This window comes from Gopherus flavomarginatus, chromosome 14 (genome assembly GCF_025201925.1).
Source record: "Gopherus flavomarginatus isolate rGopFla2 chromosome 14, rGopFla2.mat.asm, whole genome shotgun sequence".
Lineage (NCBI taxonomy): Eukaryota > Metazoa > Chordata > Testudines > Testudinidae > Gopherus > Gopherus flavomarginatus.
In genome coordinates this window covers 14577767-14649855 of record NC_066630.1, presented here as the reverse complement: position 1 = coordinate 14649855, position 72089 = coordinate 14577767, and positions in this window count along the sequence as shown.

The window sequence follows — 72089 nt, the reverse complement described above, 5'->3', positions numbered from 1 at the left end:
AAAGCCCCTAGACATTATCTTAATGTAGAACTTCTTTTGATAATCTTGTTGTAAGGCTAAGATCAATGAAACCCTAAAGGAGGATTTAGTGATGCTGACAGGATTTTCTTCTTTTGATAGACAGTGAGATGAAAAAAAATATTAATTGGAGGGTATTAAAAAGTTTTTTAATTGCACTCTGACACTATATTTAATATCTTTTTTTATAAAGAACTATTAAATGACCCCTTTATTAACATGGGAAACAGTTTTTGCACTGTTAGCTCTACTCCCGATACCTGTGGAAACTAAACCAAGAAATAGCCAAATCTGAATTTCAGAGAAATCAGATTTAGGCAAAACTTACTGCTAATGAACTTTCTGAAACCTAGCTCAGCTGTGTGAACCTGACTAAAAGAAAATATCCGAATTCATTTGAATAACCAAATGTCCCCTTCTTTTAGTATGCAGTATTGTTGTAGCCATGTGGGTCCCAGAATATTACAGACAAAAGGTGGGTGAGGTAATATCTTTTATTGGACCAACTTCTGCTGGTGAGAGACAAGCTTTCAAGCTTATACAGAGTTTTACATAGACCTGAACATGAGCTTTGCGTAAGCTCAAAACTTTGTCTCTCTCACTAGCAGAAGCTGGTCCAATAAAAGATATTACCTCATCCATGTTGTCTTCCTTCTTTTAGTGGCATTTTGCCCTTTACTTGAGAGTTAGGTAGTGCATTTTGCTTAAAGAGCAATAGGGTATGGAGGACACAGATCTATTATTACAATGCATAGAAAAAAAGAGCTCAATCCTTTGTTGAACTATGCTTGGCTCATCTGAGAGGGGGATGGAGAAAGGTGGCAGTTGGTCTTTTTTCACATCCCTTGAACAGGAATCAGTCTGGAGCAAACATGATCCTCGGAGTAACTTAGAGCAGCCTAAACCCCAACCCTTCCATGGGGAAAGGGGGAGTGGATGGCATGCAACAAAATTCTCAGATGCCCCTTTCCAACTGAATATGTACTAACTGTATTTAATAGCAGTATTTTTATATGGAAGCTGTATTTGAACTATTAATTGTTATTTTTACTCCTAATTTCAGTAATAACAGATAATTATAATACAGGTATACATTACAGATAGTTAATTATTACTGATAAAAACAGATTCTCAACCTATATTTACAATTAGATGCAACTTTGTCACTAGATAATGAAGTGAGACACAATGTTTTCCTCTTCTGGAAATATCTGTACAGTATCCAGATGTTGGGGAAAAGGCCACTTAGATGATAGACAGCTACAATTCAATGGTTAAAGTAGAAAGAAGTGATGTGGATGGGAATCAGAAATAAATAGAGCACGTAAGCATTGAATAAAAGACTAAGTAAGGAAAAAATAGTTGAAAGCAGGTTAAGAAGCCCATTAAGTACAAAGTTAAAGTTAAGTAGGTTATGGTTCATTAAAAAAAGATCTAGAAAGAGGACAAGGTGGGAGGTTTGAAATATGTCAAGATGGGAAAGTGATATAAGGTCAATGAACACCATGAAAATGGGAAAAGGAATGTCTAATACATATATACTATACAACACTTGTATGCTGCATATGAAAATTTATTGAGCATCAAACAAAAACATTAGCTGGAAATAGTTTGGGAGCTGGTAGAAATTCCAGTGTTTAAACAGTTAAGTTTCCTATTTTTTTTTCTGTATTAGGAATCTTGAAAGCTCTGCTAAAGGCTACAGCCAATGAGCTACTTGCTCACATGGTGGAAACTGGTGTAGCTCCATTGTCAATCAAGATATGATAATTCCCACCAGATGAAGATTCTCAGAGAACGACTTCAAGGGAAGGTTGCTACTGGAAGATACATTGAAAACTTTAGGTCTTTGGGGACTTTGTCATCATTTAAAATGAGGATTTTCTTCTCACTCTTCAGCATGAGTATTATAAGTCTATTCCAGCTTGTTAGAAAGGTCTAGTAGAAAAATGTTAAAATCCTTGTTAACATTGTGGGGCTTGTTCATCAGAGGGGATAAAGAATCCTCGGGGGTTCCTCTAGTTAGAAAATCAGTATCTTCACAATAAAGGTTATATTTTCTCAGAGGTTAATCAATGTTTGACCTTCTCTGCCCTTTAAGAGTCTACCTTATACATTACATCTCCCAATCGACAGAGTCCCCTTCACTAAAATTCAAGCAGAAAATGGAAATTTACATGGACATTGATAAAAGCTATTAGCTTCCTAAACAGTATGGTGATTCGTGGTCACATTCACAAGGATAAACTGATCATCGTGTCTAGGTTCAGGAAAAAAAAATTCTCAAGGGCATAGTGGCAGGCATCATGGGCTTTCCCCTCTCCTCCCCTCCCCTGCATAACACATCTTCCTCTGGAGCACTGAGAATCCATCATCACATGGGATTAAGTGAGACTATTTAACATGACATTTTCTTGCAATTGCAGGGGGAACAAAGGGGTGGGGATGGTGGACTATCCCTATCATAGCCTTTTGCTTTTTCATTCAGTCTTTAAAATTGGGACAAGAGTAAGGCATTCAAAAATAGAGAAACTGGTGGAGGGGAAAATGTGAGTTGCTGGGTTTATAGGTGGTGTTATGATTTAAGATAAAGATGACCTCATGCTCTCATTCTCTTGCCCTTTCCAAGTGACAGGCCCGGATCTGTATTTCTTCACAATGGAATCTCAAAATTCAGACTACAATCCCTCCCCCCTGTTCTTTTTTTTTTTTTTTATAAACCACATTGCCTCAGGGTTAACTGGGATTAGACTCTGCTATAAACTTATCTCTAGGAGCTAGTGACCAGAATGAAATTGCAATGGCAAAGAAAACATCTTCAAAACAAAATCTGGTTGATTTAGCCATAGGAACATGACAGATAGAAAGAAAGGGATTAAAATAACAAAAGCCTAAATGGATATCATCTTTCCTAAACTTATCGTTTCCCTCATGCATTGGTATCTCCCTCCTGTTCTCCTGAGGAAGATGATGTAGCTTGTATTTCTGCAGACCCTCTGTCTCCCTGACTCATCAGAGACTCTGCTTTTTAACTCTTTTCAAGACCTTCCCCTTCACCATTTGTGAGACCAGCCAGACCACCAATTCCACATCAATGGAGGTAAACTACAAAGAGATCTCTATAGCCATTGGCTTTGGTTGTGGCACATCTACCTGAATCTGATTCAATTCTTAGTTATCCTTTAGCTAACAACACAATAACCACCCAGTCCACAGATAAACATATAAAATTCATGAAATTAATACAGATATCGCCCATGTTTCCACAGGTAGCATAAATCTTGCCATGTTTCAGGGTCCTATTTCAAACCTGAGACTCAGAGAATGCATCATTGAAAATTTCACTGATGTTCACAAAGGCGGACCCAGTTTAAATGATCCTGAGCTGATAAGACATTTCTTAAAATACATAGTGTTGTAAGTTTAAGCATGAAACCAGGCTACATTTTGCAGTCCACCCTCCAAAAACAAGTGTGAATCTTATGGGGTAGGTGAGTGGGTGTGAAGTGTTGAGGTGTACTAATTTCTGGAAGGAAGAAAAATTGAACACATTTTGGCTACAAACATTGATCTAAGAAACATTACATCACAGCAAACTTGGAATCTCCAGCATTTCATAAACATTTGATTTATTTTTTTTGTCTGTGTATCCCATCTTTGTTCACTCACTTGTAAAAGAAACATTCTGATAATGACGACAATGGTCTCATGTTTCAACAGTGACACTCATACATATGGGAACTAATATTATAACCTGAGTGAGGTTTAATTGCAGGAATAAGATGACTGAAGCAGAATCAAGTCATAGTTTAGCAGCTCTTTTAAGGTATATGATATGTTTGTATATTTCTCAGTATGTGTAATGTCTTCCTGAGAGACTGGAATTTGTCTGAAGGAACCATTTCATGTCTCTTTTTGGTAAATAATGTATTTAAATAAGAGTTTTACAAATGTGTATTATGCACAGACTGTCTCTGAAAGAGCTTCTTCCAGTCTGATGGTGAAATACCTATTTATAAATGTTTTAAAAGGCATATTATAGACCAATAAAGTGAAATTGTTCTTCCTGGAGTGCTCCCAGGCTGTTGTGCAAATACATATTTAAGATGCAAACTGTCTATATTAAAAATGCATGCCAAAATGACTTGGGGAAAAGGCAAGTGCCACATATTGTTCTCAGACCTGCAGTTTGCCTAATGCCTCTTACAAGATGCTGAGTGGCCTCAATTCCCACTTAGTTTGAACTGAATGCACTCAGGACATGTATAGCATCTTGTAGGATAGACCTATTGTTAACCAAGCAAAGCAATAAAAATCTGTAAGAACCCAAAAGGATTGGGTCTTATTATGGATTAATTCTTTCAAGGAGAAATGAGAATGCTGTGCTTTCTCTCTCTTTCTCCCTCTCTCTGTCACACACACCCATTTGGTATGCTCACACACACTGTACAAAATAATAAATTGTAATGTATATAGAAAAATTAAATACAACAAAAGCATTTTGCACTGAGACCTTGTGTGCTAGATTTCTGCCCAGAACAAATAAAAAGGATCAATTCAACTATCTCTCTCCCCCTACCCCGCAGGATAGAGTTTAAAGTCCTATCTAACTACACACAGTTTGCCTCTGAAATATTATTTGATTCTACTTTTATGATCCAGAACCTGTGCTTTAAGTGTACAGTTGGTTTTGTTTTTTTATTGATTGCCATTCAGGCAAGAAGAATGTCATAGGGTGGCAGACTTGTTTTGACTCCTGCCTGTTTTATACAGTGACACACAGGCGTCGGGATTGGACGTGTATACATGTTATAATTCAATATGCATGTCCTCCCCTGATCAGTTGTTCTCACTGTAGTGCTTGGACTCAAGAACAGGACACTTTCACATGTAAACTTAGGGGAATATTCTTCCTATCTGCAGGTCAATTGTCTGTGTTCCAAAGATACAAGAAAGAATGGATACATATAGTTTGCCATTTTCAAAAGGAGGCAACTGAACATTTGTTTTAATAAGATATGAGTTGCTAACTCTGATTTTAATAAGGTCTGATTGGTTTAATAAGGTCAAATGAAGGTCTAATTTTCAGCCTGGCTTTAATCTATGCTCTTTTTTGTTGCATTACAATTTTGGGGAGTAAATTCATATTATTTCTACATCTGGCTAATTCAGCATTTCCCAGAGTTTTGAAATCAGATTCTCCTCCCCCCCTCCTCCTTTTAGGAAAATGAAACAAACTGTTTTCCCCCTAAGTCAGCCTTGCCATGTGCTGCTGAAGGCCAGCCTGTCTTACGGTATACATCTTCCCCAGCTAGTCCTCATGCCTTTCAGGGGTATGTTGTCCTACACTGTGGGAAATGCTAAACTAGGAAGTGAGCACAATCAGATAATTAAACACATAAGACATCTGACTGTGGCTAAGAGGATGCCAGACTTTCAAAATAACAACAACTTCTATCCAGGCAATTAATTCCTATATTCTTGAAACTAATCCTGGTCTTACTGAAGGGAAAAAAATCCCCATTTACTTTAATGGGATCAGAATTTGACCAGATATGAATATAACTCATGAGTAAAGGTTGGAGAATCAGGTCCTTAGTCTTTTGAGCCTTTAGGGGGTTCTCCTCAGTTGCACTAAATCTACACAAAGCTAACTGCAATTTAGCCAGCTGTGCTCTTTAGGGATATTTTCAAGCTGCAAATAGACACAGAAATATTTGCCATTGTGTTTGAGCAAAGTGGTTGGTCTTGAAAGCAATTTGACACATTTTATTCAGAGCAATCTGCTGTGACTAACATAAACAGTCGTGAAAACCTGGAGTGAAATACATCTGTGATCACTTGGGCAGGATGAAACATAATGATACATGGCTATTTGGGAAGACAATGGGCATGCTAACCTATTCACTGGAGGTTAGAATTTATTATTATTCAGAGGAATCAGTGAAAACATTGGCTCTATTCCTATTTTAGACAGATGTGCAGGTATTGGAGAACATCCTTCTGTTCACTCCCTATTCCCAAGCAGAATCCTTTTTCAGAGGGGCTCTCTGCTTTTTTACTCCTGTTTTTATATACTTTATATGTAATACTCTCTCTATCCCTATGTCAGCCAAATTCTGAGGGATATTGAGTGACTGCCACTCATTGGCTTCAACAGGATTCACAGATGCTCAGCACCATGATAATTTGACCCCATATATATTTACATCAGTATCATTGCCTGTTTTTTTCTTGCAAAAGGGAAAGCAATTGCCTTGAATAACTTATGAAGATCATTTTCTATTGTGTAGATTCTGCAAAATACCATTGCCTCCCTTATATTGCAAAGAAAATTGTCTATGGGACATTTGCATATTTCAACTAGCTAAGCCTCTTATATCTAGAATAAAAAACAGGCTTGGGGAGGCGAGTCATATTTAAAAAGAGGAAGAAAACAGATTTTAGCTTTTAGATTTCAAGGGAGGAAGAAGAGAGCTAGAGTCAAAATCCTGTCCCTGCTTTCCTACGGCTGGAATAAATCTGCGACTCCAAGAATGTCCATAATTTACCCATTACGTTTGGGCTCTGGGGTTCATAAAGGGCCAGCCAAACCTTCCTGCACCTCTCCTGGACCTGATTCCTCTCTGTTCTCCATCTTGTGTGCTCGTTTACAACAGAGTAAAGTGGGTGCAAAATGCTACTTTTCTGATTTGGTGGCATAGATTGCACCCACTTGGCACTGGTTTAGATGACAGCACAGGGCAGGACAACAATAAATCGAGCCCATCATACATTTCTGCAGTGCAAGGGCCAGGAGAGGAAAGGGGATGTATAGGGTGTTTATTTGTTACACTCCTTGAGCAGTGCGCAGTTCAGCTTTGCTGGAGTACCCCCAGTAGGTACTGGGCAAGTTGAGGCAGGATATGGACAGACTGGGGGGAGGGGAGAGGATAGGCAGGAAGATCCATATGTGCATGGATTTCCTGACCTTCCTCACCTGCAAGGAGCTGAGAATTCCCTAAATGGCTGCAGAGCTAGCTTTCACAATTGGGACTCCACAGTCATCCTCTTCTGGAGGGGAATACTTATCCCTGACTGATGCTACTAGTTCAGTGTTTCTCAAACTGGGGTCACCGCTTGTGTAGAGAAAGCCCCTGGTGGGCCGGGCCGGTTTGTTTACCTGCCCCGTCCACAGATCCAGCCAATTGTGGCTCCCTCTGGCTGCGGTTCACTGCTCCAGGCCAATGGGGGCTGCTGGAAGCAGCAGCCAGTAAGTCCCTTGGCCTGCGCCACTTCCAGCAGCCCCCATTGGCCTGGAGCAGTGAACCACGGCCAATGGGAACCACAGGTGGCTGGACCTGCGGATGGGGCAGGTAAACAAACCGGCCCAGCATGCCATGAGCTTTCCCTACACAAGCGGAGACCCCAGTTTGAGAAACACTGTACTAGTTAGTACCTGACTCAGGTACTGGGGAGAGGACCAAATTTTAGGTCCAGAGCACAGCACTAGTAAACCAGAAAGAGTGATGTCTATGGCAATTAGAGAGGGGGAATGGAATCTCTCCACCCCCACAGTGACAGAACCACTCTACAGTCATGAGTACAGTCTCACGGATGCAGTCCCTTACTGCAATAGCTGCTGGGCTCTCCCTTTCCTGGCCTGGTCTGCCCATACCTGCTTGGTTGCAGAATGTCTCTTTGCAAGTGCCCTACATCCTTTCTCCCCTGCTCAGCAGGATGGGATAGATTCTTCTGCATTATGGACATTCCATTCCCATGAAGTGGGGAGATTAGAATTTGCTTCCTGCTGATAGATCTGATTCCTGACCGGGTGGGGTTGGACAAGGATGGCTGTATTGCAGAGGTGGAAGAGAAAGCACCTAGGTGGGAAGGAAGACCGCTGAGATGGAAGTATGCCTCTATTGTTCTGTAATGGCTTTCCATTCCCATCCTCTGTTCAGTAAAGAACAGTTGGATTCACCAGCCTGAAGCCTATTTTGCAAATAGAGAACCCATATTTATTTATTTATGTACCTGGTGATTTGTCTACCTGGTCTTGCATTGGAAAAAAACCCACAAGTATGTAGATTATATCACAGATGCATGTTTCCCTGCATTACATGCATGGTGTGCCCATGATTCACTGACTTTCCCAAAAATGCTTGTATATTTTTCAGGTCATCACCCCCAAAAATATAAATGTGAATTATTCTAAGCCTGATTTACTGGAGTAGGTTGCGTACCTGTGGTTTTACTCTTAGTAAAGTCTCATAACCAGAGGTAGTCACAAGGAAAATGGCTTGTAGCATGTGCTAGTGACAGCTCCATAATGATGCCTGCTATAAGAATGGTCACTTATCAGAGCTGTCGTCCCCCATATTTGATGTGGAATTTGTCTTTTTTTTTTTTTAAGGGTTGGAGCAACATTTGGCAAGAATGATGAACAGTTTTATCAGTTTCCACAATAACCTCAGATTTATCCAAGAAGTAAATGCTGGCAGATTTTTGATCCATGATAATGTAAATTCTAGTTCTAAAGTAAATAATGAGCAAAATTGAGCAATGGACACTTGGATGCTTGGTTAGGGAGCTTGGACCGCTACACTACCTATTAACTTGGACAGGTGCAAAAGGGTCCTCATGAAAAGGAATTTTGACTTTTTACCAGTTTCACATTAAAGTAGAACAAAAATCTCTTTTCACTGCTGCAGTTTTATAAGTAAGCATAAAACAGTTAGTGGCTTACCCTAAAGCCTTAACCACTGGCATAAAAATTAGAGTGCCATCAGATATAGCAACATGCTTTCTCCCCTTTCCACCTTATGTCTTCACTGGAGTGTGTTCCTGAGAAGTAGCAGCAACTATGCACTGATAAAGTGGCTGTGCCCCAGGCTTGAGTTAGGGACAGAATTACCATAAGACTGTCATGGTCTGCTAGAAGTGACACATAACACTAGTACCAACTTATCATCAGGCAAAATGGCAATGGGTTCCGTGCCTTAGGATTCAAAGCCCAGCTAATATTAGCTGTTAGTGAAAGAACATTGATACTACTCATCCTTCTTCAAAAGGCTAATTATTGCAAGTGTCTGGGAACCTGCCATTTATGTGTCAGAAAAAGATTAATTCAGAGTTTTCAATGAAAATAACTCTTCATGTAACTACTGTTGATGTTTTCCACTAATCACACTTTACTAGACCCCTATAGGAACTACCAGCACAATGGAGAAGCTAGGATGTCCTCGCCACCTTAGAGAAAATTATCAAAAAATAATCTTATTGATATAGCCCTATGGCTAAATACTTTTTGACTAGTTAGTTTTACTTATTATAACTTTAATCACAGCAAATGAATTGCAATAACTTTTGTTTGCTAATTAATGTATCCAAGCCAATCATCTTCAAAAGCTCTCTCTGTGCCAGATGAACATCAACATTAAAAAAAGGAAATATTAACCCCTTAATTCATTCAACTCTAATTGTTCCTGAGAAATCTCCCTTCCAGACACTTACCTGGCCTAACTATACTTAGATTGTGAGGTCCAACACTATCACAGTACAGCATTCCAAAGGACTACAGTCAACACCTTACACTGACACCCATTCAGCAGAAGATTATGCTTTTAGGCAAACTACTTCTCTCAGCACGTGTTTCAGTGGTCAGCAGGGAACATGCATATATTTCAGGGCACAGTTGGCAAATGCCCCCCCTTCCTTATAAGGAAACAACTGTTGTAACTTTCTAATCATGACATCAAACTATAAAGATCAAAGCACAATTTCTAACACTTAGAAAAATTAAGCATGAAGGCACCATCCTATTGATCTTCCCTAGTCTGAGACACAGGGAATGAAGTTCAGCCCTAGAAAGCATAAGATGCAGGACACTACCAAAGATTTAAGATTCTATCGTGTTTGGCTAAACTAACAATGGCTGAACCAAGGTTAAAGTAACCTAAAATGCTCTGATTGAAAAAATACCCTAGGATCCAGCTGTGCCTTCTTCCCAGTGTGCCTATCACTACTGCAGCATGCTTCAAGGGGGACCTCTGATCTCTGGTTGTTATTCATCAGCCACAGCACCCTGTGCTCCAGTGAGAACCAAGGAAATAACACTAGATACTCCAATCCCTCTCCATATTGGAACCTTCAGACCCGTTTTACAAGCTCACTGGTGTCCTTTGCTGTTCTACTCCCTACTGCCCCTCACACATGCCCATGCTACCTGACTTCTCTAACACCAGTTTCCTACACACCTTTCCCTTCTCATCTAAATATGCCTGAATTCTCGCTTCACACCCAACCATGCAGATTGTCCCCCTCCCCTGCCTTCCTTTTCTCCAGTGTCCATCTCCATGACCCATATCACACCACTTCCCTCCTGCAAGCACTACTTCTTCCTCCCCTTTCAGCTTCCCCTCAGTTGCCTCATGCCTCATCAAACTGCCCAATAAACAAACAGAAATGGTAACTATCACCAACCACAATTTAACATATTTAAAACAAATTGAACACCTGCAGCCTTCTGAGGAGTATGTGGTTCCTGTGATGTACCTCCCCCATAACCCTCTCCTCTCCAGTTCTATTTCCACCCATTTTTGACATCTTCCTTGTCTGCGGTTCTGTCTAAATTTAGATTAGAAGCTCTTTGGGGTGGACACTGTCTATGTATTTGGTTAGTTCATCATGCTTAGCTCGATAAACAAAGGGCAGATTTTCAACCCCTTTCTCCTACTAGTAGCAGTTATCTGCATGATCCATGCCAAAGCAGTCTACAGAATGATGCCTGGAGTAAAGAGCTATGCATGACCCAGCATTGCAAAATCTGGCCCTACTGATAAAAATGCAAAAACACTTCTGCCTGGCATTCCTTTGTACTGAATTATAAACTCTGCAAACATTACAAATACATCCTGCTTCCTTTCTGATCAAGTCTATCAACTGGTGTGTGCGCAAACTGGCACAACCAGTTTAGTTTGGTTGAATTGTTAGTATTTGAAGCACATACCATAAAAGGTTTCCTGCAGTATTATATGCTAAAATGTGTCATAGCTTTCTTATGTCTGCAGGAACACATCCTCCCCAGTTGTTTTTCCCTAGGCATCTGCAAAAGCTCAAGTGTCTCTGACCTATGGCACATCAATCATTCATTCCTCCTTTTCTCCTCCATGTCCCTCACCTCATTAGCCTTCTGCATACAGTCCACATTCAGCTTGATTCCAGTTCATGATATAACCTTTATTAGTGTACTGGACAGCAGTAGCTTCATCTGTTGACCTTGTGAACTGAGTACTATGGATTATACACATCTCTCATAAAATAAATGGTCTTATTCAAGTCATGAAAATCCATCTTTCTATATTGTAAAATAAGGCAATAATCTGTGTTAAAAACAATCAGATAAATTGCCTGTGCAGATATCTATGCTAATCATAATGCAACCACAAACCCATTTAAATGAATAGGTACAACAGTAACAGATAAAGGAATGAATGTATTTTGTATTAATTTTCTGGGGTCAGGTAAGAAATTCAGTACAACCAGAATGTAATGGCTGGTGAGGTACATAGCTTCTCTCTTGTACATTTTTTTTCAATATGCCTGCAGAGAGAAGTTCAATTCAGAGACTTTGAGTTGGGGTTGATGACTGCATAAACAGTGATCTACCGAAGGTCACATGAGCAGTTTAATTACAATTTGAACTTCAAATTTTTCTGGCTTCTAGTTATTTGCTCTAACCAGCAGCTGATACAGCTTCCACAGAAAATACATTTATTTAGAATGGTCAGTGGCCAGGAACGAAACCTGCTCAGGAAAGCTATGCTGACCACTCTTTCACTTCTGTTATGCACAAATCCAGACAAATCAACATGCAGAGATTACCCCTATGATGACAGCTGACCCAACATGCATCTGTTATACACACACATATAGGCTATGTCTACACTATGAGCTAAGGGTGTGATTCTCCTGCTTGTATACACATACTTAGGCTAGCTCTCACTGAGCTAGCCTAGGTAGAAATAGCAGCATAGCAGTGGTAGCATAGCTGAGTACATATCCACCAGTTTCAAGTGGGTTTGTACACGGCATTATTCAACTGTGCCTCTGCTGGCACTACCCAGGCCACCGGGGCTTTGCTGCTATTTATACTCATGCCAGGTCATTGAGAGTTAGTGTGAGCAGACGTACTCAAGCAGAGGAATCACACCCTTAGCTCATAGTGTCAACACACCCACTGCTTCTCAGTAGTCATTAATATTCATAAAATACCAAGCTGAATAGCTATGTTATCTACCTATCTCATACAGAACACCGTGGTGCCTAAGTATTACTGAAAGAGCTACCAAGGAGTAGCATGGGAAAGTGGTGTGAGCAGAGACTGGAGAGCTCAGACTTGTTGAGTTATAATCCTGACTCTGATACTGACACTTTTTGTAGCCTAGGGCGTATCACTTAGTTCACATGATGTGGCCTCTATTTTTAGACACTTAGGGCTTGAATTTCAGAGGCACCAAATCCCCACTGATATTAAATGGAGCAGTCGATGTTCATCAGCTCTGAAAGATCCACCCCAAGGTTTCTGATGCTGAACATTCAGAAACCAAGGACCTCAAAATTAAAGGTAACTTTTCAAAAACTGGACCCAAACCTGTCTATGATACACAATTGTTCCATTTAGGCCCTGCTTTACACTGGGTGACAAGTAGCACCACACATTTTCAGAGGCATGCTTACTACTCTCCGAAAGCAAGGGGGAACACACTACTTCATGGAATGTAGCATCTTCTTGCCCCTACACATGTATATATGCACTCCCGTGCATGGATGGGATGGAGGGAGTAAAGCAATAGCTTCACCTGCTTTAGGTTACAGGAGGCATTCTAGAGTGGAAACAAATGCATACACTAACTTATTCAGATACCCATGAATAAATGCGTACACTAACAAATCAGATACCCATGAATAAATAGACCGAGGATTCAAATGATATTCTGGAAAGGTGTTGACACATAGTACGCCTTGACAGTCCATCTGGTAAATGTGGGTGTCATTCAATAGACTAAATTTCCAAATGAGTGGCATGCCAAAATCTCACTAGAATAAGGAGTTGTACCAAATTCATTATCTTCTAATTCCCAAAGGGTTTTTTTTTAATCCACTTTAGCATCCATAAGGAAAAAATGATCTGTGTTTACAGATGAAAATTCTGCATCTTCAGATCAAACATAAGTACTGGAGAGCACAATGCACATAGTAAGGCTACTTACAAAGGAAATTACCATGTGCATGATATGGAAATGATGATATTATCAAAAAGCTCATCAAAACTATATCACATTTAATGATGAACATAAGCAGGGAAATTAAAGCACAACCAGAACCATGCTTCCCTAATTTCCCTGCGTATATTCATATTCTAGACTATTAATACAGGACTAAATGAGAAAAAACAAATGAAGGAATAACTCATGGTGCCATAATCAGTACCCTCAGTGGTCTGTAAAGAGCAGTGCGATGCCATCCCAGATTTCAGCTCTACCATGGACTGCTTAAAGAACTGTTTTCCAAAGTGTGGGGCCTGCTCCTGGGAGGAAGGGGCATAAAGCAGCAGCTGGGGAGTATGTGATGGAAGATACATAAACTGATGAATAGGACTTTAAAAACACATGGAGGGATTGCATAGAGGGCACAATTGGTTTCATTTTCCTGAAGGGGGTAAGTGCGGAGCATTGCTTTCGAAAGTGTAGGAAACTACTAACCAAATTAATGTTACTTCTAGCATAAATTCATTTGAACCAGAGTTGGTTAACCTACTGCATGCATAAAACACATTAATAAGATTTCACTTGGTGAAATCATGGCTCCATAGACATCAGTGACAAAACTTCCATTGATTTCAGTTGGGCCAGAATTTCACCTATTATATTCCTTTAACCAGGGGTTAGTTTTTGATGTCTCTCTGGTTCTCTTTCTTATAGTAATGCAGATTGTGTTTCGGCTGTGATTAGTTTTGTGAGGATCATGGCTAGAGTAGCAGGAGGTCTGCAGGTCAGGATGAATATTCATTGTCAAAACTGCTTTTGCACACAGCTGCTGGCTCTGAGGTCTATGTTATACTACACCAGCATCAACCTTCTAGAAACAGTAACATTCATCAAAGTAACCTCAAATTTATAATAAACAAAATGAAAACAAGAGAAAAGCTCCCCCTTCCCCGTGAGTCAAGAACAATAAAGAACAATGACAGAGATATATGATCTCAATGACCCATCATTTTACTGAGCTTACAGTTGTCTCTCTGACGATGATGCATGTTTCTGAGTTCAGAGAGATAAGAGAGTTCTATATTTTTCTGAAGCATGTTCCAAGGACACACAATGCTCCAGGCATGAACATCCAGCACAAAAGTATGGCTTGAAAAACGTCAGAAGATAAGGGATGAATGAAGGTAGGTGTGACTTTCATTGTGGAAGGTCCTGCAACAGGGAAGGACTAAGAGAAAGAAATTGAATTTTGTTTCTGTTTGTGTGTTTAATCATTTCTCTTCTTATAGGGCAGGATGAGGACCCATTGTCCTTCAATTGACTAAATGCTGAATTCCATTTGGTTTTCCATTTCACAAAAATTGATTTCTGAAGACACTAGGTCTGAGTCACAGCATCGTAACACCAGCTTTACCTAAGTAAAGTTACATTGATGTGATGCAGAGGTAAATGAGGCCCAGTCTATTTCCATGTGTTCCACTTAAGGAATATATTATGGTGCCAATTTAGCAAGATATTTAAATATATGAGTAGTCCCACTGAAGTCAGGAGGTCTGCTCAAGACAATGGAACTACTGGCATGCTTGAAGTTACGCACGTGCCTACATGTCTTTCTGAATATGGGTCTGTATGACTACAAAACTATAAAATGATCACCTACCATCAAAGCAGCAGAAGTAAGGTAATAGATAATTAGGATCTTGCATGAAGACATCGAAGTCTCACAAACTGGTGAAATAGTTGCAGTGATGTTTTCTTTTTTTTTTCTTTTTTGCAAATTGCTAAATATATGTGAAGCTGCAGCATTCATTCCACATTTCTAATATATAATCAATTATAACCACCGGTAGGAGTTTTTTTAGACTAACTGCAAAAATACTGTGTTATATATTCACAGTCAAGTTGTGTGGCTGCTATTTTATCATACAAGTCATAGGGTATTGGATCAGGTGTTCTAATTGACTGAACCAAGCCCAAGTGACTAAGAGGGTTAACAGAAGCCAGGTGGAGTCATTTTCTCAGAGAAAGTGGTGACATTTTATGTGCCCTCTTTGAGCCATTCAGAGAGTGAAAAAAAAAAAAGAGAGAGAGTTGGAGATGCTCTGTGTTGCTCTAGAGTAGGGAATGCCCTTCACAGAATTAATTAGTAAAAAAAAATGTTGCCATGAACTGTTCACTCTCTCTATCTCTGGAAATCTTCCATAAAGTGATTGCCATTAAAGTAATCATTTACTCACAGTTAAGTAGATTAGTAACTATAGCTTCATGCCTCTTTGGACCCCATCACCGTGATATTTGAGCAGGGCCAGCTCTAGCCATTTCACCGCTCCAAGCACGGCGGCACGCCGCAGGGGGCGCTCTGCCGCTCGCCGGTCCCGTGGCTCCAGTGGACCTCCCGCAGGCGTGCCTGAGGATGCTCCACTGAAGCCATGGGACCAGCAGACCCTCTGCAGGCACGCCTGCGGGAGGTCCACCGGAGCCTCCTGCCGACCTCCTGGCAACCAGGAGAGCGCCACCCGTGACATGCCGCCCCAAGCACGCACTTGGCGCGCTGGGGCCTGGAGGCAGCCCTGTATTTGAGTGAGTCACACATATTAATTTATAGATTTTAGGACCAGGGTGGCCTATTACGATTATTTAATCTGATCTCCTGTATAATACAGGCCAGATAACCGCACTCAACTTCTACATAAAGCCCATAACTTCTGATGAACTATAGCATAGCTTTTAGAAAGTTACCCAGTTTTGATTTAGAGACTGTAAGTGATAGAGAATCCACCATGTCCCTATATAATTGTCCCAGTCAGTCATGCCAAACTCAGGAGAAATTGGGCTTGTTTTTGGCTAAATTGGCTTGTGAGTTGCTTGTTGGCTAGTTTTTGGCTTGTAGCTTGTTTGGCTTGTGGCTGGTTTTTTTTAAATCAGCTTCGGCAAGCAGGGGCTGGGAGGGGGCAAGCAAGGGCAAGGGTGGGGAAAAAGAATCAGGGTTTCACAGCAGGCCAACCACAGTCCCAGACTGCACGCCGGGGGGAACTAGTCACAGACTGTTGGGGTTCTTAGGGATTGGCTTGTTTGGGCCTTGTTTTGAAATGGGATTAGCTTGATTTTGGTTTATTGTGAAAGTCAGGCTGCTTATTTACCGCGTGAAAGTTGGCAAGTTTGGTTCCAATTGTCAATTACCTTCACTGTTAGAAATCTGTGTCTTATTTCTAGACTGCAGTTGTCTAGTTTCTGCTTCCAACTATTGGATCTTGTTATGCCTTTTCCTACTAAATTAATGATTAAGTCACCTCTTAATCTTGTGTTTGAGTTTGATAAACTAAATAAATTTCTCACTGTAAGGCCTATTTTCTAAACCTCTACTCATTCTCACAGCTCTTTTATGAACCCTTTCAAATTAAATGCTTTGTATGACCTGAAATGAAACATTTTGATTTGATTTCAAGCTTTCAAAAACTTTTTTTTAAAGAAATAAAGATATTTCAAAACTAAAATTAATTTGGAATGAAAACATCAAAACGGTTCAATTTGTTCAAAGTTTATGGTTGTTTTTGCAAAATAATTTCACAAAAATACATAAAGTGTTTCAGTCAACTCAAATCTGCAGTTTTCAGCATAAAAATGATTTGGCCAAAACATTTCACCCAGCTCTACTCCTAATCAGTTCAACCTCACAACGCCCTTTGACGTAAGAGTATTGCTATGTGCACTTTTAAAAACGGGAAATTTAGGTGCAGGGAGATTAAATTAATTGTTCAAGGTCACATAGGGAGTCTGAGTCAGAGTCAAGGATAGATTATAGACTCTCTCAGATCAGTCCAGTGCTTTAACCACTTGCATCTGATGACTTGCTTGCATCTGACAAAGTGGGTATTCACCCACGAAAGCTCATGCTCCAAAACGTCTGTTAGTCTATAAGGTGCCACAGGATTCTTAGCTGCTATTACAGATCCAGACTAACACGGCTACCCCGCTGATGGTTTAACCACATGACTCTCCTTAACCTGTATTTGAAAAACGATAGTAACTCCCTATATTGGGAAAAGAAAGCTATATGCTGGATCTTAGATATGACATGAGTAAATGTTTGGAAATAATGACCTTTTCATGGCAACCCTGTTTCAAACCAAACCACATTTTGCAAGTTTTTATTTGCTTGCAAAATGTAAGTAACAGTTTCTAAAGTGTTGTGTTTTACTTTCTTAGTCAAGCAGTGGGAAAAAAATCAAAGCCAATGCATATCATTCTCCCCATACCTTTACTCCTCTTTCATGCCCTTGCTCTCATCTATTCCTCTTTTTTATGGTTGTAGGTGACATTCAGCATGACATGGTGCAACATGACTTTGAACATTCACTATAGTGTCAATCTGAGAGCTCAAGTAGCTCTTTGTCACTCTTTAAAAAACTGACACAGAAGACCAGCTTTTTAAAGTGCAGATTTAAAGAGAAAGCCCCTTCAGGGGATTCCTTTTTTGCCAAAAGTATAAATCTGGGTAAACAGCAAGCTGCAGCTGTACTGAAAATACAGGAATTGTATTTTTATAATGATGAATACTATAGTAATGCCGTCACTTGATGGTCAGTGAGATGTTCATGGTCATCCTAGGACAGTAGATATATCGTACTAGAATAATACTGCTCTCATTGTTCCCAGATCATTACACTGTTCCTTCAAATAGCAAGATTTATTATGGCAGGAATTATGTGTATGTTTTTTATGTTTCTAAACTTCTGTAGACTTTTGCCACGTTTTGAATTTTAAGTCCCTGTAAATTTTGTAATCTCTGGAAATGCAATGGCTGCCTCCTGTTATAGCCTGATTATGAGCATTTGTAAAGTAGCTTTTCCTGTGAAAAATGACTCATATATTCCAATTCTGATATTTAAGGCTCCATTTTTAACTTATTTTCAAAGTTATTATTATCTACTGTATGTTGAAGAGTGATTTTAATTCCTCAATTTTATTATAGCCTGGTGTGTTCAGACAGTATATTAATCCTTCTTATATTGGCATGAAATCATAGCAAGAATATCATAGCAATTTTGTATTTATTCTAAATACACTGGATAAGCCTTCAGCATTACTGCAGATGCATTTTTATTATTTTTCTTTCCAGCCAGAATGGAAATAGATTTATTTAATATTAGATGATGGTTTCATATAACAGACAGGATTAGTCTATTAGTTTATATGTAAATTAAGACATCTTGAAATGAGAAAGGAGGGGAAAGAATGAAATCTTGATAAAGATGGGAGACCTATCTATTCCAATAATGAGGCTGAAACAGCTGGGCTGATTTTCTTGTGTAATCAGTGATCAAGTCTGTTAGAGAGATAATCTGTGGAATCCTATAGTACTCCATAATTGCCTACCCTAATTCCACAAAGCTGTATGATTTATCAATCTCTATATCATTTCCTTCTCCCTTCAGTTCCTCACCTCTTTTTCCTCAGAAATTCCTCATAAGGTATTTTATGTTCTGTCCGAAGACAAGATTTCTTCATGGAAAAATCTTGAACTTGTAAAGATTTTCTGTACCACACAAGTATAGTCTGCTGTTAATTTAGCTTCACAACCCTATAGGCTGCTCTAGTATGGAATGATGGCCATATGATTCAACAAAACTTATTTGACTGACTATGCTATATCCATACTTCTTTTTGACAAACACTGGCTATTTTTAGGTGTTTTTTTTTGTTTGTTTGTTTCTTTTTACAGAGATGGTTACAGCTGGAACATGTTTTAGTGCATCATTTTTCTCCACTGAATGGCATATGCCAGCCTGTTCCATAGCATATCAGCCCCTCTAATGGATGAGTTAGTGATACTTTTGCTTTATCTTCAGTAGTAGACGGCTGTGGTTTTGGAACATGTCTGTGTTTTTGGAAGATGCATGTCTGCAGTCAGTTGATCACTGTGATATCTGTATTAATTTGTTTCCTACTTCACTGAGACCATCTATTCATCTCTGACACATTCACAGAGAGATCCAAATTTTCAAAATCGACCTTTATGTTGATTGTGCAAACTCCATTAGGTCTGCAAATACCTTGATTTGCTCCAACACAGGGGTATTTGTACATGTATATTAGGACTTGAATGCTAATTCTAAATTCTGTTTATGTAATTCAGGTGTACAGCTTAGCAAACCTAACTGAAAACATGGCCCACAAAAACTGCCTACAGCACACCATGTCTCTCTCTCTCTCTCACTTCAATATCTCTTCTCCCTTGCAGTCATTTTTTCCCTTTCCAAGACTTCTTTCTCAGATCTATGTCATCTCACCCTTTTTCGCTTCGCTTCCTATGCATAGCTCTCTCCTATATCCAAGTATCCATAATGGAGGCCTCCCTCACTGTATTGCTTCTCAGCCTTTTCTTTAGAATGTTTTTCTAATCCATCACCTCTAACTATCTTTACTGTACTAATGTGTTTTTCTTTTACTTCCTCTAGTTCTTTTAAAATAGCTTAGCCTGCCCATAAAATCCAAATGGCTGCTCTGCAGAAATTCTAACATTAAAATTTCCTCATAATTAATCTTAAGGGGACAATATTTAATATAATTCAGAATTCAAAGAGTTTGGCTTGTGAAGAAATTCTACATTCCTCATGACATGCCCTTTGTTGTGTAACTATTTTAAAGTATAAAGGAGATATTGATGGTATTTTTAATTTATTTCATAAGGTTTATTTCTAAATTACAGATACATTCATCTACCCTTCAGAGGAATAGTTAAAATTAAAAACTTCTCTCATTGGAATAATTAAAATCAGATAGAAGTTCAAATTTTGTTTTTTAAACTGCAACTAATATATTTCTTTTTAATAACTTCTAAGACAGGGTCATAATTCTTAAGAACTAAACATAAAAATAGCTTAATACTAATCCACATGTCTTTCAAAAACCTTGACATTTCCTGTATCAGAGGGGTAGCCATGTTAGTCTGGATCTGTAAAAGCAGCAAAGAATCCTGTGGCACCTTATAGACTAACAGACATTTTGGAGCATGAGCTTTCGTGGGTGAATACCCACTTTGTCAGATGCATGCAGTGGACATTTCCAGGGGCAGGTATATATATGCAGGCAAGCTAGAGATAATGAGATTAGTTCAATCAGGGAGGATGAGGCCCTGTTCTAGCAGTTGAGGTGTGAAAACCAAGGGAGGAGAACCTGGTTTTGTAGTTGGCAAGCCATTCACTGTCTTTGTTTAATCCTGAGCTGATGGTGTCAAATTTGCAGATGAACTGAAGCTCAGCAGTTGCTCTTTGAAGTCTAGTCCTGAAGTTTTTTTGCTGCAGGATGGCCACCTTAAGGTCTGCTATAGTGTGGCCAGGGAGATTGAAGTGTTCTCCTACAGGTTTTTGTATATTACCATTCCTAATATCTGATTTGTGTCCTTTTATCCTTTTCCGTAGAGACTGTCCAGTTTGGCCAATGTACATGGCAGAGGGGCATTGCTGGCATATGATGGAGTATATTACATTGGTGGACGTGCAGGTGAATGAACCGGTGATAGTGTGGCTGATCTGGTTAGGTCCTGTGATGTTGTTGCTGGTGTAGATATGTGGGCAGAGTTGGCATCGAGGTTTGTTGCATGGATTGGTTCCTGAGCTACAGTTACTATGGTGTGGTGTGCAGTTACTGGTGAGAATATGTTTCAGGTTGGCAGGTTGTCTGTGGGCGAGGACTGGCCTTTATCTCTACAGAAAAGGAGATCTTCATTATTTGTTTCTTCATCACACGTCAAAACATTTTTTAATGTAAATGAGAACTTTTATTTAAAGTGTTTTTTTGTTAGAAAGTTTAACTGACTACCTCTTTATTGGTTTTTCATCACCTCTCTCTCTCTCTCTCTCTCACACACACACACACACACACACACACACACACACACACACACACACAGCAGCTGCACTTTTATTTTAAGAAAAAAGGTAATTCCTTCAATGGCATAATATTCTCTCCTTTTCCTTCCCAGTTTTAACCTCTTGAATACATATTGACTCTATTACAGTAAAAGTAAACTCATAGGGCCTCAAACACATGCTGAAGACTCTTGGACAAAAGCGGGAAGTCATAGCAGATAACTTTCTCCTCAGACAAAGAACTCTAGGAAGAGAGAAAGAGAAGGGAGACTCCAAAAAGAGGTTTCTTCTCTTTTGGAAACAAGATTGACTGTGTGAATATCCATTACCTTCTCTGGCCATCATGCATGGGAGGAGCTCGCTGTAAACCTCTACAAAGCCATCTCATTGTCTGTCAAATCCCTCCTTTGCTGTGTTGTCTACAAAAAACGTTGATAATACCCTATCATGCTGATTCTTTTCTATACGGGTTCTTAAACCACTCATCACCATGGTATCCTAGCACATTCCAGCAGTGAGTAAAGCAAAGTGACTAATATCTGTCACATGTTGTTTGTTTTCTCATCCTCTCCTTAGGGGGAGACGTGTTTGAGTGGAGTGTCTTGTTCTGGTAGGTTTTAAGTATATACTGTATGCTTCTCTGTGCACATGTTAGAAAAAAACAGGTCAAAGAAATGTGTCCTGTACTTGGAGTGGAAGATAGAGAGGTTTGCAATGAGCCTTAGCTCTTGGGAGAGTTCCTTCCATAGTCTTAGACTGACACCCAAGAGAGCCTTGTCTCCCACATAGACAAGTGTTAACCTTTTTGTCTGGAGTTCCATTGTGCTGGAGCAGCAAAGTTGTTGACCACCATCTTTATCTGGAGCTTTAGGTGATCTTTTGGGTATCCTGGGCCCAGACCATTTAGTGACGAAAATATGGACCAAGACTTTGAACTTGATTTGATATTTTGTGGGAAACCATTGTAGAAAGTGGAGGGTGAGTAGAGTGTGTTTGTGAGGAGACATGCCACCCCATTGTTTCTTTGTTCCTTTGAACTTTGTGCAACTGTTTATATCCACATGTTCTCTTTTCCCTAGACTTAGACTGTAATCAGTCTGGGGCCAGGACTGTCTTTTTGTTCTGTTGCTGTACAACACCTAGCACAATAGGATCCTGGTCCATCACTGAAATACTTGAAATACAAATAAATAGCTGGATAGTCCCCAGAACAAAGAATGAATGTTGACTGTTACGGGGCAAGCAATCACCTGCTGGTCTGTATTATGCTGACTGGTGTGTTGGGAGCAGGAATGCAAAGCCAAGGCTGTGTGTACTGCCTGCACACTCACCACTCTAGGTTTCAGAACCTAAATGGAATGTAGCAGATGCACCAGATTTGTGCTAGCTCTTGGCCAAAGGGTGAATTACACACACCCTCAGTAAAAGTGTTTTACCTAATTTTAACTACATTCACAGGACAAACTCCTCTTTCACAGATACAATGTTAGTCCTCAAATAGCCTGTAAGCAGCAAAAGGAGTTAAAGTTCTGTACCACATTGACAGTCTGTAGCCACCTACTCACAAAGAGAGTATTGCTTCTGTGACACATGCAGCCCATTCTACACAGTGGCTAATTCCAACTCCACAGACTTCTATTAAGTGTTTTATTTTGTCTGTCCTCGCATCATGGAATCATCTTGCCTACTGCTGATTTTTTCATTACCTTTCATTACCTCTCATTTCAGCTTGCCCTACATTCCAATGTCATTTTGAGAGACTTTCACTGATATCACTTTGAGGAATTACATGATTTGAGTAGCAGCAATGATGCATCCACTTACTAAACACAATTTTAAAAAATTAAGAAAACTGAAAAGAAGCCACAATCAGGATTTCATCACAGAACACAGCACAAAATAAGCATTTTAAATCCTAAAAAGTCCCCCTCTAATTAGACTTTGTAACTTAAGCACTGTAAATTAAAACAGAAGAGAGAGAAGAGGATGGAAAGAGACAATTTGCTAAGTTAACCTTTTCAGTGCTGAGGAATTGTGCATGGTGGTTAAAGTAGTTTTCAAGATAATGGAATCTTTTGCATGTTATAAATGGTGCAGAATCTTTCAGAATCATTTTCAGTTCTTAGTGGATTTTGGGACCTGTCTCCTACTTTGAGTCATGATAGCCCATATTATTTTTATGGCAGTGGGCTGAAGAGTTCAAGGATATTTCTATTTTTTGCATATACTAGACTGCAAAGTCCAACCCTTCCACAGAAAACTTCTACCCTTCCAGAACAATTCATAACTATGACAAGTTAATAATTTTTCTCCATGTGTTTAGCACACATGCATGCAGTTTTGATGACAACAACAGATGTTAAACTCTGCTGATACCACCACCAATTAAGGTAGAAGTCAGCTATAGTTAGACATTTATTTGCAGTCTTTCCATTTGCTGCTGAAATAGTTTCAAGTTTTCTGCACATTGCAAGACAAATGTTATAGTTGGGTTATTTAAAAGGGCTCGATAATTGTATGACTATTCCCGAGATCTAGGCAGGAAAAAAGGAGGCATTTCAGGTTTCTGGGCTGAAGCTGATTTCCTACAGGAGGTCAGAGGAGTTGCTTCCTGCTCATGATGTGCTTTAGGGATCTATTCCTGTATCTTCTACTGAAGCTTCAGCTTATGGCCCAGCTGTTTGATTAGTTATGCCACATTCACTGTTTCTCTACCTTCTTTTCCAATGCATTGCAGATTTCTAATCAAAATGCCTTAGTGAATTTGATGTTGTCCCAGTTTTTTCCTTCCTAAAGGATGCTACTTTCTCAGTTAAAGTGCTGAGACTCATGCCTAGTGCAAATTAAACTGTATTTGGCCCTTCTCTGTGAAACCTTTTGGTGGGATTCACCAGAGGGAATCAAGCTGAGCATGGCAATGCCTGTGTTTTAGATGCCTTGTCAGTCAGTGGAATTCACAACTCCAAGTTAGGCACTCAGGCTCCCTATACAATACCTGGGGAGACTTGGCACCTAAAAAGGGAATTCACAGAAGGCACACTGCTAAGTAAACCAGTAGGAAATGCCATAGAGAGGGGTGTGACATAATCCTCATGCCTCAAAAGGAGATAGCCATCTAATTCCAGACTGTGGGGAGGTACTTCCATGCACTTGAGTTTCATAGTACTGAACCCTCTCCTGAACATAGGTGTCTAAACCTGGTCAGCCCTTTTTCAAGAAAAAAATAGAGGGTATCTCCTCCCCACCCCGGCTTTTAATATCCAACGGCTTGAGCACTCACACAGGATGAGATCCCCATTCTGTCTATGAAGATCAGGGACCTGAACCCAGCTCTCACACTGAGTGCCATAGCCACTGGGCTATTAGGTTTTCTGGTGTGGAGTGCTCTCTCCTCTTGAAGTTAGTCCATTGTCTGTAAATTACTTAGCGATTAGTGTATCAGAGAAACTTCAGAACCCAGTGGTTAAGACAGTGTTTTTCAAACTAGGGTCACCACTTCTATAGGGAAAGCCCGGCAGGCTGAGCTGGTTTGTTTACCTGCTCCGTCTGCTGGTCCAGTTGATTGTGGTTCGCCACTGCAGGCCAATGGGAGCTGCTGGAAGTGGCAGCCAGTAAGTCCCTTGGCCCACGCGGCTTCCAGCAGCTTCCATTGACTAGAGCAGCAAACCGCGGCCAGTGGAAGCCGCGATCGGCCGGACCTGCAGACGGGGCAGGTAAACAAACCGGTCCAGCCCACCAGGGGCTTTTCCTACACAAGCACTGTCCCCAGTTTGAGAAGGCCTGGGTTAAGGCCTTTGCTTTGTATGTGGGAGATCCATGTTCATGTCCCTGTTGCAATAAATATTTAAGCATTTTACACAAAATGCTTCAACAAGGGAGATTGAGAAAGCCCCACTCAATACTTCAGTGGTTAGAGACCCATCTTAGATGTGTCAAACCAGGGCTCAAGACCCTGCTCCACATCAAACAGAATCCCACATGTTGGGTGCGTGCTGTAATTCCTGGATTATTGGGTATAAGGTGAGGAATCACCACCTCTGGTGGCTATAGTATGTGTCTGGCCCAATTCAGTTGATGTACTCTAAGGTGGCCACTAAGCATGTTTATCAATCAGGTCCTGCCATCAAGATAGGTGCAAGATACTATTTTGTGACTCCACTGGGGCTAAGGCATGAGTTAGGTGCTGAGCTGCTCAGTGGTGTTAGGACTGAGACAGTTGTGAGCGGGCCCACCAGGGAAATTTAGGCATTTAGGGGATTTTACTAACAGAATATTAGTGCCTAGGGAATATAAGTGGCTACAGGCTTAAGCAGCAACTGAGCAAAGATTTTGAAATCTAATTTTGGACTTACATGCCTAAAGTGGCACCTGAACCTCACCCTGTGTTGCTATAGGTAGCAGTTACAAACATACAATTCTCTAACTGGCTGTTGAACCTAAGACCAGTTCAGCTGATGCCAGTGTTGCCTGATTCCAAGTAGCATTATGCTAAAGCCCAAAAATACAGAGATCAAATCACATCCTCAAAACACCAAAAGTTTGCACTCTAATTATTTATAGAATATTTGTGCCCTCTGATAATTCAAGGAAGCTCAAATATAGCTGCACATATATTGGCTTCTGGTAGCTACTTGGTGCCATCATGTCAATGAGAGACAGTGTCTTCCCTTAAAGTGGAATAACCCCAAAGGAGCTTAATCTCACTAGTTTTTCAGCACAGTATTGCCAACCTCAACCATTCAAAAAGCATGGGTCAGGTCCCCCCAAAAGGGAAAATTTTTTTGCAAGATTGGCTTAAAAATCATGAGATGAAAGAAAAATCTTTTTTTTATATTTGCCTTTTGATGTTGAACCTTTAGGGTGCACTGGGATCACATATTAAAACTTTCTTCCTCAGCAATCATGAGGCCTAGATGCTGACTTTTTTAAAAACAAAAGCTCAGAGTTTCATGTAAGTCCATGACACTAGTAGCAGGCCCTTTTTTGGGGGGGGGGAAGGGAGGTAGGGTGGGAAACCCACAAGACGACACATGATGATAATCACAAGTGTTGGCAACACTGATATATAGAAGCTATTTAAGCGTTGCCTGGTACAATCCATCTCAGAAATGAAACAAAAGCTCACTGAATTCCATAAAAAAATTTACAGAAGTCCAACACAGCACTGCACAGTTACTGTATGTGAAACCAAATTAGGCAATCAACAAAAACTAGAGAAATAACATCATAATTGAATGTTTATTTTCCTGCAGATAGCCTCTAATTCCACAAGGGGGCTTCTGATTTAAAAACTTCTGGTATGGATAGAGACAAGATGGTCCATTATACTGTTATTATGCACACACACACACACATACCTGTAAATAATGCTAAACCAAGCTGTGTTGTATTTTTTTCACAGCTGGAATACTAGTTTTTATTACAGCTCAACTGGCATTGCAAATTAAAATTCATCTCTGTTTGTTAAACTGCTACTTAAAATGGCTTCCACCAACTGTTACAGTTGGATATTATGTTGTCATTTATACATTTAGTGGGAACAGTTCAATAGCACAAGTATTTACAAACAAGTGCAGAGAAAGTATTTTTAATTGCATTTCAATAGCTAATTTCTGGCTTATGTTCCCAAGTTTTGGTCAATGTTTCCTTAATTCTTCATTAGGGATGAACCAGCTGTCTACTGAATTAATGCAACTAGATTTATGTTTAGGTGCATCTCACAGGGCCTGATCATAGGAGAAGTTTTGCACTTTTAATGGACATCAATTAAAGCACTCTGCCACGCTGGTTAGTCAATACCCAACAAGTTGTTTGGTGAAGTTTCTTTTAGCAACCATCAATGAAAAACAATTCAAATACACAAATGCACCCTTGAATGAGTTAGGAATCAGAAATGAGATTTTTCAGAGCATTTAAGCAACGTAGGAGCTTAACTTCTACATTCAGATGAGATATTCATAACTTTCTAATGGACTGTGGACCTTACAAGGCAGATTTTAAAGGTATTTAGGTGCCTTAAAATGGAGATAAATACCTAGTGGTATTTTCCAAAGTCCTTAGGTGCCTACTCCCATTGATTTCAATGGGAGATAGACACCACCTAGGTGCTTTTGATAATCTGTCAGGCATCTAAATATCTTTAAAAATCTTGCCCTAACTGTCTTAAGTGTCTGAAAATCCCAGCCTGAATTATCAGACTACATCTCACATTAAATTTGTCTGCAGCTTGGGAGATCCCAGTCTAAAATATTCTTGATTTTTAGGGGGTTTTCTACCCAATTTTTACATGGAATTGGGACTACATTATAATCTTAGCACTTTCATGGTGGTTGAGTTACAATACAGACTGCCAAAGACAATTTTTTTGGGAACTGCTGAATGTTCAACACTTTTGAAAAATCTGCCCAATTCTTTAGACACTTAAAAATGGATTTAGTGTAGGATTTTCAAAAGCATCTGTAGGAAGTCAGTGTCCAATTGACTTTACATTTCAATGAGAAACAGGCATCTAAATCAGTTAGTCACTTTTCAAAATATCTACTCTGGGTGACAAACACCCCTTCATGCCTTTGAAAATTTTGGACTTAGATTTTTCTCTCCCCATCCACCCACTTTAAAAAAAAAGTTGCATTTAAAGCATTTGTTGGGTTTTTTTTTCCATTGGAAACCATAATAAGAGGCCAATCATACCAGGTACTGAGTGCAGCCAACAATTATTGAAACCAGAGTTCACAGCCTTCCTCAACTGCTTGCTATCAGATCTCCCTTGCAGGTATAATATATAGTGTAAGTTTAACCTATTTTTCTAGTTAGTATTTCATACACTAACTTCAAATTATACACATCTAAGTACCTTGTAAATGTTCCAGATTAATAAAATGGATGTAAAAGACTCAGACTTTCTTCTTCAGGAACAGAGTATTACATTGGCTATTTTTATTATTTTTATTATTATTTACATATTTACTTCTCTCCCTCTCTCTCAAGTCTTCTGCCAAAAAAATCTAATCTACAAACTTCATTTCCCCCTTACCTCACTGTGAAGTATATTTTACTTATTTTTTTTTCCCTTTAATTACTTTGTAAATATCATGCATTTAGGCAACACCAACAAGGCAGTTTGAAATAACAGTTCAAACTTTTGTCAACATATTTTCATTAAAGTACTTACTAAGCTTATATATTTATTTTTTGTTTTACTGGGAAAAAAATTGTTGATACAAAGTCATATATTTCCTCGCAGCATCATGAGATCTTCTCATTTTCAGAAAGTAATGGTAATGATTTTTTTCACTGTCAATATATTGTAGAACAGTAGGCAAATACCTTTCCATCCATCATATTTCCCAAAATCAAATAAGCATCAGTGTCACTGCATACCAGCTGAGAAATAGCGTATTTCCCCCTTGCCAGTGAATTTTTTCCCACCTGAAATAAAGGATGCTGCAGAATTGGCTGAAACTTTTTAAACTTCACAATATTGGCTTTTATGATAATCCTGTCATTTTTAAAATAAAATAAGACCATAAACATTTCTGTAGTTGGGGCAGAAGAAAACTACTGCTCCAATGGAACATAATCAGCTTAGCTTTAGCCCTACGCGATTTTTTTATATGATTATCCTCTGGGTATATTAGATAAATATCTACAAGTATGTCCTTTGAAATGTCTCTTCTAATCTTACTGTGAACTCCTAACAGGATTTCCTAGCTCTTTTCATTCTTTTTGGAGGTAAAGAGCAGAGGTAGGGGAGGGGCACACAAAAATAATGTTTCAGTAAATCGGTTTCCAATCTAGTTTGCTTTTTTCAGAACATGCACATTGTTCTGACTTGTTACAAATGCCATTATCAAAATTTCCCTTTGGTTAAAAGTGGTACTCAGCTTAAAAATATAGGTATCCATTGAGCGGAACATCCCTCAAGCTCAAACTAGAATTCAAAGGGTTCCCTTACCCTTGATCCTCTCCCACAAAATAGATCACACATATCATATAGGTATAATTACATATGACAACTAAGATTTCCAAAGTTGAATTTTGGGTGCCCAAAATTACATGCTTTAAAGGGGTCTGTGCAGCCACTCTCTAAAAATCAGGCCTCTTTAAGGAATCTCAGATTGGGCACCCATCATTTCAGGCACCTCAAATTACTAGTGAGCTCAGAACATGTTGACTCTGTACTTGGTTTCCAGAGACCTATGTATTTTGCAGTTCTGCAAAACACATAAAGTGTGTTGTGGTATCCATATCCAGCCATTATAAATTCCTGGAAGTAAATCTGTGCTCCAGAATTATAACATATTTTTTATTAAAGGAAATATGTTTCTAATCAGCTGGATTGTGAAAAGATCCTTGAAAACATGAGCAGAGTTTAAAGAATGCAATGTTTTCTTCCCAAGGTAGCAGATGATTTGAAACAATGGCTCAGAGATGTATTAACTAGCCCATTTGTCTTTTAACTCTGAAACATAAAGATGACAATTTCCAAATCAACTATGCTGATTCCCTGCACAAAAAGATTATTTTAGCTGAAAGATCCAGCTTCTGTGTCTAGCCCACCTCCCAAATGGCCTGTATCCAGCTACCCAAAATTCCGTATGATTATAACTTACACATTTTCAAAAAAAGAGAAAGAGACACACTTAATATAAAGTTCTCTTTATAAACAGTTTGGAAGGGGTTATATAAACAACTAAACAATTATAAATATGTTATAGATATGAGCAGTATGTGTTATATATGGTTATATATTTGGATGATTTTAAAAGATATCCTCTTGTTCAAAAGGAATTATTTTGGAGAATGTCTGTAGCCTGTGTTATACAAGAGGTCAGACTATATAATGACCAAAACAATCCCTTCTGGTGTTGGAATCTATATGTGCATGAGAAGAAAGTGCTATATCTTCTTATAAACAACTTACTAACTGGCTGCACTCTATAACGATTAATCTTTGACATTTGATTTGACGTTTCTGCATATGCCCTAGAACTTGACAGTACAGCAGTCAGCCATTTTGTATGCTCAGCCACTGCTGGTTGAACCCTAACATTACATAGTTAGGAATAATTTTAGGCTTTGGTAAGCCAAGGTTAGACAGCTAGTTATTTGCTAATTAGAATGGGAGGATGGATACAAAGTTATGGAAAAGAACGAGTGAATAGTGACCTGGGTTTTAGCTGCTCCTGACATATTTCTTTTATGATTAGAAATATTAGAAATGTTTTGAAATAATGAGTGGTTCGTTAAAATTAGGAGAACTCATAGCCCAGTAGAGGTTATTATGTTGACCCACTAGGACTCACTGTAGGATACGTGTTTTGTTAGCCTTAGCTATAAAAATACGTAAAAGTAAATACCTTGGAGCAGACCGAGGGAACTTTTCTTTTGGAAAGGATTTGACATCTAAACTCCTCATCAGCTGAATGGAAAGAGGGCCCTTGGAAGTCCAGCTGGTGATTACTCAAAACAATCTCAGACTGTGGGAAACTATATCTGGGATCTTCTAACCTATTGCTTATATCTGTGTGTGCTTAAATCTAACGGTAGTTTTAAATAAAAGCATGTTTGCTTGTATTAATCACTTATCAAATATTTAACAGTGTTCCCATGAATTTATTCCTGACACCACCTGAAGAGAAACAGTGAAGTTATCACTCTTTTGGATTCTAAAACCCCGGGTAATACATCATTTGTTAACCCCTTGTGTTAAACTATTTGAACTGGAACATAATCAAGTATGACCTGGTGCATAGGGGAGTACGGAGGCAAGCAGCTCCGGAATGAAAATTCCCTTCCGGCAATGCACCACTTTGGAACAATAGAGTTTAATATTTAACTAACTCAAAACAAAGTGTGTCATGTGAGCTAAATAAACTAAAATGAATCACTTCCGGTTTTGAGAATGATGAACTGTTTCTTTTGGACCAAAAATGTCAAAAAAAAATCTATGACATTTCTATATTTGGGGGTGTGTGTAGGGGGGAGGGAGTGTGGAATAATCCATTCCACAGCAAAAAAAAATGGGCAGCAGTTTTAAAACAAATAAAAGGAAGTTCTTCTTCACGCAGCGCACAGTCAACTTGTGGAACTCCTTACCTGAGGAGGTTGTGAAGGCTAGGACTATGGCAGTGTTTAAAAGAGAACTGGATAAATTTATGATGGTTAAGTCCACAAATGGCTATTAGCCAGGATGGGTAAAGAATGGTGTCCCTAGCCTCTGTTCATCAGAGGATGGAGATGGATGACAGGAGAGAGATCACTTGATCATTGCCTGTTAGGTTCACTCCCTCTGGGGCACCGGGCATTGGCCACTGTTGGTAGACAGATACTGGGCTAGATGGAACTTTGGTCTGACCCGGTACAGCCATTCTTATTAAGGCTGGCAGTGAGTAAATCTGTGCTGCAGACAGGTTCAGAAAGCTACAGAAGATCCCAAAGGAGTAGTTTATAATACTTTGAAAGAGAAATTGAAAGTATACTACCTGAATAAACAGAATAGAAGGATATATTGGTGCAGACCAGTTTCTTTTAATTTTTGGAGCACTTTTAAGAGGTGGCAAATGCATTGTAAGGATAAGTTAAATGTGTTTTGAGGGACTAGATAATTTGTGGAGAAAACAAACATATCTTGGAGATATTTGTTGATGCCTCTTGAGTTTTCCTCCTGGTAGTGTTTGCACAAGGCAGTGCTATGTTCAAGTACACCTTTGTAATTCCAGTGACAAAAAATGCCCAACAAGTTATGGAGAAGAGTAGAGATAGAACATTTGATTGCAATTCAGACAGAGGAGGGAAAGGAGATTAAGGACGGAGACATTAAGTGTAAAATAAATATGAGAAAGAGGACAAGGGGGAGAATAGTGATTTTAAACAGGAGTCAGCAACCTTTGGCACACTGGTCGCCAGGGTGGAAGGCTGGGCCGGATTGTTTACCTGCCGCATCCACGGGTTCGGCTGATCGCAGATCCCACTGGCTGCGGTTCGCCGTCTCAGGCCATTGGGGGCTGTGGGAAGTAACGCAGGCCAAGGGATGTGCTGGCTGAAGCTTCCCGCTGCCCCCATTGGCCTGAAGCAGTGAACCGTGGCCAGTGGGAGCCGCGATCGACCGAACCTGTGGACGTGGCAGGTAAACAAACTGGCCCAGCCTGCCAGGGTGCTTACCCTGGCGAGCTGCATGCCAAAGGTTGCCGACCCATTTTAAAATAATGTGATCTGGGAAGAAGCACCTTTTATTGAGAAGGAGCCTGCAGCAAGCACTGGCATGTTGCCAAGAAACAAAGAGATTGGAAGCCACATTCCAGCATTTAGAAAACGCAGTCTCACTTTTCCAGCAAGGCTACTTATCTGGACCCTCACTGATAGGACGCATGGTAATATTTCTTAAATCAAGGCATCAAGTACTTGCAAACCACATATACCATTTGGTACTCATGCATCAGCCAGAGTTAGAAGACTGGATATAATTTCAGAAGTGTATTTTAAAAAGAAAACATGTGAACCTAATGCAAAGGATGAGGAAAGAAATTAGAACTAGGGTTATTCAAGAAGATGAGGCTAGTCACAAGAAGGTATTTTAAAGTTACACAAAATTTACATATAATCTCTCCTCATACTTACTAGCTCCTCTGAGTGTGAAAACTGCAAACCAAGAGGTACTATCAAATATGATGGCAAGAAAAACAAACATCCTACCCAGCAGAACAATCTTGGAGTAAGAAAACTTCAGGATTTAGCTATGGGCTGATGCATAAATCTAATGATTCACTGGATCTTAGCCCCAAAGCAAAGGATTTTACCACTCGATCTACAGCATTAACTCCTTTTAACCTCTGCTGGTGACCCTTCAAAATGATTAGACATACTTATGTCTAAAAAGAATCTTAATGTTTGTTGCCCTCAAAAAGCTCTTCTTCATATGGATATTTCACAGATCCTGTGGTTAACATAAGTGCATTGTCTAATACCTCCAAAGACAGAGCCATGTGATCTGCATATATCAAATGCTAGATCAAATATCATTCATAGCAAATGATGGAACAATCGCATACACAAGAACATGATGGTCAGCGAATATGAGTCTTAGATATTCTAGGCATCAACTCCAACTAGAAGTCTGGGGAATAAATTAAATGTCTTTTGAAAGCAATTTGTTGACAGAGTTATTTTATAACAGTAATAAGACACTCCAGGGACCTGCTTACTATCACTAAGCCTAGGAAAGTTCAAATCAGTTCATCTTTGAACTTGTACTTCACACAAATTACTCTATATGTGGTAACATTAGACAGCATTGTCAGACCTTGTCATGTCCTATTTTTTAACTGGAGAAGTCATCAACTACATTTGGCCTTGCAAAGCTCTTCAAATGCAAGTTTAAATCAGGAAGGTTGCAATACTATACATTACAGTTTCTGAAATATACGACTCTCCAGCTGACCTTCAGGAAATGCAGCATCAGTTGGAAGTATGCCCTACCTGCAGGTCCATGACTCAGAATTTAATTACATTAGAGAAGGATAAGATCAGAAAAGCTGATGCTGTTGATATTCCACCCACTGCAAGCGGATTGCCAGGTTAGTTATCAACTTCCATTCGGCTGAACTGGTCACTCTGGATGTTTGTGGTGTCAGTGCTAATATGAGGCTTATGATGGGTACTTTTTCTGTGGTGGGCCCTCCAGGGAAAAGAGAGGATGAAACAAAAGAAGATATGCAGCCAAGTATTAGGACATCAATTTTAAATCGCCTGCAGACTCCAGAATCAGTGAAATATCTGAAAGATAAAACTGCTTGATTTACGCTTCAAGACCAGAATTGTCCCTGTGCTTCCTTGCAATACAATTATGTCTAATTGCAGGAGGAAACTGTAAACCATATGCAGAATGTGTCACTGATTGTGTCCACCACCCCTCTGAGTGGTGGGTAAAACTCTCAAGAAATCCAGGCTTACTGGAAACTCTTTGGTTTTTATATTATTTATTTTATATTAGCCTACAATTTATTATGAACTGAAGAAAGGAACAAAAGTTTTCCCTGCTGGATAATACCTGTTTCATAAGCAAGTCCAACATCCTGCCGCCAATAGGGACTAATATTTGATACTGAGTTCAGAAAATGGTGGAAAATGACTCCAAAATGGACCTAGACACTCGTGTAGCAATCTACATAGGCAAAAGAAAATACTTCCTGACTTATATGTTGGTCCAGTTATGCCTTGAAAGAAGAGATTTAATATTCCCATTATTTCAGCCATGCTCTAACAGGATGTTACATCAGCATTTCATTGCTGATGTTTGATATGGATAGAAATAACACACACACACACACACACACACACACACACACACAGAGCAGGAAGTGTAGTTTGCTGCAGTATCCTCACAGACCATCTAGGCCAGTGTCCCATCACCAGTGCTGACCAGATGAATCAGAAGGTGTAAGAACCCCGTAATAGACAAATGCAGTATAATCTCTCTTCCTCCCCCATATAAAATCTCACCCTAAAGCATTTAAGCATATGCTTTAGTATAAGCATTGAGTAGTCCTATAGAAATTATGTGCTCTGTTAGGCTGGGGCCATAAGGCCCAGTGATGCAGCCCTTACAATGACTAGCACTTACTCTCATGAAGACTCTTATATGCACCTAGATCAACTATATGATTCCTTTTCTATATGAGACATATTTCATCATTTTTTTTAATTATAATCTCATTGTGATAGGAATATAGATACCAGTTTGATACAATACATAGCATGTAACATAGTTTTGCACTGGACAAAAGCATTTTATGCCAAAAGCATGTTATAATCCACACATCACCTTCTATAGATCATCTTAATTAGCAAGTAATGAGCATGGCAAATACCACATCTGCTTTTTCACTTTTTAACACATGAGGAATCATTTATTTTCACTGCCCTTTGATTTGAATATGCAATTAACTAAACCCTAGTATGCCTCCACTGTTTCAATGCGCTCCTTCCAATTATGATTATCACACTTACAAGGAACCAAGGGCTCTAGGCTGTTAGAAGATTATAGCATTTCTCCTGTCATTGCAGTGAAAGTGCACAAGAAAATTGTAAATATGCTTGGAAACGAGATTCAGTGTTACATGTTCATAGTCCATAAAGATGTCCAGTTGTATTTAGATTATTTACATAATGGAGACATTTTGAAAAACCTGAAAATTTTCAATTTACATTTTGAAAAACCTTTACAATTTTCACTGTAGCATAATTAAATGCAGTTTTAAAAGCACTCAACATTTTTTTCATTCATTAATACTTTACATTATGAAGGTGCCATTTGAGGCTTTATAGTTAAGTTGAGTTGAGGTTCTGCATTTAAATCATTAGAAAAATTCAAAGACAGTGCAAGGGAGGCCTGTAAAATGCATTATTGTTTAAAATTTTATTCCCCCTATGTATTTCTCTTACATTTTAAGAATCTACACATCAGCTATGTTGCATCCTGCTGTGATTATTGTATCTGAGATTAACAACATGATGAAAAGACTGGGATTTTCAAAAGGAGTCATTGATTTTTTGGTGGGAATTGGGCAACTACTTATTTCCCTTAAACCTTACTGAAGAATTCCAGGTTTAATCTTTTTCCATAATAAGACTATTTCAGTAAAATATGAGTGAAAACAGAAAGAATTGACAGCATGCCCTGCTATAAAAAAACCCAGAAAATTCAGTAATATTGGCAAAAAATATCATTAAGATGTGAAGTGTTTTATGTGTCATTTAGGGGCCATATTGTACCTTTGGATGTATGTATGTAATAGCTCTGGTAGAAGCTGCATGAGCTCATTAGAAGGAAGATTTTATCATGAGTACAATGTAAGATATATTAAATTATCAATTTAAATTTGTAGGTTCCTGTATTGCTTCTGGGCCCAATCTTTCTGTCTTTGAAATGAATGGCAAAACTCCTACTTCAATGGGCCCTCTGTGGATTAACAATAAACTTCAGGCATCAGAGCTTTTGACCTTCATTTGTATCTAAAAAGTAGGTAGGTATTATATGCTATGTAATTGGAAATTTCCTTTGAGACCTTCCCAACAATGGATGCTTTATGGGCCTTATCCAAAATCCACTGAAATAAATAGAAAGCTTCTCACTGATTTTGAACAGCTTTGGACTGGGCCATATATTAATTTTCAGCACAGTTTCAATGCATTACATACACTGGCCACATTCAAAGTGCCTCTGACTCATACATGGGAAAATGGGCAACTATGTGAGGCAGAACTTTAGTTTTCTCTGTAATTCAAATCAGTGACGGTATCACCGCAGCTGGAGCTATTGAGGGGGCATTGGGATGTGGGGACATTGAGCGGCAGGGCCTAGACCAAAGATCACAGCCCACTTTTTTAGTACATATCTTGAGGTCCATACTGCATTGCATCAGCTAGGTTTCATCATACTTCTGGTATGAAGAATCTACCCTGGTGACTAGCCTGGTTTAGTAATGAAGACATGAGTCTTTGTTGTTATACTTTGGTCTGCCAAGTTTACCATGGGCAACCTTATTTGAGGGATGAATATTTGTTTACAAGACATTTCCAAAAGGCTCCACAGTAAAATTATACCACCATTATACTAATCATTTTCAAGCAAAGACTATAGAGGGACTCAGGTATACATATGATAAATAAAGAGGACCATTTAAAAATACCATTTCTCCTATACAGAACTCCTTGCATAACTTTGGGCAGAAAGTATCCAGCTCAGAGATCTAGCTAGGACTTTGAGAAAAGCTGAACCTAATTCTTATTTAAATGTTTCTGGTAACACATGTTTTCTTTAACAACATTTGAGGGAAAAAGTTGAAATAGTGTAACTTCACTAACTAAGAGGAAACTATTAAAACTTGAGAGAAAGGTAAACTGGAGAGTTCAATACATTCATGGCTTAATTTTCGCCTGCAACCCCTACTGGTTTCCAGAGTGGTTATGGATGTTCAGTAACTACTTAAAAAACAACAACAATCCTCTAACATAATGATTTCCTGTTTCAGTGGTGTGTGGAGAACATCTTTAATTATAATACCCATATAGACAATATATAATTATTATTATTACTATTATTATGAATCCAAGTCAATAGCAGCTTTGTTTTTGCCTTTGGCTGTGATTCATTTGTGAAAGCCGACAGATTCTATATCCATCTTGAGATTTCTCATGGGAAGAGGTCTCCCATAAAAATAATGGACAGTGAAAAGGTTTTTAAAATTGTACCAGCAGTGTTTTCTTAGTCTAGGATTAAGCTAGTATTAATGCTTGTCACCACTATATGAAGAGACATCCATCAGGCATGCATGAATAGTCACAACACCAGGAAAGCTGCCAATGGTGTTAATCAAAACAATTTCAAAATAATGTCTCTGCAGCACAAAGACACATTTATTTTATTTAATCTGGTTAGGCTAATATAAAATGTAGTATTATTGATTTTTATACCATTGTCCCATCCTGTGTGTCTTTGTAGTATGTAAAAGAAAGAGAGAAGGTGGAGTTTAATACTTTTTAATATTTTTACTTCTGGAGATACCAGTTCAAATGTGGCCTAGACCATAGATTAAATAAATATGGTGGTCTCAGGCTAACACGTGTATACATTTCACAACCACAAAACAAGCTGACACCATACAAAGTTTACACTCAGCCCAGAACAGCTCCACTCTGGAAAAGCAGGGATCCTGCACAGCAGAGCTCACTCTCATAACACTTCCATGGTGGCTGCCCCCAGCACATTCATCCCTTGACAGTGCTTCCCCTTATTATGAACACTAAAATAAATGCCTAAGAACAAATTAAAGAGAGGGGAAAAGAGGCATCTCCCACCATTTGTGTGTTCTTTGTTTTTCAAAGGATTCCAGCAATTCATTTGTGGGACGTTTTATTGTTGTCTGGTGAACAATTTATCTTGTAGGGACACCTTGGGTGAAAGATGTTATGGTGCAAACAAACAATGGCATCTGTTCTTACACTATAAATCTGGTTCCAGAACCTGATTCTAATCCTCACGGGTCTCAGATCTCTCGAAAGTAACATATCTGTTTGTCTGTTTGGGAATAGAGGCCTTTCATTTGTACTGCCTGGGAAGTTTCTTACATTTTAACTCAGGAAAAGTATTGCCATCTGTTTTTCGATTATTGTTATGAAAGCACTAGTCTGTGGTTCCATAGTTAAGGTTGAGTTTCTCATATTTCACAACACACACACACAATCATATGATAACAGAATGATAACATTGCGGCATCAAGCACTCAAAAATTCAGAAAAAATGCAGTGTCAAAAAAATCCTTCCTCAGGAGATCACAACAGGAAATGAATGATAAGCAGCTGACAATAACACACCTGCTTTAAATCCCCTGCTCTTTTGTAGAGAAGATGACTGAATTCACAAGGCAAGGAAGACTGTTAGGAATACTGCATGAAATAGATCGACATAGTAGTTCAGAGCACTAGTAAGTGAGCCTGCACTGTATAAGTAATTATGTTTTGAAAGGATATACTGTATGTATTGTCCTCTTAGTTTATGACTGTTATTTCCTTAGCGCCGTTTCAACATGAATGAAGAGCAAGATTGTCAGACAAGTTTTGATCCTCCTAGATAAAAATACACTGATGACTGTGATAATGGTAGAACTTTTGTACTGTAAAAATACCTTGACCATCAAGGATTTAAAAAAAATCCTACTTTAGTCAATTGTGGCTTTGTAAAAAAAATGCTAGTGACTTGTTGCAGCTCAAATGTAAGGATGATTGTCCACTAGACATTATTGCCAATCTAGCTACCCTTCTGGGAACTTGAGTACCCCATTTGAGGCCTATCAAATAAAATGGTCATTTGCAATGTGAAATAAAGAAAACCAGTGGAAGAATTATAGCACAGACCTCTATGAGTTAAGGTAAATTGAGAGCAAAATCTCCTGAACAGTAGATCTAATCCTGTTCCCACTGCAGTCAATGAGCATTTTGCCATTGATTTTTTGCTTAAGCGGAAGTAATAAGGCCCAATCTCAGCTTCAAGTACTATCTTCCAGTGCATATTAAAGCATGAATTATTCAAAGATGCTACAATACCATAACTTTGAACATTTGGGGCTTGGCTAAATAATCCACATGCCTCATAATTCACACTGCAGCGTCTCATCTGTTCTCAGCAGACATGCAATAGCAAGGAGCTAGAGTAAAGTTTCCTGTTACTGAGACTTAGTCTTATCTTTAAGAAAATAAAGGGTCCAGTCTTGGTCCCATTGAAGTTAATGGAAAAGCTCCCATTAATTTAAATAGGAGCAGCAAGCCCATAAGTTTTGTGAAATTCCTTTATAACTCTTCGCATTCTGCTTTGGATTATCTTGAGCGGTTTGGTATCATCTGCAAATTTTGACACCTCACTGTTTTCCCCCTTTCCCAGATCATTTATGAATATATTGAATAGGACTGGTCCCAGCACTGTCCCCTGGGGGACACCACTATTTACCTCTCTTCATTCTGAAACTGACTATTTATTCTTACTTTTTGTTTCTTATCTTTTAATGACTTACCAGTCCATGAGAGGACCTTCCCTCTTACCCATGACACTTACTTTATTTGAGAGCCTTTGGTAAGAGACCTTGTCAAGGCTTTCTGAAAAGCTAAATACACTATATCCACAGGATCCCCTTTGTCCATCTGCTTTTTGACGTCCTAAAAGAATTATAGTAGATTGATGAAGCATGATATCCCTTTACAAAGACCATGTTGACTCTTCCTCAACAAATTATGTTCATCTATGTGTCTGACGATTTTTTTCTTTACTATAGTTTCAACCAGTTTGCCCAGTACTGAAGTCAAGCTTACTGTCTTGTAATTGCCAGGATCACCTCTACAGCTCTTTTTAAAATTGCTGTCACATTAGCTATCCTGCAATTGCTTGGTACAAAAGCTGATTTAAATGATAGGTTACAAACTACAGTTAGTAGTTTTGCAATTTCACATTTGAGTTCCTTCAGAACTCTCCGGTGAATCCCCTCTGGTCCTGGTGATTTATTACTGTTTAGTATATCAGTTTGTTCCCAAACCTACTGTAATGGCACCACAGTCTGGGACAGTTCCTCAGATTTGTCACTTAAAAAGAATGGCTCAGGTTTGGGATTCTTCCTCACATCTTTGGCCATGAAGACCGTTGCAAAGAATTCATTTACTTTCTCCACAATGGCCTTATCGTCCTTGAGTGCTCCTTTAGCATCTCAATTGTCCAGTGGCCCCACTGGTTGTTTAGCAGGCTTCCTGCTTGTGATGTACTTAAAAAATTTTTTTGTTATTACTTTTTGAGTCTTTGGCTAGCTGTTCTTCAAATTCTTTTTGGTCTTCCTAATTATATTTTTACACTTCACTTGCCAGAGTTTATTCTCCTTTGTATTTTCCTCAGTAGGATTTAACTTCCACTTTTTAAAGGATACCTTTTTGCCTCTTACTGTGTCTTTTACTTTGATGTTTAGCCACGGTGGCACTTTATTTGTTCTCTTACTATGTTTTTTTGTTGGTTTTTTTAAATTTGGGGCATACATTTAAGTTGAGCCTCTATTATGGTGTCTTTAAAAAAATTCCATGCAGCTTCCACAGATTTCATCTTTGGCACCGTAATTTTAATTTCTGTTAAACTAATTTCCTCATTTTTGTGTAGTCCCTCTTTCTGAAATTAAATGCTACCATGTTGGGCTGCTGTGATGTTTTCCCCACTACAGGCATGTTAAAATTAATTATATTATGGTCATTATTACCAAACAGTTCAGCTATATTCATCTCTTGGACCAGATCCTGTGCTCCACTTAGGACTAAATAAAGAATTGCATCTCCTCTTGTGGGTTCCAGGACTAGCTGCTCCAAGAAGCAGTCATTTAAGGTGTCAAGGAACTTTATCTGTGCATCCCATCCTGAAGTGACATGTATCCAGTCAATCTGGGGATAGTTGAAATCCCCCATTATTATTGCAGTTTAATTCTTATAGCCTCTCTAATCTCCCTTTCTTTCACAGTTATATCACCATCCTGGTCAGGTGGTCAGTAATATATCCCTACTGCTATATTCATTGGGGAGTGCCACTCTTCTAAGGTATGGTATATCAGATGAACTCTGGGAGGCATTGTGCCTTTTTGCTTCCGGAGATCCTACTAGGATGGGGCAGATTTGTTCCATCCTTTTACTAAGGGCTGAGCCTCAGTGTACAGTCTGTCCCTGGCTGTGTGTGTTTGCTTATTGGCTAGTTCATGTGATTCTTTCATGGTCTGTAGTGACTGTGCAAGTCACTGGTGAGAATTAGTGAAATAGATTGTGTGTACACTGTCTTGATACTTATTGTATCTGCCTCAGTTTTAAAAATATACTTTACATTTTGACACTTTTTTTCCCCTTGATACATGATTGAAATCTTCACTGAGGAGCTCCTGGTTGAATGGGGGGAAATGTAGATGTTCCAAGACAAATGATTCCATCACAACTCCATTTTCATACTGCCTCTTGGCCACTCACCACACTTCTGTAATGGGATCCCATGTGCTTTAAGCCTGCGGAATCCAGGCACATGGTCAGGTTGAAGACTCTCTGTCTCATATCTCCACCTGAGACCTGGTGGTTCAACTGTCTGGCCCCTGGGATCAGTACTGACCCTTCGACTCCACACAGCTTAAAGATGCCTTCTTGCAGAACTCCATCCACGTGGGTGTTCTGGGCCCACAAGTTAATTATCCAAGAGCAAGTGATAGGAGAAGTACGTATCAGTCACAGGACTCTAAAATACCATTGCCCTTTACTTAAAGATTTAAAAAAAGAATTAGCAGAGAGTAGAGATCATGTTGGGGGAAAAAGAAAGAAGAAGCATCTTGAACACAATTCCCATCATTCTAGCTCACCCTTCCCTTGGGAGTCCCAGAGAGACCACCTGAGTTCAGACAGGATACCCCAAAATCTCACCAGATTCCTGCAGTAGCTTCCCTCTGATGAGCTTGTGAAAACAGCTAAAGACCCTCAAATAAATCACTTCCTGCCCTCCTGTAACCTCTCAGTCCAGTGTCAGGTGACTTTTGGATTAGCATCTTCAGGTGATCCCAGACTCATAGCAGGTGACTTCATTGCTTAGCAATCTCTCTCCTGACAAACAAGTTCTCCTTGGTGGGAGCCAGTCTATTGTCGAGCACATTTGTATTTGAATAGATGACCATCCCAATTTAACAAAACTCTATTATCAACACTGAATCAGTACCCCTTGGAATTTAAATGTAACATGGAGTTGAAAGAACAGCAGAGATGACAAAATGGAGTTTGCAGCTTGGTAAAGTTATAGACCCAGACTTAATAATATCACACAGAATAAAAAAGCTGTACACACAGATCTCTCAAATCATCATCATGCCACAGAAGTTAATGGACTCCTATAGCTTTCCTATCTTCCTATCTAAGATATCGTGGAAGATTTAGGAACGAAAAATATAGCTCCCCTCCTCTTCAAATGGCAGTGCCTCTTCATATTACCTAATGGGACTTTACATTAAGCATGAAGTGATGAAGCAGTGTTAGACACAATCAGATCTTGTTAAACAGTGCTGAGCTCATCTGAAAGATTATAGTGGCAGTCAGCTTTAAAACTGATATGCACTACTGATAATGATCTGATATTTATACAGTGATTTTCATACAGAAAGATGCTTAAGTACTTTATAAGAGTTCACAATTTCTATAGAGAGAACATTTCACCAGTTAAAATGCAGCTTGATCTGGGGTGAATTGTGGCACACCATCATGGCTGATCTGTCTCACCATACATCATCATCTTGATAGCAACTCTGTCAGAGTCATTTCTCAAAGAAATGACAGAAGTCTCTATATAAAGGGGAAAATTCTCTCTCCATAGGATCCCATAGGGAATAATTTGAAACACACACACACACAATCAGCCAACTCACCCAATATGGCTTCCATTAAAATGACTTATTACCTCAGAATTAGGAAATTGTTATATAACAATTTAAGGGCCAAAATTTAAAGAAAAAGTCTATTTGACTGTAAAATGAATTTCTTATTGCTATGAATTTCTTTGACAATTAGGTATTACACAATTAACTGGTGATATAGACATCCAACTGTCAATTTCTCCACACAAGTACCACATGTGAGCACACAGTTCTAGTAATTGCACACATAAACAAAGATGAGCAGCTGTGCACATATTTTGCAAGCAAAAGTGGACTCCTCTTTTTAATATTATTTGGCCTCCAATTATCTCCATATTAGGCTTTAATGTACATTCAAAAATACATATATTTGCATGAAACACACAACCATTTTGAATGACTTGTTCTCTGTTGTATGCAATTCAAAAGATAATGCCAGTTCTGACTTTTTTCCTCTTTTCAGTTTTATTTCCTTCTTCATGCAAATCTTTTAACTGAATTTTATTAGATAAACCAATAGATGTCTCTCAAACTGAATTTTGCCTGATTAAAAATAATCTAACCTGTAAGTATCATACTTTAAATATGAGCATAATAATAAAGTGCTAAGTGACAAGCAGAATTTATATACATGACAGCCATTAAGCTATTCATACATATCTAGTCAAACCACTACTAGTCTACTAGTTTATTAGTGTGCTACTCTGAAATCATCAGAGAGGGAAAAAAAAGAGCAAGAGAGACAAGAGCTGAAGTCTTTTATGAATCTTGAGACTGTCATTAATTTTAAATAGCTTTTCTACTTTTCTCAAAAAGCCTTACAGGAGCACAAACAATTCTGCAAGTGATTTTTAACAGTATCTTGCATGGCACATAAAAAGGGAAAGACAGAGGGTTAGGGCAAAATTCTGTTCTCATATTCATAGAGTGGAGCTTGACTTTGATTTTCTGTACTCTCTACAGTCAGCAGTATCTCCGTGCACAAAATTCTGGCTCTGGCTATCAACCTGCAATTGCCATTGGACCAATGGCAGTTGTGCAGTAATATCCACGGTCAGAGTTTGGCCTACTGACATCAAAGCATATTGGGACAGAAAAAAAAAATCAGAACTGACATTCATTATAGAAATCTAAGAGCAAAATTTGATCTTGACCATAGCTCATTAGCAGTGACTAAAACTGGATGTGAAAGTCAGAGCAAAATTATCCTTCCCGGTCTCTTCTTTAGATTTCTATTACAGGTGCTGCAGTGTGTGACAGAGATCAATAATGCACACTGGAGATAAGAATTTTGACTTTGCATCATATTAAAAAGCACAATTCAAATGGGCAATAGAAAGTCAAACTCTGATAACAGAATTGGGTTTGTAACATTTTTTATAAAATTGGTGGCACAAAACTCCTGTTACTATATCATCCTTTCTGATTACAGATGTCCAATTAGCCACCTAGCAGTAGGATCTGATCCTTTACACACTTAAAATCAGTGGAGTTTTGAAAGTGTGTCCAAGTGAGAAAATGATCTAATTCAAAATTTTATGTGATCACTATAGAGCTGCCCGGTCCTCAGCTGGGGTAAATCATTGTGGCTCCATATTGCGGTAAATAAAATTATGATGACTTACACAAGCCGAATGTCTTGTACATAATATTTAACTAGAGCTGTTCCAAATTTTCAGTTGCAACCTTTCTCCAACCAAAATAAAATCAAATCAATCAACTCTGAAAACTTCTGAAATGTTTTTTTTCTCCAAGATACCTGATTTTAATTTAAACAAAAAATTGTGACATTTCAAAATGTAGATTTTTTTTTTTGCATTTATCCTTCCTTTTCACTTTTCTATTCTTTCCCCTCCCCCCTGCCAAATGCAATACAATTAATTATATTGACAGTGAGTTTGGGTTTTTACACTTCTCCTTTTCCTTCCCCCACCCCAACCATGTAATTTATCAAATTTGCCTCAACTTTTAAAAAGTTAAAATGGTAAAAGAAAAAAAATGGAGATGGGGATCTCAACCTGCATATCATTTAAATTATTTCATTCAGTGGTAAAAAAGGAGAGGGAGGGAGAAGATATAAAGCAGAAAAAAAATCTTAAGCATTTTGAAGCATTTAAAAAAAATGAAGAAATGTTAAGGGAAAAAAAAATTCATTCAGCTGTGAACTTCATGAAATGCAAACAACTTCAAAATTTGTATTTTTTCACTCAATCATTTCTCCATTTTACAATTAGTTCTGTATTTAAGTACATAGCCGAATATTGTACTTAATGGTTCTATATCTGGGTACATTCAAAATACAAAAAAAATAGTTATATTCTGGTAGGAACTTATTCGTTTTTGTCAGAAATGGTGACTTTTCCCAGCCTCTATTAATATTATATTTGAAGACGTATATTTTGAATGAATGAGTTCTTTTGTTTTTCTTATTCTGATACAAGCCTAAAGAGTAGGAGGTAATTTCCACTTTTATAATGCCACAACGAATTTCAAGCACCTGACCCAAGTGTGTTTAAACAATGTCATATTATTATTATGTGTGAAAAATCTCTCCTCCACTCTCCCCTGTTTCTTTTTTGCTGGGGTATTTTATAGCTCAAAAATAGCCAGGATTATCTCTCTGCCAACATCCTTAGTTCATCTCAGTGTTCTGAGAGATAAAATTAGAGGTCTTGATCCTCCTGCTGTTAGAACAAGACCTCAATCTCTCACTGTCTCTATTTAATCAGGTTCCTATTTTAGCTGCCACAAAGCTGTCAACAAAAAAAAGTAAGCTATCCTCCATTAAGGGGTTAAATTGGCTTTCACAGTGTGCGAATGCTCTTCAGAGCAAAATTCCACCTGCGCCCTCCATCAGGCAAATTACTTCTGACTTTTAATTTATTTCTCTAGGAAATGGAAAGGTATGGCATAACCAAAGTCAATAGGGAATACAGAACAAGGTGCAATCAGCCTGCTCACCAATTCAGAGCTCTCTTCCCTGTCAGCTTTAATAGATTCTCAGACCATACAATTTATAGAATGTATGACATGTCCTTTCTGGTCTGCGTTTTATTTTGGACTCGTCTAGTTAATGGTCCCAACAAGTGACAACCGATGTTTGTTTGATGTAATGGTGCCTGTGAGACATATATGTTACCCAGCTAGTTTTTGGACACGGTCTTTGACCACTATGGACGGTAAAAGAATTAGACTTCAGTTTTACTGTCCTGCCATGTATGAATTTTTATGGAAAACTAATCTGCATGAAGTAAAGTGGTCAATTCCCTAGATCTTAGTGCTATGCTATATGTTTGTTAATTTCAAGTATTACCGAATGGCAAATTAAAGGTATTATCTGTATGGCTTAAACTATATCTATTTTTCACCTGGATGAAAATGCAGTCTGACAACGTATTGCAACCAACATACTTTTTTTCACTTGTACTGAAGACACTTACAGTATATTTACAGAAAGAGCCACTTTTCAGATTTTTCTTAATTCTTTTTTCCTGTTTCAGATTTTCCCAGTTCTACAAGGGCCTGATCCAAATCCCACTGAAGTCAATGGAAAGTCATTCATGGCATCACTAGGTTTCGGATCAGGCCCACACGGATTACAAATGTATGTGTGTAAGTCTGTCTGTCTGTCTATTTTAAAAAAGAGATGCTTTGTCTATTCTTTATATGTCCACATTCTTGCCCTCAGTTACCCTTTCATAGTACATCTACAGGTGAGAGCATGCCGCCTAGCTTGTGTAGACTGATGTGCTAGTTTAAGCAGAGCTAATGAACTAAAAATATCAGTGTGGATATTGTGACATGGGCAGAGACTCGAGCTAGCTGCCCAAGTATGTACCTAGGGCATGTCCAGGCGCAGCTAACCAGCGCTACCACCCATGTAACATCCACACTGATATTTTTAGCATGATAGTCTATCTGCGCTGCGAGGCATGTGCTCTACTGCGACATAGGACTTACCTGCACAGCCCCCTTGACTTCCTTAGGTTGCTTGGATGTAACTGAGGGCAGAATTTGGATTCTGAATTTAGGCACCATCATATCCCTTAGTAGAAAATGTTATTACCAAAGAGAATATTAATTGCCAGGTAGTCCCTGATTGAAAAGATAGGAGGTGGTCCAATTAAACATTCATAACATTAGCATTCTCCAAAGGAAATGAGGTATGATGTCATCAGCATTTCAGACAGCTGCAATGAGTCTGCATCAGCTCTGTTTTTCAAACATGAAGGGTAATGAGTGAATGAGTGTCATTTTCACTGAGCAAAAGGGATATATCTCCTCAATGTCTCCATCTTATTTTACATTTCTGGGGTGTGAAATGAGAACCGCTCTCCTCCAGAGTATTACTGTAGGACATCTGCTACCTTGCTGCTAACATCTGTCCACCTATGATCATTTAGACTTAGGCATAATTTTGTCCTTAATAGCTTTCCCCAAATTTCTTTTTTTTTTTACCTCTGATAGCCTATATTTTATAATCCAAAGAGTAAAATTGCCTATTTGTCAGCTAATTATAGCTGACAACTCCTCATTACTGAAATAGGAATGAATTTGGAGCCAGAAGTACGTATTTTTTCTGCTTATTACCTCTTTCCTGGGCTGAATTATATGATAAGAATTAATCAGAGTGATATGAAAGGTCTCAGAAGTCCATCAACAAATCAAAGCGTGTGGGGGAAATACCAATACTTTAAAAGGAAAGGCTTTTGTATCTGGATTAAATTATAGATTACCCCCTGCTATCGAATTACCATGCACATTTTTCAATTTATCATCTTCTTATAATGCTGCAATTCATATATTTTAAACAGAATGTTTATCTAAAATAAAATGCACGTGCCTAGAGTAATTAAGGAACTACAAACTCTACATGTACCAAGAACCACCACCATCACCAACCAGCAACTGCAAAAAAACAAAAATCCATTGTGCATACAGTACATGCAAACACACCTTGCTCAGAACGAGTTCTTCTTTAAGCCCCCTTTGCAAACCCCATTCTAAGGGATCCAGGCTCCTAAAATGCCAGCCTTAAATATTGTTTTCCATAGCACTTATGAAAACTCACATAAATAAAGACACTTTGTCTTTTGTGCAACAAAGTATGCTAGAGGCATATTTTGGAACAATTGTGAAGATCCTGAAGTAATCAAATATTGTACTCTGAAAACTGCAAGATGTCAAGTGCCCACACATTGGGTGTATTTCATTGATAAGAAGATTCAATTTACAGTATGTATCTCTTTAGAAGAATCGTTTGAGAGTTCATTTACAAGTTAGCACAGCTAAAATACGAAAAAATGAAAAATATTCAACATCCATGGAAGACACCGCAGACCTAATCCAAAGCCCATTGAAATCAGTTGAAAGGTTCCATGGGCTTTGGTTGAGGTCCAGTATAAGGATATAAAGACATGTATCTAGAAGATTTTATCTCAGAGGTATCAGTCTCCTAGTAATTTCTGGATAAAGAGTAAAACAATGCACCAGTGTAAACAAGATTTACTTCCTATTACAAACAAACACTTGCACTATTAATGCAAACACACAACTGTCCTGTAACTCTAACATGACTGATTTCAGCAAATACTTGCCAGCTTTGTTTATGAAGTCTCAGAAATGTAGATCTTCCTTTTAATCCTGTCTGTGTGAATAAATGAACTGAGGGGACAACAATTATCAAAATATGGACCAAATCCATGTGCAAGAGTCCTTGGGCTTTAAAACATATTACTCATCCCATAGCCTAGCTTCATGAACTTTTAATGCACATGACAAAGGTCATCTTCTCTCTTGTGCTTTTGCAGTAGAAGTGGTTGACTTATACAGGATGGTTAAATGTGGGTTGTTATCATCCTCATCTTAGAGATGTATTATCTGAGGTATTCATTACATCATGTATTTTGTAGAAGAGTTGATTCAGTGGGCCAGATCTTTGGCTGGTATAAATTAGTTCCTTTTACTTCAATAGAGTTATGTCAATTTATATCACCGGAGGATCTGTCCCATTATATGTTTTTATGGCAAACAGCTCATTACTAAACTACTATATGTATCTGATTATACAAATTGGATGGGATGGGATTGAGAAGACCTGGAAAACACTAGAAATTAGCACTACATAAGAACATTCTCAAGAGATGGACTGTGAGGGAAGTATTTTATTGCTCCTGAAAAAGTGCTGTAAATGTCAGTTAAAAACAGGAGTGGGGATGGGACGGGATTAATTCAATGTCCCAAAGAGGAGCATTAAATGAAAATAAATTAAAACTGATGGGAGAAGGAAAAGGAAGATAAATGGTTTTATACTTTTAATGAACACTATTGCTTTATCCAAAAATCAAATTAAACCCTCACAAGGGCTCTCTCAAATAGTATCCTCAACATTCATCTCATTAAAGTTTAATATTGAATAAACAAACTTTTATAGAAATTGCTTCAGAGGCCTGCAGTAGACCTAGAAATAAGAGGCTGAAGACTTGGGCAATGTATTATCACCCCTATGGTTTCCTACATCAGGGCCTGAAGAAATGGTCTACTTCCACCTGAGAAGTTTCTTGCCAATCATACTACTAAAGGATATAATTCACTTCCCCCAGAGAACAAGCAGCCCCTTAAACTCAGGACTGACTTGATGTGGAGACATATCACCTTATTGGTTCAGAAACATGGAATTGATCCTGCTTCAATGAAGCCCACGGGAGTGTTGCCATTGACTTCATTGGAAACAGTATTAAGCTCTATATACAGCACTTTCTGCGCTACCCTATAGCAGCCACATAGCTATGAATCCCCTGTAGAAATAAAGACATATTTTGGCCATGGTTTTGCTAAGCAAGAAAGCTGAGATTTTAGCTAAGATTTAGAGGCTTTTTTATTCTAATTGTTGCTGTTGCAAAATTAGTTTTTAATGATAATACAAGAGATCATGGTCATGTGCTGTGCTAGTTTGCATCTCCAGGAGTAGAGGAAAATGAAGTGGTGAAAAGCCACACCAGGTATGCTGAGAATACTTCAGGTGCACCAAAAATGGGACTTTTCAATAAATATTATGATTTCCTCAACGTTTTCTTTTTCTGATAAAATGTCTTTTGTTTTTCATTTGCTTTTGGATTTTGTTTCACTTAAGTGTTCTGAGTTTGAGGGTTGGGGGAAGAGGGTTTTTACTTTTTCTCTTTGCCCATTTTAACAGGACATTTTACTCATATGGTGGGAATTTCAATTCTGAAATAAAATAATTTCCCTTTTAAACATTTCTGATTTGAAATAAAAGAAATGTTTCCATAAAAAATCCACAGAAACATTTTTTTAACAAAATTGCTTGAAATCTCAGTGAAAGGGGGGCTTTGAAACTTTTGATAGTTGCACAACTTAAACACAAAGTTTCTACAAGTATTAATCAGATCTTTAAATTAGTCTGTAACAAAAAGGATGGAATCTATTATTTATGTTAATTATAATTAACAGAACTTATTATTTGCATTATGGTAAGGCCTACATATTCTAATCAGGATTGGGGCTGCATTTGCCAGAATTGGTAGAACTTTCCAGTCTCCCTTCAGGTTGTGCTACGGTTCCATGGTCCAAAGAGAAAGACATAATTCTACTCTACACAAGATGATCCGAAAAGCTGAATCCGCTATCTAGGAAAACTGGGGGCCCTAGCATATAATAACTAATGGTAGTACATTCAACTGTTGCTTTATCAGGATTGATGTTATATCACTGAAATTTCCATTGGAAAATGACACCTTTCTATGCTACTTTTTCACTATGTGACACCAGTAACATCAGCCCAAGTGATAGTATGTAGACATCTGATGCAAAAAGAGAGTCTTTGATCTCAGCAATGACCGGTCAGCCCATAAGAATTCTCAAACACCTTGTCTTGATGCATCGAGGCCAGGAACCATGAGTACAAAAGCCAAATACAGATTACTATGTTGAGCCAGTGGCAAACACGTATAAATTATGACAATGAACTCATTTGTTTATGGGAAACTGGTTTTAAATGTGTGCTGTGCATTGCTAATTGTAGACACAGCAGTGCCCATGCATCAGCTTCACCTCTGATGGGAAAAGACTGCTCCATAAGAGGGACTGCAGAGGTTTAGGTCTTTATTTACACACACATCCACCCACACACCCACAGAGTCCAGGGAAATGATCATAAGGACAATACATTCATTTACTGAAAGTGCCAAAAGACATCAGGGCAAAAAATAAAGTGCCAGCTCAAATATCTACTAGTCATATCATTGTACAACATAGAAAGGCCTAGGACTCTGAAGATCAGATCCTCAGCTGGTGTAAATTAGTTAAGTTTTCTGAAATGGAGTTATGCCAATTTATACCAGCAGAGGATCTGGCCCTAGACATTAAAGGGATTTAAAAAAAAATCCTGCAATGCAATATGGAATAATTTCCTAGCCAACATTAATATATTAATAGGATTTTTAGATATTAGTAACTATATGCTCTATTTGAGGGGGTAGGGATAGCTCAGTGGTTTGAGTACTGGCCTGCTAAACCCAGGGTTGTAAATTCAATCCTTGAGGAGGCCATTTAGGGATCTAGGGCAAGAATCTGTCTGGGGATTAGTCCTGCTCTGAGCAGGGGTTTGGAATAGATGACCTCCTGAGGTCCCTTCCAATCTTGATACCCATGTTATTTTTTCCAACGTGATATATCTGTTTTAAATTCATGGCATGAATGTTTGGAGTCAGCCCTAATCATTTAGCTGTGTTTTTTCACAAGTGCCAGTAGGTGTCTCTCCTGTGTACTTTCCAATGTGCACAGCACTTTCCCTTTCCCTGCTCTGACTATACATATCTTTCTGCAACTGTAAGCTCTTGAAGGAACACATACGATACCATGATTAATTCAGTATCTTCCTTTTTTCCCCCTGGGTGCTTTTTTTGGTTTTTTAGTGCACTAACTTGTAGCAGTTTGACAGCATTCAAGTTTAATCTCAGCACCACCAGTAAGGCTAACATTTCAATTCTATGTACTGGTACAATTTGTTCACAATTCCAAAGGGCAGCACAAAGGAAAGTAATTTTCCCTGGTAATAAGTATACATTGAATCCAGGAAGGAAAGCAAAAATAAAGCCAGATTATCTTGCAAAGTCTCTGGCTAGTCCCTAATGCTAATGTAAGCTTCCATCAACAGGCATCTGCCACAACATTGCACTTCAGTATTGAATGTAAGTGAACATAGCAAGTGATATACTGAATCACCCAGAGGATATGCACAGACAATACCAGGAAGGGTGCTGCTAAGGATTCAGACTCTCTCCCTATCCACACTGTTCTGTGCTTGATCTTTACACAGCAAATGCAATAGAAAGGAGCCAAACAGGCACAGTGGAGATCAAATAACCATGTTTACTAACTATACACAACATGCAAGTCTGGGCTACATATATTCACTGCTGCTCTGGCAGGTTCTGGTGGCTTCTGAAACAAGCGTGGGTCACTGGATGGCTCACAAGCTATTTAAAGGGATACTACCCAGTTTCTATGCTCAATACATATGCACCTTGAAACATTTATTTTTCATAAATACTGTCAGCCATATTTAAATCCAAGGACAAGATAGCAAGTATCCCACAAGTTTTCTATGTGAACAAATAGGAAAGTAGTAGGGCAGTGATGTTTTTATATGAAATAAAATAACACAGAAGTCCCACAGCAGCACACAAGATGAACATTGCATGGGGCCAGATATTTCAGAGAAATCAGGGCCAGATTATGACATGCTTAGCAGCCACAGTCAGGACTAGATTTTCAAAAGAAGCCCATCACTGCTTTGGGCATCTATGTTAGGGCTAGATATTAAGAGTGCTCAGCATCCAGCAGCTATCTTTGTGACATGGCCATTTTCTAAAGGCTCAGTCAACATCTAGTGTACTGAGCTTTTGAAGATCTGAGCACTTAAGTGCCGAAATGGGAGCTGAGCACTTTTGAAAATCTGGCCCATAGTCTTTTACATCCCAGCTACAACCAAATCTTTTTATTGGCTCAGTCCTCAGAGGATTCAAGAGGTTTACTATGAATTTTTAAAGTTGTTAAACTTCAATGAAAAGTGTTTTTAAATGGATATATAAAGTAGGTTATCTCAGGCAACACAGTTGTTGTTGCTACAGGAGACATGTACCAACTATAAATATCATTGATTATCAAAGAATGATGAAAGCTCAGTGTAACTGAAGGCTTAACAGCCAAGTAAATGAATTACTGATCCTACTACTGCAACTTAATTTTAACTTGAGACATTAAAAGAAAAATTAAATAAAGTTCATAATACATTTCATCAGTAAAACCTAAAATATAAACAACCCACTTGAATAAAAATACTCAGTGGTTATTGGCGACTAAAGTCTAGCAGGGCTCAGCCACTCCAGTAATTTGTGTAGACATTTTTGTGATGATAAAAAGATTTGCTGTTGAACATTTTACTGCTATTGGCTATTTTTTGCAATTCACAGAATCATAGAATTCTAGGGCTGAAAGGAAGCTCGAGAGGTCTTCTGAACCAATCCCCTGAACTCTGGTCCAACTGAACTGATACTGCTCCAGCCCTCCTGGATCCCTACAGCCAAACCATCCTGCAATACAGCTGGTCAAAAAATGTGTGGGAGAGGAGGAATCAGTAAAAAATCCCCGATTACTCCCCCCACATACATACTTCATACAGATCTCAAATTTCTGGAGAGGTTTGTGATGGCTCTACTCTCCAGAGGGTATGAGCAGACAGTATGTGGGCGTGATTTTCTAGGATCTCCACCAGAGGCTAAGAATGGATTTCGAGCTCACACAAAATTCCCCATCATGCACTTCTGCCCTGCAGAGATCTGGAAAAGGAGGCCCAGCATCTACCCCAACTCAGAGAGGCCTCTCTAATACTCATACCATACTATGAAAGGATGGTTAGCTAAGGAGATGTGTCTCTGTGGAAGAAACAAGACAGACAGGAAGGAAGAGGTGGCTCTAGGATATCCCTAGAGTTCAGATAGGCAGGGAGGAAATGAGGCAGTAGTGGGATGTAGAAGGGTCTGTGTGGTGTCCCTGGAGCCAGATTGTGTTACAGAGGGTGATGCATGTCAGGTGGAAGAGGGAAGGAAGCAGTGATAGGAGGCTCTGCAAAGTAGCAGGAGGAAAGGGGCATGGAGGGCTTTCTATGCTGTGGGAGAGGAAGGGAAAGAACAAGAGAATGATGGAGTGGGAGTAAGAGGGATTGTACTGGGAGGAGAGTAGGAAGGATATGGAATGAGTATCAGTCTTAAACCCTTATTTTGGGCCCCAGCTGCCACAGCTACTGTCTACCTGGCAACCACCTCTTAGAAAAGAGAAGTCAAAAATATAGTGTAAAAACCATTTTACACCAGCTGAGTATTTGCCCAGTTCAAGACTAGATTTTTTTTGAAATATACTTTAGTCAAACACATGTAATTAGGCTCAGTGCAACAGAAACTGGATGAAATTCTTTGGCCTGTGTTATACAGGAAGTCAGATTATGTGATCAAATGGCCTCTTCTGGATTTAAGTCTATAAAATCTAGATCCAAAGATGACTTCTCAGGCCAGTGGCTATCATGGGCCAAATATGGACTTGAAGCACACATAAATTATAGAGAAAGTTTAGCTTGAGACCAGAATTTGAACCTGAATCTTAGCTGAGCCCATTTAAAATAAAATAGCTGGCTTCACAAGGAAAACCTCTGTGTGTCACTGGGCCATTCAGCTTCAGCTGAATTGTCTTGGAACTGAGAAGGCCTCTTCCAGGATAACTCTAGAGCCAATAAGTAGCACCAATTCTCTTCTTCTCCTCTCTTCCCTGACACCACTCCCTCCCTGTCATTCAACTCACTTCCTCAATGCTATTTGCAAGTTTTTAAGAGCCACTGCCAGCGTTTCCAAGTTCTTCTTACCAGTTGCTGCTGATCTGCCTCTTTTCCACTTGCAAAAATCATTCACACCCCTCTCAGTAAGGTACCTCTCACCACTCACTCCAGAGATGCCGCTTCTGAGAGTCATCTCAGCAGGGGAAAGTCGGGCTGATGGCAGCAGAAGGAAGGTTGGACTGTCAGGGGCAATTTTAAGCTGAGCAATACCTGGCAATACAAAAGCACATACATACAGAAGTCCAGTTTGTACTCCATTTCCAATAGCAAGCTGGCAACCAGCCTCAATGGAAAACAAAGAGCTGTGCTGCTTAAAGACCAGCTGGATTCCAAAACAAACAGGGGGCATCTGCTCCTCCTTGCCTCTCTCTTCCCCTTCCCAGGGAGAATTTACATTTCAGCTGCTGCCCTTAATCTTCACGCTCAGCTAGGAGTCTAAACAATAACTGAAAGCTAAAGCATGTAGGCAAATGAGAAGAGCTCCAATCACTTAACTCCCCCCAAAAGGGAAGAGAGTATTGTCTTCCAAAACCATGGATTCAACAGCTTCCCTGCAGTACCTGTGGCAATGCAGATTAACCGTATTTGTAAATCATCTCTCTTGCATTTTTAACATTTCTGATTTATGTCTCTGTAATCTTCAGAACCCAAATTGCAGGGAAGGAAACAACATATATATTGGAGGAAGTCATAACAGATGTGTTCACTTCTAAAAAAAGAATGTACAACATGTGCTGCAAATAAAAGCAACATTTGGCAATATAAAATATCTCGGCATCTGTGTTAGATTTGTAACCGCAGTAAAATATTGATATGGCTGATAAAGCTGAAATTCTTTGTTCCTATGTCTCTGCATGAATATGCCTTGAAAGAGGGCTTCCTTTCCATTGCAAGGGATTGTCCTTGTTTACTTACGATATTTCTAAAGCGCTTCATATCACGATGCCTGATGGAGTAGAAACAAAGAAGAGAAGTATACAGTACATCACAGGCTACATTCTGATTGCCTCATTCCATTCAGCACATTCTTTTCCCTCATCTCCAATGAATTCTAGTTTTTAATCTTTAAAAATAGAGATGTGCACCTAGATTACTCTTAATCATCAGAATACAGTATTTCCTTTCATATTCAAAATTGGAGCCATCTGTGAAATTCAGATCCATCTCTAGATTTGAATTTCAAATCTCTCTAGGGTCCTGAGGTCAAATCAGATATGCACATGCAGTTGAAGTTATAGGTGTGTGGATGTATATCATAAGACTGAATTTAGCCACAAAGCTGTTTGGTTTTGGTTCACGCTCATCTTAGAACTGAAGATCAGCTGAATCTTTTGGGCACAAAAATATGGGCTGGAAACACATTGGGCTCTCCCAAGGCATTTCACCATTTCCGCTCCTAGTCAGAAGCAGAGCTGGAGCATAAAAATGAAAAAGAATGTGGATTTCTATACTAAACATTTACCTTTGTATACAAATCTGTCACCCCTTCAGCCCCACACCCAACTCCCATGGATTTAATCTCCATTTCAAAGCCAGCTTGATTATTTCTGAGTCTATTGGCAAACCAGTCTGGGACACTTCCCTCTACCCTACACATTTCCCCCTTATCCAAACCACCAGTTCCTGTCCATCATTACACCAGCACTGTGTTTTGGGGTGGGGTGGGATAGGATTTTGGAGTGGGCCTCTGAGATAATTACATGGGATACTTTTCAAATGTAGCTGCTTCTGCTTCATGACTTGGCCCAACAGTCAGGTCACTGCAGTTCTGCCCTTCTGCAAGGATGAAGGGTGCATGTGTCTGGGTCTCTCAGGACCCACAGACAATCTTCCCTGTTACTGCCCCTTAATGGTGCCAGTGGCTGGTAGGGGAACCCAAGCCCACCCACTATGCTGGGCTGCAGCTCAGGGACCCTACAACAAGCAGTCACAGTCTGCATAGTCCTAAACCTTACTGCTGTATTCCTTGGCACTTCCTACCTTCCCTTCTCTCACACAGAGAGACTTCAGCCTCTCTCTCTGCATCCCCTTTCTACTGCTATGGGGCTTTATACAGGCCCCTCATATGCCTGTTCAGCTGAACTTCATCTTTACTTAGTCCTCCTTGCTCCCTGGCTCCTCCTCCAGTACAGCCTAGGTGGTAATTGGCCCATGGACACTCCATCATACTTCCCAAATCAGAGAAGACCTGGTCCATGGGCTTTGATGGGCTAAATGGCCTATTCTGAAATGTTTATGTTGCGTACCAGCATGCAATATTTTACAATGTCTGTGTGAAAGGATTTTTTGCTACTGTAGCCATGTATCTACCCACACAGTCTCATTAGAGGGAAAAAAAAGGGGAAACTATTATCTACCTGTAGCTCATCTTCAGCAGTAATACTTTCCTTAAAGCTACCTGGGGCAAATATGTAGAACTTGTAATGCAACACTACAGTCACCCTTGGAAACAAGTCAAAAGTTAGGATGGAATTGGTAGCTAGCACATTGACTAGAAACATTACTTGCAGTGGTAACCTAAATGAAACATAATTCCTGTAATATACACAGTTAGTGCCAAGTCCAATTTAAAGTTTCCTGCCTTGCTGTCAGACAAAGTCATGCTGTTATTGTAATGAGCCCACTGGTTTGTTGTTCTTGTTCTGGTTTTTTATTTTACTGCTCAAGATGAGTTGGTTAGTTCTTTAAGATCTCTAAAAGATGTGTTAACAGCCCCATGGAAATCTGAACCTTGGGAAAACAGGAGGAAAAAAACAGGAATGAATAAGTGGTGTCATCCCACTAAGTCCACACCTTCTGCTATGGTACAGTACGTACTGGCTCTATTCCAGATGCTAGCTACAAAACCATAGATGAGAACTTTAAAATATTAACAATCAGTAGAAATAGCCTGAATCTATAAGACAAAGACCAATTTCTACAAAACAAGAGGTGCCTTTAACACCTAGAGGAAAGGGACAGTCAATTTATCACTCATCATTTGCCCACTGCCAAAGAGTTGCCCCTGTAAACTGGTACTAGAAAAGTTTAGTTTTGGAAATGATTCATTCTTCTTACAGAATCCATGCCTTGTGTGCAGGGCCAGCGCTTGCATTTAGGCAGGCTAGGCAATCGCCTAGGGTGCCAGAATTATTGGTGGGCGGCATTTTGCCGGAGGGGGCAGCAGGCGGCTCCGGTGGACCTGCCGCAGTGGTGCTGGCGGGCGGGCGGCTGCTCGCGCAGCTCCGGTGGACCTCCCGCAGACATGACTGCGGCAGCTCCACTGGAACCGTGGGAGCAGCTGACCGTCCACAGGCATGACAGTGGCAGCTCCACCGGAGCCGCGGCATCAGCGCGCGGGGTGGCGAAATTGCCATGTGCCTAGGGCGCTCAAAACCCTAGCACTGGTCCTGCCTGTGTGATGGGAGTGCTGGATGCCATGTTGGTATTGCTGGCAAGTAATTGGCAAGATACTGATGGGTTAAAACAAATACTTCCTGGCCATAAATGTTCAAAGTTTCAAATAACTGATTTGTCAGCAAATTATTGAGGATTCATTGCATGTACTCAGAAAGGTGGTTTAATGGCTAAACTTTTACATTATTGAGAGAAGTATGGTAGCTGGTTTTATAGCATCTCTATTTGAATGTTTTCCTAGTACAGCTATATATACTTTTATGCTTATATACAGAACAAACTTAACTATCGGACCCACGGGGAGAATGTAATTGCTTATACCCTGGATATCACTATGCATTTTAACTAACCATACATCATTTCTCACTAATGCTGAAGAGCTGATTCAAAGACCACTGAAGTCAAGGGCTTTGAATCAAGAGCTTTTCCATTGACTTCAGTGGGCTTTGGATCAGGTCCTAATCCTCCCTGGATAGAACTTCTGAAATATAAAGAAGCCAGCAAGCAGAGAACAGGAGTCCTATACAAATACTCTTTCAGAACAGCATGGTTATCTGCAGATACATGAACAGAAAGTTCATGTATATTAATAATGATAAAATAAAAAAGTTAAAAAAGGAACATAGGAAAAGTAAAATGAGTTCATTCTTCATTAAATACAACCCCTGACCATAAGGCTTTGTTCTTCCTTCTGCTACTTCCTGACTCATGCACAGCACAAACAACTCCAGCCAAGATAAGATTATATTAATATGAATAACAGTGATAACCATAATATTAAAGTGAAAGGCAAAGGTGGGAGTTAAAAGTTGGACAGAGGAACAATTTGCTTTGAAAAAGTATGGCTAAGAAACTGAGAATCTGATGACTACCTATGGCCTGAATTCAGGAGGTCAGCGTCAAATATAAGGATGGACCTTTCTGGCCTACAAATTATTTCATGAAGATGCAAGAAGTAGAAACCTGTACTGCAGAGAGTCATGAAGTCAGAGATTTACCCTTTGGTTGAAAAGAAGGCAAATCTTGGTTCTCTAAGAAAAAGACACATTGGTTTTCCTAATAGGCACACAAGAAATAGATGCTTGACAAGTAGAGTACATTCAAGTCTAGATGCTCCATGACAACAAACACACATCATGCTTTGGGACCTTTATTGCTGTGGATGTCCCATTCTACTTTCTTTTTAGTCTTCTCTCCCATCATTCAGACTTTAAGATGGACCGAAGCTCTTGAATCAGATAATATTGTTTATATTAGGAGTGACTGAGCAAAAGACAATTTAGAATAGCTAAACTAAAATATTTCATTAGGCTACACACTACTTCATTAGTCTCCTTGTGTTTGTGTGCGCACATATACGTGAAGCAGAGCATACAATTGTTGGTTATGAAGGTCTAATGGATAGGGCACTAGCCTCGTAGCTATTATATTCCGAGTCTATTCCCGGGTGTGCTACTGGCCTGCTTGGTGCTCTTTGGGAAGTCAGTTTACTTGTATATGCTTCAGTTTCCCCACTTATAAAGTGAGGATAATGGTAGTTAAAATACGTTGCAAAGCATTTTGAGATCTATAGATGAAAAGTGCTATGTAAAAGCTAGGTATTAAAAGTAGCATTATCATCGGAGGACACATTTGTTATTAGTTGTACTTAGCAATGTTACACAGTAGTTAATTGGCTAAAAATGGTGTATGCATCACTCAGGATACCAAAAGGAACCAAACTATAAGAATCAACCTGCTATATTTACTTTGTAAATGTACAATAGTCAGGTGTGAAGGTCTTAAGATGGCTCCTTCAATGTTTTGTATTTGTCTCCTTTTAATGGTGCATCATCATCATGGGCAATCTCTGATGATGTTGATTGTGTATGGATGGATGTTTTTGTGGATAAAATATTCAATAATGCTATTGCAGTGTAATGTAGATACATGGTAAATAATTACTCCATGCTTCTAACAATAATGCTCTAAACAGAAGACAAGGACACGTGCTAAGCCATGTGTGTCTTTATGTGTACAAAACTATTAATTCCATTTTTACAGTTAACAATAGGAAAAAAAAGATATATAGGCTGTAGATGTTAGTATTTAACATGTGCAGTGTAAGCACAATATTAGACACTGAGTTCATCTAGCACAGTGATGGGCAACTTGCGGCCCAGCAGACTATCTGGTGGTGGGCCACAAGTCAGTGTTTACACTGACCATCCGCAGGCATGCCCCCGTGCAGCTCCCATTGGCCGGGAACTGTGAAGCAAGGCCACTGGAACCTGCAGACGATCAATGTAAACACTGTCTTGTGGCTCACCAGCAGAATACCCTTACAGGCCGCGTGCAGACTGCAGGCCGCAGGTTGCCCACCACTGGTCTAGCAACTATATTTGATGCAACATATTTTCCTGTTTTGCAGTATTGTATCCCTCTAACAGTACGCCATAGCTCCTAAGGCTGGCAATTGCCCTTTAAAACAAAACAAAACAAAAACACAGTGCTGAAAATACCAGCTGTTTTCAAATAGAGCTCCAATGTCCCTAAATAATGTTGGGAAGCCATCAGAGAAGACAAACACTAAAGTATTACTTTAGGTCTGTGTTAAATTTGAGGATGTCTGAGATTGCCCAGGGAATGATCATGCAACAGAAAACAAAACTCCAAGCCTCTGAGTTCATCCAATCCTAATCATTTTGAAGCTACTCAGTGATATTATGTAGTCAATGGAACAAGACGGGTAAAACAATAAACTTGGCCTGCAGCCAACACAGTGTCCTTAAACAGAATTCCAGTACCTATAGATTAAAAATGCTCTGCAAACTTAGACAGCATTCAGCCTGAAGAGCTCCCTAAATGTTTGTGTTCAAAGAGCAGTTGTTGCTGTGAAACACCTCACAGGTCAGAAAGACAAAGCAGAGGAAATAAACTGCACTGATAGCAAATTGCCTCAGTATGCAGTGAAAGTGGATCATGAAGTTGAAATTGTTGTCAGATTGTCACAAAGTACATGACTAGGGAGAAAAAGAACAAAACAAAAAAAGAAAAACCAACCCACTCTTACAGTGGATGTTAAGACCTAACAATAAAAATGTGAATGACATGACCCTCAACGGTGTCCCCTAATGCCTATAATTAAGAACATTGGAACAATGGTACAAGTCAAGATATGAGCTACATCCCCTACTTGCATTGTGTTGATGTATGGGGTTTGGTTCACTTCTGTTGTCATATGACAGCACATTACCTGTTTATTAATTAGCCTTAGATGTTCATCTTATATTCATACCTGACACGTTAGAGTGCTTAAATTAATAACCATTTTAATTAAATCCTGTATTTTCCAACCAGAAGTGATGGCACATGTACCTCCCATGAATCTAATGGTTTATATTCTCACCCATTCCAAGCATATTCTAATGAGTCATCGGCACAACATAATATTCATATTCTAATTTTTATCCTAATTAATTTATCCCTTTCAGAACTATTCTTATAATCTGAAACTTGTTATTACTTTAACCTTAGCTTTAAATCTAGCTTTATGAAATAGAAACCAAAATAAAAACTTCAACTGTCTTTACCTTTGCTTGTGCTGAATTAAAATAGAACCATATTTGTTTCTCCTCTAAACCTACCGTGAGACATGGTGGTTTTGGTCAATAATTACTTGTGAGTGTGTACTAAAATGAAAAGAAAAGACCTCAACTAAAGCTGAGCAAATATTTCACAATAAATATTTTTCTGAGATTTTAGCTACTTGTTCTACTTGCACAATGTCTGAAAGCAGATTGCCATTTCTTCTTCAAAATTATTTGACATTTTGAGAGCGAGTTCCTCCCCCCCCTTAAGGGAAACAGATCTCTCCAGTCCAGTCGTTGATACTGGATATTTAAGTGTGCTGATTATTTGTGATTGGTCAGATAAGTCACAGGGAAATGTTTCTGCTCACTGATGGCGGGGCCTTTCCAAACACATCTGGAGCTTTCTGCAGACTCAAGCCATTACCAGCACCACTCCACACACATATTAATAGCGCTGTAATTAGTACATAGTAATTACAATTGTATAATGGTTTATTTAATATAAATGAATACAACTTTCATAAATGAGGACAGGCTGATTGTGGTAGGATAGAATGGATAGCCAGCCAGCTGGCTGCGGAAAAGGAGGTCTAGACACAGGTTGGCTGCTGGCATGGGCTATAAGGGCAAGACAAATAAGTTTTGGGTAGCATGAAAAGGCAGCAGTTGGAAGAGGGCAAAAGATGCTCTCATTCTGGGGCAGTGTGAAGTAGCTAGGATAGAGAGTTCTAGAGAAGGCCCAAATAAGTGTCAGTATAAAGCACCTGAGAGAAGATAAGAAGCTTGAAGCTGGGGCTAGCAGGTGAAGCAGCTGCGAGCCATAGAACAAAGTGTACTTACTTCCCCATTTCTTCTCCTCTGACACACTTAAATCATCAAATATCTCCAGCCCATGAGAAGTAAGGATGGACCTCTAACCCTTCGTCTCTGTGTGGCCACCATCCCAGGTCTCCTTGTATCCCATCAACCCAGGTATGCAGCCCATAAGAACTGGCTAGGGCTGGGCAAACAAATTTTTTTTTGGACAGAAAATTAAGTTTTCAACTAAATGAAAAGATTCACTGAAAGTGCCTTGTCATTTTGAAAACTTTTCAGGTTTTGGCCAAAAAACTTCCCAAACTCTAAGAATATGAGCTGAAAACTGAAGCCAAAAAAAGTTTGTTTTTCTGTTTATTGATGAAAAGTTTAAATTTTCTGTTAAACATTTTGACAAATAATAGAAGCTTTAACTGTTGACAAAATTTTTTCCTGGGAGAAATATAAAAGCATTTTCCAATCCATTGTAGAAATGAAACTCCGTAATGGGACAAGACCATAAATATCTCCAGCACAAATAGTAACTAGATGCAAATGATCATGTATGACTTTGCAGTTTGGTTCCAGGAAGGCTTACAGGAAGCTAACAGGAAAAGGGAGAAACGGTGTCCAAGGCAAATCCATTTGTTCCATTTGCACAAAATAGTTTCACCATACTCTATTCTCAGTGTGGAAACACTTGGGGATGAATTTTCCATACAGAAGTATGGATTCAAAAATATATGTTCACCCATCACACTTAGAGAAAATATATTTACATGTGTAACCGGCAATTATACATCCAAGTAGGTGTTTCTATGCATATTTACCAACACAACTGCACTTTGGCAGTTCCACTGACACTGCACAAGTGCAGCATGTCAGGGGTATCCCCATTTGAAAATATCTCCCTAAAAAATCAGCTGAGCCAGTCTTACAAAGGTCAGATACAACAAACAGGTCCCCTACACCATGACTTATTTTTAGTCCCTGCAATATAGCTGAGTGGATGCCAACATATTCTTTTCCACAGCTACAGTGAGTGTACAGACCTCCAAAGCATCACAACATAAACGTGAAAGAACAATCTTAACTCACTGGGTTCATGTGAACGCTACTTGTGCTGTCACTTCTTTTCTTCAGTACTTTTCTGCTCTTATATCCTCTGCTTGTATTATCTCTGCAGAGTCTCAGTAAGTGGGTCAAAGGGCACATAAAGGATTTTTTGAATGCTGACATGAGAAAAATAAATTTCTATTCCTCAGAGGCAGAACTATTGGTGCAGAACATAATTAAACACTGGCTACTGCTTTTCCTCAACACACTCTTAAAGGGGGTTAACAGACACAGGTTTGAAACAAATCCTGGACTGCATTTTAGGCCTAGTAAAATGTATGAGAGGGCAGAAGGGAATTCAAATTTAAGTAGAGTTGGTGATTTTGTTTAATCTGGGAACAATTACTTTAGATCTCTACCATGCCAAAATACTTGTGTGTCTGAAATGAAAGGGCCAGATAACTGGAGGCTAAAACAGTTTCCACCTAGTAAAATTGCTACTCAAATGCTGCTGTCAGTATTGACTGGTTTGTTTGCACTACAAGGGTGAAGTTAAAATTCCCCAGATTGTCTTCTCTCAAGCCCAAAATTTCACAGAATCTGACTTTGGTTCATGAATTAGCTTTAATTGAATTGGTTATACATTCAATTTCTTTTTGAGGAGCATGCCACTGATTAGAAAATTGCCCCATTTGTGTTGTAGGGAATCCACGTGCATAAATGCACATTTCATTTAAGGCACACAGTGTACCTTGTCATCTGTTGTTTCAGCAAATGACATGCCAGTTTAACTCATTAATACAGACTTATTTGTTGGTTCTTAAATATTACAAAATTATAAAGGTGACCATTAATTCTGTACTCAGAATGGAACAATACCCCTTTCCTCACACTGAAGATATTTTCTTATCCCTGGCCAGAGGGAAGGAATTCAGCAAACTGTACTTAGCTCAGGCTTACCTTCAAATGAAGTAGAGGAAGCGTCAAGGAAACTCTTTATCATCAACACCAAAAAAGATTTGTCCCAGTACAACCAAATGATATTTTGGAGTGGCATCTGCCCCTGAATTCTGGCAAAGAGCAATGAAGCAAGCACTCCAAGGAATACCAAGCTGTAGGTTTTACTTAACCAGAGTCATCGTCACCAGATTCAGTGATAAGGATCATTTCAAAAATCTGGCACAATTTTACAAAAGGTTGGAAGAATATGGATTACAGGTGAACTGTGATAAATGTGAGATCTTTACAGAAACAGTTACGTACTGTTGACACATCATATATGGTAAAGGACTGCTTAAGTCACTGGAGAAAGTTGAAGTATTTATGAGAGCACCTCACCCTGAAGATGTTACAGGTTTGTTTCTTCATCAGGTTTGTTAGCTATTATCATAAATTCTTGCCAAACCTGGCAACACTATTGTACCCACTGTGTCAGTTTCTTCAGAAAGGAAAATGCTGAAAATGGACTAAGCAATGTGAAGAGGTTTCCCAGAAGGCGAGGCAGCTAGTTACTTCTGAGCACAGATTAACTCCCAACAACCCAGAGCTAGCACTCTCCTTGGCATGTGATGCATCACCCTATGGAATTGGTGATGCCTGATAGTCAGGAACATACGCTTCCAGATCTGTAGGTCCAACAGAATACAGCTATGACCTAAGAGACCATGAAGCCTTGAGTCTAGTCTGGGGAGTTAAGAAATTTGGACTTTACCTGTCTGGTAAGAAGTTTATGCTCATGACAGACCATAATCACGTGTTGCCCATATTTAACCCTAAGCAGGATGTTCCAGAAATGAGTGTTGCTCATATTCGGAGATGGGCTTTTCTCTTGGGGGCCTATAAGAATTATGTCAAATTTAAGGGAACAGCTCAATGTTGTAATTCCGATAAGTTATCATGACTGTCATTGTTGGGTACAAGCTCCAAACAACCACAAGATGAACTTACAGCTGTTAAAATGTTAGATGTGGCACAAATTGGCATACTTCCTATTACTCAGACAAAACTGAAACAAGAACTGAGTAAAGACATTACCTTAGCAGAGGTTTGTGAAGATGGAAGACAGAACCAGTAGAGAGCTTAAAGCCATTATTTCATCGGAGGCATGGCATGCACAGGAATAAAAATTTGTCCGCTTTTGAAGAGGCACTTTCTCTGCCCTCTGTGGCCAGAGGAGCTGGCTCCCCCTCTCACTCCCCACCTCCTGCCAATCTTTGAGAGGTGCAACAGAACAACCAAGTTCACTGCAGGCCAAACTGCAAACTCCTCATTCGCATATTGGGATGCCACACATGCAACAAAACCAGTTGCCTGCAAATTTGTTCCTAGGATGCAACCACCTGTTTTGCTTGGATTAGTTAAAGCCTGATCTGTGAAGAGAGGCAATTAACAAGCAGACTGAGCAAGCAAAGGACCATGGTCCTCTGCAAATTAGAGTTACGTATTGGACAACGTGTTCTTGCTCCAGATTACAGAGGTGATCACAAGTGGGTTCCTAGCACAATGTTGGTTTAGAAGGGACCTTATTTTTATGTGATCACAGTGAAACCTGATTTGATATGGCATCACCTCACTGAGTCAATTCAGAATGCATCCCCCAATCAAAGAGTCATGACACTGTCTGCACCCGATCTGATTGATTTGAATTCTGAAGTTCAAGACACTGTAGCTATTGATTCCTAGCACAGAAGAACCAGAATTGTCTTCCAAAGCATCTGTTGACGTGTCTACTCCAGAACCAGAGAAATGCTAACCTGTGCACCAAAGGAAACTGCCTGAGTGATTCAATATGTGTTTGAAATAGTTGAGAGGTATGACAGAGGAACAGAGGAAGAATAATCCTCTTACTCTGCCTGGAGTGTGCAGGTAATCTATTCTGATGTCCTTATTCATAGCTGCAATTTCTAATGTTAGTTTAGACATGTTTAGGGTAGGGTTTAGGGTGGGGAGGAATGTAATGTATGCAGAGTAACTGTGCATGTTCCATGCCTCACCACTAGAGGCATCTGTATGTATCAAGATCCTACAAGTGGCGTAGTAGAGCGTGACACAACAAGAAGCAATGTTGTTATTGAATAAACAAGCAGGTTACATAGCTCTTTGTCTGTGTCTTAACTGGAAAATTCCTGGGTCCAGACATAACAGACTAACACTTTGTTAGTTTTAGAAAATGGGTTTAAAATTCTGCAAAATTCCTAGTTTAAAGTCCCCTCAAAGAGATCCAGTTCTGTTGGGTCAAAAATACAGTGAGAAGGTTCCCCTCCCCCCCACCACCACCACCACACACACACTGCTCCTATAAAAGCTGGAAATTGAAAGGTGCAACCGAAATGAAAACAAATAAAAATATTACCTAAACAGTCCTGGACCTCAGAAAAGGATCAGGCTCAGTTAGGTGTGAAGAACTGGATTCTTTTTTATTTTCATATATTCGCAGATTTTGAAACCAGAAGGAACCATTATGATAATCTAGTCCAGGGGTAGGCAACCTATGGCACGTGTGCCAAAGGCAGCACACGAGCTGACTTTCAGTGGCACTCACGCTGCTTGGGTCCTGGCCACCGGTCCAGGAGCCTCTGCATTTTAATTTAATTTTAAATGAAGCTTCTTAAACATTTTAAAAACCTTATTTACTTTACATACAACAATAGTTTAGTTATATATTATAGACTTATAGAAAGAGACCTTCTACAAACATTAAAATGCATTGCTGGCACACGAAAACTTAAATTAGAGTGAATAAATGAAGACTCGGCACACCACTTCTGAAAGGTTGCCGACCCCTGATCTAGTCAATGTTCTACATAACACAGGCCAGAGAATTTCACCCAGTGATTTCTGCAAAGACCCCAATGATCTTGATTGAAAATCCAGTCTTGATTTAAACTTCACTCCTTATTCACACATCCCCAGAACTAACAGGAGTTAATTATGTCTCAAAATTTTAAAATTCTGGGCATGATTCTCCTCTGTCTTGCCCCAATTTTACAGTGGTGTAACTCTAATTGGAGTAAGTTTGGCTTTATGCCAGGGTAACTGAAAGTAGAATCAAGCTTTTTATGTTTCCCTATAATCTTATTATGCTACTACTGTCTCTTTAAAACCCTTACAACTGTTTATGTATTTAGCTCAAATAAACTATTTAGCTAAATTGCTAAAATGGGGGATATTTTACTCACAAGGAACATCTGAGTTATATAGATATTAATATATAATCTAAGGCTATAACTGGCGATTGTGCATTTTAGGGCCCTGACGGCACTTGCTTACGTGAAGAAAAAGCTTTTATTTTCCCTGTTAGATCATAAGTGCTATATTGTTAGTGCAGCATCAGCTCTAAACCAGGTTACAAGTTGCTTATTCTTCAAAATGGAGCTTTACTTTTTAGCTTAATTGCTTTTTTTCAGGACTATTATTAACTTCCTGGGATGGAAAAAAACAACACAACATTTTAAAGAAGTAGAAATATCTGTAGCATAAAGCAAGGTTGAAAACATGTTCGTCTCAAAAAATAAAGTCACAGAAATGTAACAGTTGCATATTGTCATATATTTATTTCACCAATATATATGGATTGTTCACAGGGGTAATTATGCATACTCAGGTCTACTAGTACCAGGGTTGTGTATCAATTATATTTAAACTATTGTTTATTTGTACTTTCTAGAAGCTCTTAGCAAAGCTATACCCTGTTGTGCAAGATGCTGTACAAAAACATACTAGGACAATCCCTACCCCACAGAATTTACAACTGAAGGGTAACAGAGGCACAGAGAGGTGACGTAACTTGCCCAACATCACACTGCAAGTGAGTAGCAGACTTGGGTACAAACCCTACATCTCGATACCCAATCCAGTACACTACCCACTAGACCACACTGCTTTTGTGTTCTCAAAAGATCAGCTAATGATGCACGAAGTAAAAGTCTTCTTACTATATGTGACTGACTATTGATGCCTTTTTTTTAAAAAAAAAACAATGTTTTCTTTCCAAGCATCCAAGTTTTTAAATGAGACAACTTTTGAACAAGCATTTTTACTGGTGTGCAAAAGGTACTGGGATCTTGTATCACTCAAGAGTCTTTCAAGTATTACACTTAATCACATCTCATTGATCTGGAAATGGAGTGCCTGGTTGGCAATCTAAAAATGGCATAAAGCTCTCTAGTCTAAGAAAGACAATTGCTGATGATATACAGTAGTTAAAAGGAAGGGATCAGTGAAATGAAGGAACTGAAAAGGCTTTTTTTATTTTGTTTTTAGAAAGGTGCAGTTCATAAAGAGAAGGCGTTTTTAAATAGTTTAAGTTTAATTTAGAAACCAGTTGAAAGACAAAGGGAAAAAACAAATCTAAGCTATCTCAAAGAGAATGATTGAATGGGGGCTCTGGTTCTCACTACAGTCTGAGATTTTTCATGGGAAGTTATCACTCTTTATCTAACAAAACAGTGAAACATTGTTCATGTTTTCTTTTCTCTTCTCTTTTACACTTTGTCCATTGGTGGATCCAACATAAAATGCCGCCAGGAAAATATCGAATTAGTAACTATAACTTGGCTTTATTTAAACAAGCTAACTTATTTGCACTTAGGTGGCTATGTACATATCCTATTCTGTAAGCTATTCTTAGACTGTAGTATATTTTACTTGAGTATGAATTTATTCCATGCTGCTCATATAGGTGACTTTCATAAAATCTGGCACTCTCAGAGTATCGCATATCACTATGTTTCTTCAGGACAGGAAGAAAGGCAGTCGCCCATTCACCTCAGCTGATCCTAGATAGTTTTACTATACCTTCCAGACATTCCAGCTGCTTGTCAACTGCATCTCTGATGGCAAGTGGTACCTCTTGAGCTTTGAAGAACTGAGAGGTTGCCCCTTTTGTCAGACTGAAGTCAACATTGATGCTGTTCAGGTGACTAATACCCTTTTGAAACGCCACCACTGCTCTGGATAAAGTCTCTTCCAACTGCTGTTGTGAGCTAGTACTCAGCTGAACTTGAATAGACTTGATGGGATCACCAGCCTAAGCAAATGCTGTTCAGGCAAAGGTGGCTGAAGAATGCTCATGCTCCCATTCTTACAAACACAGAGACAAAGGTTATCTGAGAGCAAAGTTCTAACATATGAATGGGATTTGTGAGTGTAATTTAGGAAAAATACAAAACTGTTTCATGTAAAATGAAACTGAAGCCACTTCTTTCTCTCTGGCAAGTGAAATGATCTAAACAAAATTAAAATTTTCATTTTGAATCAACATTTTGATTAAAATCTCACTGCATTTTGGGTTTTCAAAAGTTAAAGACAAGTAGACTGGTACCAACTGGATTGTTTAAGTTGAAATAATTATGATATAGGGTCTTCAAAGCCCCGAATAATGTCATGGTTTGATGTGTCGATGAGGTGAAAGGTTCTAGAAATGGGAGGAAATGTTTATAGCTGAAATCATCAAAATGTATTTTGATTGAGTCATGTTAATGAGATGAGGTAATGCTTCTCTGCATTGTTTATCTTGGGACGGATGGAAGGAGTGAGTTTTACCATCATGGCTGCCACTCCCAACATCTGCTGAGATCCCCAGGATCCACCATGACCTCATTAGTCCTCCATCATTCTGATCTTGAAAGGCATTCTTTTCTAACCTGGCTAGCAACTAGGGCATAGCTCAGGGCGGTTAGAGCAGTAGTCTAGGAATGCATGGGTTGAAGGTTCAAATTCCATGTATATGAGGGGCAGCATCTCAGACTCTGAATCTTCTTACTAGCGGTTCATGTCTCCTCAGTATTAGCCTAGAACTAGGGCCCACCTCCATAGATTAGGCCATTGGCTTTAACTAAGTTCTGAACAGCACTTGCACTGTGAGACTTAGTTTTCTGCTATCATCCCCTCTCTTCTATGTCCTCTCCCATCTTATTTCTTCTCTTTCCCCTTTTGCTTTCTGTTTAATAAGAGCCTAACTTAGCTGGCAAAGACTTGCAACACTGCTGTGAACACATGACCTGTGAAGCAGCTCAGAGTAACCCCTAAACAGCCCAATGTCGGTACAAGTTTGCCAGGTCTCAGGCCTGGTCTACACTATGCGTTTAAATCAAATTTAGCAGTGTTAAACTGATTTAACCCTGCACCCATCAACACAACAAGGCCCTTAATATCGATATAAAGGGCTCTTTAAACCGGTTTCTGTACTCCTCCTCTACAACAGAAGTAGTGCTGAAATCGGTATTGCCATGTCGGATTAGGGTTAGTGTGGTCGCAAATTGATGGTATGTGCCTCTGGGCGGTATCCCACAGAGTACCATTGTGACCGCTCTGGAAAGTAAACTGAACTCGGATGCATTGGCCAGGTAGACAGGAAAAGCCCCGTGAACTTTTGAATTTTATTTCCTGTTTGCCCAGTGTGGAGCTCTGATCAGCACGGGTGGCCATGCAGTCCCAAATCCAAAAAGAGCTCCAGCATGGACTGTACGGGAGATACTGGATCTGATCGCTGTATGGGGAGACAAATCTGTTCTATCAATCAGAGCTCTGTTACAGAAGACAAAATGGCAAAGCATTTGAAAAAATCTCCAGGCTATGATAAACAGAGGCCACAGCAGGTACTCAGTACAGTGCTGCATGACAAGCGTAATGGAAAACCAAAGAATCAAATGGACGCTCATGGAGGGAGAGAGGGGGGATTGAGGACTTCAGCTATCCCACAGTCTCCGCAGTCTCCGAAAAGCGTTTGCATTCTTGGCTGAGCTCCCAATGCCTGAAGGGTCAAAAACATTTTCGCCAGTAGTTCAGGGAATATATCATCAATTTACCCCCCTCCCCCAAAAGAAAAGGGAAAAAATCATTTCTCGCCACTTTTCAATGTCACCGTATGTCTACTGGATGCTGCTGGTAGACGGGGTGCTGCAGCGCTAAACAGCAGCATCTTTTCCCCTCTCTTCCCCGGTGGCAGATGGTACAGTACAAAATAACTGATAGCCATCCTCGTCGTCATCCTGTGAGTGCTCATCATAGCAGCTGGAGCCTATGCTCTATCAGCCGCCCCGCCCACTTTCGTGTCTAAAGAAAAGATTCTGTACTCCCTGGACTATCATGGCAGCTGGAGGCTGCCTCCCCGTCACTTTATCTCGCTAAAAAGTCAGTGTTTCTTATTCCTGCATTCTTTATTACTTCATCACACAAATGGAGGGACACAGCCACGGGAGCCCAGGAGGGGTGTGGGAGGAGGGAAGCAATGGGTGGAGTTGTTGCAGGGGCACCCCCTAGAATGGCATGCA